The sequence below is a fragment of the Macrotis lagotis genome, chromosome 1 (assembly GCF_037893015.1).
Source record: "Macrotis lagotis isolate mMagLag1 chromosome 1, bilby.v1.9.chrom.fasta, whole genome shotgun sequence".
NCBI classification, from domain to species: domain Eukaryota; kingdom Metazoa; phylum Chordata; class Mammalia; order Peramelemorphia; family Peramelidae; genus Macrotis; species Macrotis lagotis.
Genome location: NC_133658.1, coordinates 63,133,859 through 63,194,948, shown reverse-complemented (window position 1 = coordinate 63,194,948; position 61,090 = coordinate 63,133,859). Strand labels below are relative to the sequence as shown.

Sequence of the window (61,090 nt, the reverse complement as noted above, 5' to 3'; positions counted from 1 at the left end):
TCCAAATTGCATTTTTAAAATGACATATCCAAAGGAATTATTATTATTATTATTGGTAGGATTTCCAACACTACCAGAGGAGAAGTTGGGGGAGGGGAAGTGCCAGTGTTTGGGGGGTGGGCCCACTAGCAACTCTCAAACTTGAAGCCAAGAGTGGGAGGCTAACACCTTAGAGTGGGGATGGAATGATGTTTGTCCTTTGTTTTTTCAGGAAGGACACAACATCAGGGAGGTGATGATGCCATGACAAGCATATAAATTGGATTTGAGTGAAGGGCTGTGCTAAGTCACCAGCCTCACTTTCTCCTCCAGAGCCATCTCTGTCCAGGGTCCAGAGATGAATCAGGATGACTGCAGATGACCCTGGATGCAAAGGAATCAGTTAAATGACTTACCCAAGATCACACAGCTAATAAGTTTCTGTCTGAAACCAATTTTGAATTCAGAACCTCCTGACTTCAGAATCAGTGCTCTGTCCACTGCAGCATCTAGCTACCCATGGGCTTGGAAAGGATGAGAAATGAGCTACTTCTGGAATGAGTTCTCCAAGAGGAGACTGACTGACCATCTGTCAGAGAGGCTTCAAAAGGGGTTCCTATTTCAGGGCCTTGGACTAGACAACCTGAGTTCCCTTTAGAGGAGCAGGATCTAAGATTCTACAGTTTTTAAAAATATTTCCTGTGGATGAAGAGAAGGCTGGATAGAGCGCTGGACCGGGAGTCAAAATCCGTGTTCAAATCTGACCTCAAACACTTACTAGTTGTGTGTCCTTGGAGAAATCATTTAACCTCTGCTGCCTCAGTTTCCTCAAGTTGTACAATGGAGGTGCGTTGTTGTTGTGAGGATAAAATGAAGTGTTTGTAAAATGTTTAGTACCACTAAGTAGCTTCCTTCCTTTCTTCCCTGACATTTAATTTATTCAAGCTGTGTGGATCATTTCTAATTTTTGAAAGGTGAGAATGTCCTGGACTGGGAGGCAGGAACCCCAGCTACCAGTCTTGGCTCTGCCTCTATCAGCTGGGGGGGGGGGGGCTCAGACAAATACTTCAACTTCCTAGGTCTCAGTTTCCTTACATGCAAAATGACAGTGAGGTATTTATAGATTTCTGAGAACAATGCCAGCCGGGAGTCAGGTTTCTGAGTTAGGACTACTGGAACAAGGAGGTCCCACCCCAGGCTGGAAGGTTCTGGAACCCACTTCTTCCCACTTTCAGCCCAGGGCTTCCTCCTGCCCAGGCTGAGGTTGTCACCCTCTTGGCTCCTTTCTCGTTTGCTTGTAGGCTTGAAGAGGGAATAACGTCCCTAGTCGAGGAAGGAGCTAGATTAAGATCGGGAAAGGGAGGAATGTGATCAGATTTGGCCTTGGACACTTACTGGCTGTGTAAATTAACTCTGGGCCCCGATTAACCTGTTTCCTTATCTGTAAAATGGTGGGGGAAAGGAGCACTTACTTCCCAGGTTTGGTAGGAGAAAATGAGATACCATTTATAAAGTGCTTCCCAACCCTTGAAATGTTTTCTACATTCTAGTTATGAGGCCTGGCTTGAGGACAGGATGAAGCTTTCCACCAGAATTTTTAGTTTCTTCTCATTCCTCTCCATCTTTATTCAGCACCTGCCATGGGCAAGGCCCTGTTCACAGGACTGGACCTGAAGGGCCTTTGAGGTCACAAGTCCAGGGCCAGGACTAGCTCTTTGATAACTCCAGGCTATAGACTTGACTTCACTTTGGGGGGTACTGGGGGATAGGTCCTTGACAAGGAGGTCCCCAAGGTATCTTTTATTGTTATTCCTCCCTAGGATTCCTTCCACAGCTCCTGGTCTCCTTGGCCATAGAGGTTAGAAGTCCTGGTCAATCAGAGCAGGAAAACAGTCACCAAGTACCGCCTCAGTGACCCTGATGGCTGAAGGCTATAGAGTGGCCAATGGTTCTCCCCATTTCTCAGACTGATAGGCTTAGCTAGAATTGTGAGCTGTTTAAAAGGGAATCTTGGTGAAGAGTCTGATTTGGGGGTTCCTGAAAAGACTCCTCCCCATCAGACCAAAGGAGGAGAGAACTGTTAACCCATTCCATCCTAGTTCCCGAAGTCAGCAGGCCTACCAATGGGGTAGGTAGGTAAAGTCATTGGGGAGGAAGGTTGGAAGACAGAGGAGTCAAAATGGACCCCGAGCAGGAGAAGAATTGGCCACGACTCCCACTCAGCTCCCCCCCCCCCCAGCCGGCCAGCCAGCCCCCTCAGCCCACAGAAAGCGCTGAGCCAGGCCAGTCACTGTGAGTACAAAAGGATTTCTTTATTGAGTTCTGAGTACAGAGCAGGTACTGATCCAGGGTCAGCGGTTTAAATATGGGGTAAGCCGATGAGGAGATGAACAGGCCAGGCGTTTCCCTTTGGGCTGGGAATCCTTGCTACAGGGCCTGGGCCCCATGCTTTGCCCAGAAGGTTAGTGAGGAGGGAGCAACGGGACCAGCCTGGATTAGAGCCTTGATAGGCCTAGGGGGCATCCCACACCTGGGCAGGAAATGGAAAGCCCCAGGCAGGCAGCATGGGTGCTGGGGGTGGGACTTGTCCACCAAGGCAAGAGGGAGGTGGTCAGTGCCCTTTCCCCCCATTCCTGTACCCTTTGGGCCTGGGCCTGGCCCCTCAGGGAGGGGGGGAGGCAGCTGCCCGGCCTCACTTTTTCACCTTGGAGTCGTAGGTTCCTGCATGTTTGTAGGCACTGACGTAGCCGCTGTCATCTAGGATGTCTTGTCGCCCTGCGATGCCCTTTCCTTTGCCACTTTCATCAAAGCGCTCTTTGTGGGAGCCTGTGTACTTGCTGGTATCAGTCAACCGTTCCACAGCTCCTCCTGTTTTGGCTTTCTAGCAAGGTCAAATGTGAAGCATTCAGTGAGGGAGAAGGGGAGCACCCAGAAGGCCTGGTCAAGTTCTCCCCATCTCCTCCCTTCCCTCCCATAAGGGGACCCCTGATGCTTGGAGGCTGGGAGAAGGCACGACCAGTCCCTGACTCTGCCAGCCCAGAGGCCATCAGAGATGCCTCTTGGGACCAACAAGGAAGGTAACCTTCAAGACAAACAGGACACTCACAGTGACGCCCACATTGGCCGGTTCTTTGCCTGCCACCAGCTTGCAGATGGCATCAAATGCCTCTTCCTTGCTCTTGCCCTTAAACCTCTTTGCAGCCAGCTCTTCCAGGGCCTTCTTAAACTCCTCATAGTTGATGACTCGGGCAGTCTTCCCCCTAATTGGGACACAGGAGCACTGTGGTTCCCTACCTTCCTCCTCCTCTTCCATCCATTACTTTCTCTTAATGGCTTCTCATGCTAATGGACATTCTAAATCTATGCAATTAAAATCTAACTTGCCTCAGCTTCACCTTTCCAAGGCCAAGCATAAGGAATGTAATAGCTCTTTGGAAGGAGACCTTTCCTGGTCTCCCCAGCTGCTAGAAGGGAAGTCTCAGGTTACCACCCCACCCTACCCCAGATATTAAAATATCACCATATGTACCTAAGTGTTTGCAGGTTCTCTCTCCCATTTAACTGGGAATTTCTTGAGGGTAGGATTGCTTTTTTGTGGTAACCAAAGGGCTGGCAGCCCCTGGCCCAGCATGAGCACTTAATGACAAAATCCAGATGACAGCCCTTCAAATACTTGAATCTCCATAAATAGTCTCCTCTTTGAGGCATCCCCATTTCTCACCAGCAATGACCTTTTTGGTCCCTTTATCACTTGTCTTGGATGGTCTTGTCTGGACCTCCTCTAACTCATCAATTTTTGTTGTTCAGCCATTTTTTTTTCAGTCAAACCAACAATATTGCAATGGTTTTCCACTTCCTTCTCCAGCCCATTTTACAGATGAGGAAACTGAAGCAAACAGAGTGAAGTGACTTTTCTAGAGTGAGAATGGACTGGAACTCAGGACCATGAGTCTTTCTGACTCTAGGCCTGGCACTCTCTCCAGTGTGCCACCTAGGTGCACCCTCATTTGTCAATATTCTTCCTAAATTGTAGTAATTCGAATTTCTCCTTCTTCCAGTGTGCTCTAACTGGAGCGGTTCTCAGTAGGACTAACTACCATCTCCTCATTTGGAGCACTTTACCTCTCAGTGGTGTTTCACATCAAATTAGCTTTGTGGGCCATCCAACATATTAAGTTTGACTCATTGCAGTCCACAACCCCTCCCCCCCCCGATCTTTTTTTTTCATAGGAACTATTGTGAAGCACTCTGCATCCTGTCCCTATGAATTTTATTTCATGAATTCTGATTTGGGCTACATAAGAGAGAAAAAGGAATCCCACCTCTACCTCCTCAAACTTTCCCTCCCTCTCCCACCTCTCCCCTCCCTTCACCTTCCCCCTCCCAGAACCAGATGCCTCCCGGCTCACTTGACTTTAGAGAAGACGATGTCCACATCAGTGCCTGTGACAGTCTTGCCATCAGCCACCTTGCAGTCCTTACAGAGTTTAGCCCAGTTCTTGCCATTCATCTCCTGTCCCGTGGCCTTGGTATCTCCATGGATGGCAAACTTTCGGAAGCTCTCCTCCAAGCCTTCCACGTCTGGGTGCTCTGCCATGCTGACCTGCTATGCATCACACACACACATTTACTCTGGGGTCCCTTTCAAGTGTGGTCAGCTAAGGCACCATCCTGGGAACAACATGACCACTCCCTGTGCAACCATAACTGGCCCCAGCTGGCAAGAGGATCTGGGAGAGAGAGGACCATTGAAGCTTGGGACATAGGTAGCATAAAGCCGTGGAAAGACCTTGGTTCCTGAACTCACTGGATGGGAATCTGAATCACAGCCACACTTACTCCCTGGGTGTTCCTGGGCAATCTCTCTGAATCTCTCTGTCCATACTGTAAAATGACTAGACTAGATGCCACTGAAGTCCCTTCCAGCTCTGGATTTATAATCCTATAAATACCAGGGCTGGGAGGGACCTTAGAACACAATGTCCGGACTGGGAGGGACCTTAGGATACAAAATGCCACAGATGATAGGGACCTTAGAACAAAGAATGCCAGGGCTGGGAGGGACCTTAGAACACAGAATGCCAGGGTTGGGAGGGATCTTAGATCTTAGGACACAGAATGCCAGGACTGGGAGGGACCATAGAGCATACAATGCCGGAGATGGGAGGGACCATAGAACACAGAATGCCAGGACCAGGAGGGACCTTAGAACATGGAGTGCCAAGGCTTGGAAGAACCTTAGAACACAGAATGCCAGGTCAAGGATCATTAGAGATCACTTGGTACAATTCCCCTCCACCATTTACAGATGACACTAAAGACACTGAAACCTAGAGAGATGAGTTACCCAATGTGGTTAGTAGTTGGCACCTAAATCACAGAATCAACCAGTTGCAGCTGCTCAGCCCCAGGGCCTACTGAGACTTTATTCCAAGGATCTGTCCACTCTGGAAGCTAGCTTTGATGAATCTTGCCCCTGGCAATCATTTATCATCCATGCCAGTTTCTGACAGCATCTCTTTCCCCTATCTCCCTGGGGAACATGGACCATATTCTTATGGGCACCCAAGGTCTGTGGGCATGTTTGACTGGGGGTGACACCATGTGTGCCAGGCTCCCTAATGCTTCCAAATCATAGCCTTCACAATCTGACTCTATCCTATTTTCCAGTTTTGTTTCTCCTTTAAACAGTCACATTATTGCCAAACTGAACTCCAGGCTATTCCTTGATCTTGAGGTTTCGCTTCCTACCTTCATGCTTTGACTCAAGTTGTGCCTCCTGCCTGAACTTTGATTCTCTAAATCAGGGCCTTAACCTATGATCTATGGTCTAGGAACTTAAAAAAATATTTTAACAATTTTTTTAAAAAGATAGTTTTTGTATGCTGTATTGTATGCCTTTAAAATAGATTCTAAGAAGGGGCTGGACCATCGCCAGTTGTCTTGACCTATGTCCTGGCACCCAACTCCAATGACTGGAGGAGAGAGTGAAGCTGATGACTGCACAGCCCTGATTCACTTCAGTCCAATTCACAGGAAGTCAAGTCATCAACCCTGATGTCATTGGTCCTCTTTGAGAACGAAGGACCAAGTGCAACAATGGGAGAAGGGAGTATAGGCTTCAGCAGGCTGACAGCTAAAGGAGTCTCTGGCCAAAAAAAAAAGCAAAGAACCCTAGATCTCTCATGCTGATTTTTTTCTCCCTCAAACCCCCTCTTTATGGAAGGAGAAGGGAAAGGGGGGGGGAAATCCAAATGCTTGATAATTTTATTCGATTATTTTTCAACTAAAAAATTTAAAAATTTTAAGTTAAAAAGAACACTTGCTCTAAAATTTTATCTTCTTTTGAGGATTAGTTTAGGGCCTTCTTATTGTTCAGGCCCTCATTCTATTTAAATTCCCGTTGAATTATTAATGGATATGACGTCTTTCCCAGAGAACATACTCCTTATAAATAGGAACTAATTAACATCTGACTTTAGGTCCCCAGAATAAGGCTTTGTTCAGAGCATGTCTTTCATCCGTTTGTTGAAGTGGACCGAATGAAATTGGATTTAAAGAACTTCAGATTTAGAATCAGGTGGCCTGAGTTCAAATGCTGGGTCTGCTCAGTTATGGCCCGACTGATGGAGTAAATCGGCGAGTGTCTCAGTGTACTCGGTAAAATGAAAGGGTTTGACTGTGTGATCTCTGAGGTCCCTTTCCAGCTGTGAGGTCCTATGAATTTCTACTCACAGAGTCTCAACTAGATTACATCAAAGGAAAGAGGGGTCTGAAAGCAGGAGAGCTTGGCTCTCTCCTCTCCAATGAATGCCAGTGGCTCCTGGGGTCTTGATTCTCCAAAGGCTGAGCCCGATCGAGACTAGACACTGTCTCTGGGGGCGGAAGTTGGCACCCCCTGGCCTGGGTTCCCTGCTGCCAGAACAGGGAGGGACCCCAAGGTTGAAGGCCAGGCCGCCAGGCTGAAGTCCTCCAACCATTCTTGCCAGCCTGCTATAATGCCCCAGTTAGGATCTAGGCACCTTCACCCAAGTGTTGGGGAAGGATGGAAGCATTGGACATTGAGCTGATGGGAGAAGCTCTGGACCCCTTCCCTCTGGACCTGCCCAGTGCTGCCCCCTACTGGGCCTCCAGCAGGGTGGACACCCCGAGTTTGGGTGGAACACCCTTGTTACTATTAAACAAAAACACAAGGGGTGGGGGGGGGCGGGGATTGGCCCTAGGCTGGCCACAGTTTGTACTACTAGGAAACGGTTGCCAAGGGAGGGCGGCGCTACTTGGAGACAGTTGCTAAGGGAGGGATGGTGTCTGGGCAGCCTTGGGAGAAGTTCTCGATGCTGCTGGGCTGGGCTGGGCTGGGGCAGAGCTGGGTTGGGCTGGGGGGCTGAGATCGGCTGAGCTGAGTGAATTGGGGGCTAATCCAAGAGGTAAGGCTGCTCCTGGAGTCCTAGGCGCAAGTCAGTGGTCCTCAAGGAAAAATCAAGTCCGCGATTAGGATGTCAGGGTCTCCTGGATTGTGGGCTGGGAGATGGGGGAAGCGGTCCGGAGTAAGATAGGGCCGGTGGAGGGAGGAGGGAGGGGGGAGGAGGGAGAGAGACGGGAGCAGCAGCCTTGAGGGAAAGCCCATGTCCAGGCCCCAGCCGTCAGGGACTGCATCGGGCCACACCCTTTCAGGCCTCGGAGGAAGGAGCCTGCCCGGTGGGACGGCTCTGAGACCCTGGGAACCCCGCGATCTGCCCCTGCCTAAGTGGAGGCTGACCAAAGGGGCAGGCCTGGGATTCTTGCTCCCCACTTGGCTCGTCCTTCAGTCCGGCGAGGTGTCCAGCCATCCCTCGCTGGCTTCTCTCATTCTCTTGGGCGCGGACTGCACCATCACCCTCTGACCAGTGAACAGCCCCAGCAGGGGCGAGGGCCATCGAGAAGGCAGGGCTGGGGAGACCCTCCCCTCCATGTGGGGCTGCCCAGGGGCGCTCGGTCACTAGACTCAAGGGCCTCGCTTCTCTGGGGACACAGAGAAAGGGACAGGGTGGGGCTGGTCACTCCCAGTTGGCCATCTCTACTGGCCCCGCAGCAGCGCAGACAGCTGGGGTCATTAATCAGCCGCAGGACAGGCCTTTCCCTACCCCCTTCCCAACCCCGGGGACATTGGGGAACGGGGAGGGGGAGAACATGGGAACAGCGGCCTGAGCTAGACCGGGTCCCCTGCAAGGGGGGCAGCCCCCGCGCCAGCCCCGTCCGTCCCAGAAGCGGGCAAGGATGACCTGTGCCAGAGGCGGCGGCAGCCTGTCCCTCTTTGGGCATCGCCCCCCTCCTGCCCCGTGCTGCCTCCTGCACGCTCTGCTCTGGGGGGTGCCCCTGCAGAGGAGGGGGCATGGGCAGCTGACCAGAGCCCCGCGCCCCCCCAGTCTGATCAGAGCCCGGCGGTGCCCACGTGCCCGGGGCTTCTCCCCTGCCACCCCCTGGCTGCCAGGGACCCCGGCCCGACGGGGCTCCCCCTCACCTCTGGGGCTGTCCCTGCGGCGTGCAGACGGGGCCGGGCGGAGCTGCGGACCCCGGGCGGGCGCGGCTCTCTGCTCCGCTCCCTGCCGGTAGCTCGGCGGGAATGCGCCCGGGCGCCGCCGGCTTATTATCCCTTGTTTCTCCGGGTCTCCATAGAGACATCCTGTCCCACCCCCCGGGGGGAGGGGGTGTGCTTTGGCGGAGTGACCAAGGTCACGGGGAGCCCCGCCCCCAGCCAGCTCCGCCCCCGGGACAAGTGCTCCTCGCGGGGACCCCGGCTTTCCCTCGGCCCCCGCAGCCCCGCTCCTGCCCGCCTCGGGACCCCCGGACCTCATCACTGCGCCCCCCTCCCTTCACGACCCGAGCCGAGCCTGGAAGGAGCAGGGTGGGGCAAGGCGAGGATGCTGGGGGGGGCGGGGGTTGCCTCCCCCCCCCGCAGGCCCCACCCCTCCCCCCGAAGCCCCCTCCTCAGTCTCCGCCCCCTCCCGGCCCCACCCACCGCCCCCTCCTCGGTCTCCGGCCCCATCCTGGAGGCTACAGAACAAAGGAACCGGCTCGGACCGCGGCCAGGTTGGGACCCAGGAGCGGGTGAGGACCCTCGGAGCCTCCGGGGCGGCGCCAACCCCCCTCGCCGTCCCCACCCTCTCCGCTGCGGTCAGAACCCGCTGGGCCCCCTCTAAGCCGGTGCATTTGGGGGTGCACGGGGGCACGGGGCTGGGGAAGCTCCCCTCCCACCCCCTGGGGACCCGAGCGCCCCCCAAGCACCCCCGGCAGTCCCGGGAGGGGCTCCGAGGGGACCCGGGCCTCCCCTTGTCCCGACGGCTCCTTGGCTCTAGGGGCAGTCAGCGCCCGAAGGCAGACCTGGGCTCCCGCCCCTCTGAGCGCCCCCCGACCCTCAGGCTCCCCCAAATCAGTCTCCCCCGAGGCCGAGAAGAAAGCCACCCCAAGCATTAGCAAAGGCGTACAAAATTTATATCGTGACATCGAAACGGATCCGCGGGGGGGAGGGGTGCAGTCCCAAGGGCTCCCCAGCCCCCAGGGCACTCCCCTAAAGTGAATTGTGCTGTTGTAAGGTGCGGGCAAGCCTGGCTTTCCCGGCAGCAGCGCCTCGGCCCCCTCCCTTCCCGCAGGCCCGCTGGCCAGCTCCCAGCCGGCCTCTGCAGCCTCTTCTGGGAGGTGTCCCAGGGGCTCAGCTCTCCGCCTTGGGGGAGGGGGTTGCATAGACTGGGGGTGGGGGGGATAGGGAGCCGGGGGCCCCGGGACCCTCCAGAGGGGCCCCGCTTTGTAGAAAGGGAAGTTCCCCACTCAGTGGGGTTGGGGAATCACTTTGGTCTTGTCTTGACCTAGGATTCAGCTGACCCCCCAAGATCGTTTGGGGCAGCCGGCTTTGGCTCTTTAAATCCCACTGTCTGTTTAGAGGGGAGAGGCCGGAGGCTGGGACTTTGTCTCTGGACCCCATGGTGGGGCCAGGTCACTCTTCTTCCTAAGGGAGTGGCACATTTCTTCAACTTGCCTCGGGTCCTTCTGGGTGGAGATTGCCAATCCACGCTGCTGCTGCTGGCTGGGGCTGCTGCGGCGGCTGCTGCTGCTGCTGCTGCTGGGTACCCGCTCCCGAGGCCTGCCTGCCCTCGTCCACCTCATTTCTTGGAGAGTCATCCCATCGGGGCAGCTGTGCCCTGTTGAGACTGTCCTTTGGTCTAGGCCGCCCCCAGCCTCTCCCTGCCCTGACCTCCATCCCAACCTCAGGCTTCATTTCAGCCAGTTAGGCCAGGTCGGACTCCAAGGGGAGTCACAATCTAAGGAAGAAGGCAAAGACATAGGGTGAAGGGGTAGGGGGGTGCCAGTGGGGGCTGGCCTAGCACCCACCTCTGCCAGGCAGATCAGCAACAAATGCTGGTAGACAGGGAAGGAGCTAGGTTCTGCTTGCCTCTGGTCGGTGCTCCAGCCTGGCACCAGTACATTGTTGCCCTCCGGGGGGACCAGAGGGCTCCCCGCTGCTTTGGCTCACAAACACAGTGGGCACTTTGGCCATAAGTTCCAACCCCTGTTCATAATCCTTGCCCCGGGGGCATCTTTTGCCTTGGTTAGGAGCTTGGGGAAGGTGATATTGGGAAAGGCCCAGACCACTGTAAGGGGGTTGGTGTCCACCTTCGGCTGGGGTGCTACTGCCTAGGCGAGTCTGGGCCACAGGAATCTCCTCCATGGACTCAGCGGACTCTGAGTGGTAGTCAGCTGGAGGACCAGCTGCCTGGACAGAACTGTCTGGAACCAGGAAGACTGGCACAGGGAGGTGAAGGCTGGAGTTGGAGGAGTGGGCTGAAGAAGTCATGGCACCAACCTCAGGGAGCTCTGAGGGCAGAAAGAGAGGAGGGTCAGGGAGCTGGGCAGGGGCCAGGGTTTGCTTAGGGGGCTCCCTTCACCCCCCAGCTCAGGATGGTGGAGCCTCAGGAAGGCAAGCAGTCCTGATAGCAAATGTACCCTATAATGACCAGGGATGTTTGGAGGGGGAAAAAGGAGTGGTAGAATGGGTGGGGGGAGAGGGGCAGAGATGAACTGGAAGGGGAGGCAGCAGGAGTGGGGGGTACCTTTCCCACAAGAAAATGGGGCTGAACCAAGATGAATCAGCCCGTCTCCACTGAGAAACAGAAAAGGCTAAGGGAAAAGGCTCAGGCTGGAGCAGGAGTTAAGGAAAATTGAAGTCTGGTGGGCTAGTGGGCCGGCTACTGCTGCCCTTCCCCTCCAGTCCGGTGACTGTGGGGTATGTGCTCTAGGTGGGCTGTCAGGACAGGGGGTCTTACCAGGGCAGGGCGCTGGCAGCCTGGGCTGGGGTAGGGGGTGGCCTTGAGTTTTATCACCAGCTACCAAGGCTGGCACTTTGTACACTTTCCTCTTCTTCTTCTTCTGTAAAGGCAAGAAAAAATCCCCATCATGCCTTCTCCCCACCTCCCGCCCGATCCCCTCTGCTCCTCTCTGGGCCTCCCCCAGGCTCCTGAAGAGCATGTTCAGTGAGGCAGGTGGGGAGTTGGAATAGCCTCACTGGTCTAAGTGGGGGGGCAGAAGGGGAGTTGGGGGATAGCCTCACTGGTCTAGGTGGGGGCTAGGGACACAGCCCCGGGGTTGGGGATCATATTCAAGCAGTAAAGACTAAGTTGTGCACTCATAGTAGAAGGGATGGCAGTGAGCTCCAGAGAAACTAGGACCCCAAGGGGAGTTAGAGAAAGGACATGGAGCCAGTCAAATGATCACTGGGGCAATGGGGGGGGGGGGAGGGAGCAAAACAGACAAGAAGCACAGGCCCCTTCATCCCCAACCCCTGGCCCTGGGGGTCAGTGCCCAACTTCTTGGGATGTGAGGGCAAGGCCCATGCCTACCTGTGGCTGGATCTTGGGTGGCAGCCCAGGGGTAGCATCAGGGGAGGTGGGCAGCGTAGGCTCTGCACTGGTGGCAAAGAGCATGGAATGGCTGAGAGCACAGGGGAGGAAGCTGCTGTCAGGCCTGGCCCCTAAGTCTCCTTCCTTGAGCTGCCTCCAGGAGCTGAGGAGGGGCTCAGCATAGAGTGCCAGCCTGGTCCTCCCCATTCTCTAAACCCCAGGTAAAATGGAACTCCCTAGCTCCCAGAGTGCTTTAGGGAAAACACTTTGTAAGCTTTAAAGTGCCACAGAAATGGACCTTACTATTACTGTTGCTATTAATGATCCTTCTGGCCCAAGGTTTCCTTCTAAGAGGGTCTGGGGTGCTGGGGGCTAGGATTTCTTCAGATTCTGGGGGAGGTACCTCAGACCAAGCTGCAGAGAAGACAAATCCCCCCAGAGCAGAGCAGTGGCCCTCAGAGGTGGCCGAGCATGGCTGGGCCCTCTCCATTCCTCTCAGCCTTAACCAGTGTTCGTTCAAGGAGGCACCTTTGACCTGCTCTATCCAGGACTCCCTCTGCTGCCAAGCTCCTTACACCAGGATTCCTCTTTCCTGCCTAATACCAGGCCCCAGCCTCTCCCAGGGACCAGAGTAGAGGATTTATCTCAAGGAATGGAGGTGGACCAGGTGGGGTTGCCTTGGGAGATTCCAAGCTCCTAGAGACTGCCACCAGGCCCTGGGCCTGTCTGGAGCCAAGGATCCTCCTTCTCTCTTCTCCCCTCCCTCCCCTTGGCATCCTGGCTGCTCCCTTGGGAATTTGGCTAATCTCTGGAGCCACCCCAGGCTAGCTCTGGTTGCCACAAGTAGAGGCTGGCCCCTCCCAGGCCTCAGGGTCCTGTAGCCCCACCTGTCCCCTCCCCCCTTCCTTTGCCCTGTCTCCCTAAGGGCTTCCAGGGCAGGTCAGGGCCCAGACCCCCCCAGTACTTACTCTTTCTTGGAAGCTGCCCCTGCCAAACCCTCTGCCTGGAGCTCTGAATTGGTGTAACTGAAGCTTCGAACATAGAACTCCACCTCCTAGGGAGGAAGACCAGAGGGTTAGTGCACAAAACCAGAAAAGGGGCTCACCTGGGGGTTCTGAGTTGAAAGAAACCTAATTTTTTTGTTTTGTTTTTTAGTTTTTGCAAGGCAATGGGGTTAAGTGACTTGCCCAAGGCCACACAGCTAGGTAATTATTAAGTGTCTAAGGCCGGATTTGAACTCAGGTACTCCTGACTCCAGGGCCGGTGCTCTATCCACTGCGCCACCTAGCCACCCCAAAACTTAATTTTTTGAAGGAAAAAAACCCCAACAGTTCATTTAAAGAAATATTGTACCTCCTCCCCAAGTACTTTTGGGGATACAAAGGCAAAATAAAAAAAAAAACAAACGATATCTGTCCTCAAGGAATTTACATTCTTTTACCCTGAGGGGAAACAAGGAAGTACAATTTTGACTGAGGTATGTGAGGAAGGGGCTGCCTGGGAAGGAGGCTTCTAAGTGGAACCAGTGGAGGGAGGGATGGATGAGGGAGCAGGCCAGAGGTGGGACATGGCCAGCAGGTAGGCCAGTCTGGCTGGAATATGACCCTCACCAAGTGGGTTGCTAGAACCAGATGGCTGAAGGACTTCATTGCCAAACTTCGGAGTGTGATCAAAATGTGGGGCCCAGTCACCAATGCTTTGGGTGGGTGGGGGGTGAGTGGCTGGACTGGCTGGAAGGGTCTTGAGCCAGATCCTGAGGAAAGGGTGGGAATCCAACAGAAAAGGGATCAGGGAAGAAGATGGCATTGCAGAAGGAGGAATAACATGAATGAAACCCTGGAGTCTTTCTGATAACTGGTAGGAATAGTGGGATGGCACCATTTTTGTGGCTTACAATCCCAGAGCTTCCCAAGGGTCACACAGCTAGAACTTTAATCAGCCTCTCCCTGGCTTTGAGATAGGCTTTCTATTTACTTTCACATCCACTGCAAACTTCATAAAAGATGATATTCAGTAATATTTTCCATCAGGATGATGCAAGCTCCTGGAGGACAGGACAGCCTAACTGAACCCAACCAGATGAACCAGCCCCAAAATCAATTGGGGAAATCTTCGGCAATAAGAGGTGACCTGGGAAAGGGGCCCATGAGCAAAAATGACATACTATCCCTCCATGAGATGTCACACCCGCCTTTTAGAGGCTCACCTCAGACTTCCTCCCTAAACGCCTCCCACAAGACTGCAGCCAAACTGAACACTCCTCAGGGTCCTCAGGTTTGCAGTATCCTCCCCTTGCCCCTTTTTCTCTTTCTTTAGTTCTTTAGGCCTGTATCTTTTTTTTTTTTTTTTTAGGTTTTTGCAAGGAAAATGGGGTTAAGTAGCTTGCCCAAGGCCACACAGCTAGGTAATTATTAAGTGTCTGAGACCGGATTTGAACCCAGGTACTCCTGACTCCAGGGACGGTGCTTTATCCACTGTGCCACCTAGCCACCCCGGCCTGTATCTTTCAATGCCACCTCCACAGATTCCTTGACCTCACAGCACGTTGTTTCATCTCTCTATCGAGATTTTAAAGATCTTTTCAAAGCCTCTGGGGGCTTGTGAAATGCTATGTATTCCAAATATAGGTTTGATCCCCCTCCATGCTACACAAGGACAGGGAAAGTAACTTGTTTACCAACATTTGTGGCTGCTAATTTCTGGGCCTCAAGACAGTCAGCCTAGGTCCTTGCATGGGGACCAGACCTGGATGGTCACTAGCACAGGCCCAGAGACCTTGGGTTGAGGGTCCATGGTTTATTGGGCTCAGTATGGACCTGAACAGATTCATGCTACACATCAGTAGTCTTATGCTATGTTTCTTTTCTACATTCTTGTAAATAAAAGTGTAGAAAATTTACTTGTGTGGTCTGGACACTGGAGACAAAGAGTAGAATAGAAAGAGTTCTAAATTCTAGGTTGGTATCAGACTTTGGGGCTCCCATGGCTTCCTTTCTCCTTGGGCTTTTTTTCATAATCTGCCATGGATTGGATGGGTCCTGAAAATCAGACTCCTGACTATCCCAAAGGAATGCCTCCAGCCCCTCCCTGGCTGTCCCATAATGGGGCCACTGTCTGACCACTCGGCAGACTTTTCTCCAAGGGGTCAGGGCAGATGACCCAGCTCCTCATCAAGGAGACAGGGCCTGGGAGGTGCCAAGGCAGCCCGATTTTGGTTGACTTGCTGTGCTGACAGCATTTACCCCAGGATTTCCATGGAGACAAAGGGCATCCTGACTAATGCTGACACAACAAATTGAATTCCGTCTCTAAAACAAGCCAATGTTTAGGGGCAACATGGACACAAGAACTCCAAAAATATGCTCCTGTCTTCCCAGAGGGCCCCTCCTGTGTTCCTGCCTTGCCCAGAGGGGCTCAGCCAGGTGGAAAAGGAGGGGCCTTCTGTCAAGGAGGCAAAGAGAGCTGGAGGCAAAAGGGACCTTAGAATACTAAAGGAAGAAGCAGGAGAGCACCAGAAATGTTCCGACATGTTTTTTCATCTACTCTCAGGAGCAGGATAGCCACTTCCTCCTGAGCCCTCTGGAATTACAGCCTTTTGTTGAACTGATCACTTCCTTCTAATACTGTTGTTATTCTACAAATTCTAGGACATACAATATTGAGCTGGAAGAAACCTTAGAACAGTGAGCCCCAGGTCAGGACTGGAAGGAACCTTGTTTCTGTTGCTTGGTCGTTTTTTCACTTATATCTGACTCTGTAAGCTCATTAGGGATTTTCTTGGCAAAGATACTGGAGCAGTTTGCCACTTCCTTCTCCAGCTTATTTTACACTTGAAGAAACTGAGGCAGACTGGGTTAAGGGACTTGCTCGGGGTCACCCTGCTAGTACGTTTCTGAGGCCGGATTTGAACTTTGGTCTTTAGTCTAGACCTCTGTCCACCCTGCTACCTAGCTCTGCTGGGAAGGGACCTTAGGAGCAGAGGAAGAATAGGATAGAGGAGAATAAATAAAGAACAGAGTATCTGACTTGAAAGGAACTGGATACAATTTGAGAACTGGAAGAGCCATTAAAACTTACAGCTGTAAGGGATATTCAGCCCCGACTCCAGGGCTTTCAAAAGCCCCTTCCAAGGGGACACCTGTGAGTGAATGGCAGTGGCAGAACCAGAACCCAGGTCTTCTGAAACCACCGTTCATCATACTTTATGCTACAGCATGTTCTGGGTCCAAACCTGTTGGGAATGGGAGGTGGGGGGAGAGGGGGGCTCACAAGTAAGGTTTTCCTTTTGTAAACTAATAGCCAAAGCTTCATCCATACTCCCAGCTACTATGGAGATGGTCCAACTAGCATCTTAGAGCAGATTTAGAACTATCCCAAGTTGATTCTTTATATTCACTTTTTCCAGGTTTTTTAATCTCCTTGAATTCCCAGGAAATTTTAGAGTAGCCTTCACTATAACCTGATATGCTAGCAGGAAAAACCAGAAACCTGATAATCAGAATGAAGGCCTCCTTTGCCTACCCTGTTTCTTCCTGTCTGTGGTGACCCAAAGGGAAGTTACTGACATCTATCTCCAGGCCTCATGGTGTTGTGGGAAGAACCCTGGAGTTGGAGAACCTAGAACCTTGGTTTGAATCTCAGTTCTGTATGTTGGTACCTCTGTGCCTTTGAGCCAGTCATCTGATCTCTCAGACCTCAGGAATACTAGGCCTAGACTCCAAAATGTATAAAAGGCAAGGAAAAATATACAAATATTTAGAGTAGCATTTTTGTTATGGTAAAAAATTGGAAAAAGTGGTGGCCCATCAATTGGGAATGGCTGAACAACCTGTGGCATAATGAATATAGTGATACTGCAACATAAAAATGATAAATATGGAGAATTTAGACAAACTTGGGGGATTTGTGTGGGCTGATTTGGAGCCAAGTTAGATGATGACCACCATATGTAAAGGAAAACAACTATGAAAGACATCCAAGCCAAACAGCAGTAACTTTTATTGACTTTAGAAGACTAAGGATCCTCTTGGACTCCTCTTGGCAGAGTGGTACCAGAATGCCAGTACAGAATAGAGCCTGGCCAAGGTTTGGATTTATCTAGTTTAACTTTGTTACAAACCAGGGTTCTATTGTGTGTTTGAGTGGTGAGAGAGGAACAAGAGAGCTTTCAATGAGAAGAGTGTTATAAACCTTTTTAAAAATGAGAGGTTACCCAGATAATCTCTCAGGTCTCTTCCTCCCCAGGCCACTCTGTCCAGCTTTAGACCCAGACTAAGCTCTGCCAGAATTCCCAGCTCTTTAGGTCCTATGGGCTCCAATTCAGGCCACACAAACAAGCTTCTGGAGGGCTGGGAAGGAGTCCTGCTTCTCAGAATCTGAACAGTGAGGAGCAAACACCAGCTTTGGGGCCTCAGCTTCCTCCCCTGTAGAATTAGAATGCTGGATTGGGTGACCTCTAAGGCCCTTCTAGCTCTAAACTTAAGCCTATGAGTGTATAGAGCAAATCTAACCAATGTCAGTCAATAAACATTTAATATGCGCAGTCTGTGGGCAAAGTGCTAGGGACTCAGAGAAGGAGACAGTCTTTCCTCTCAAGGAGCTCACAATTGAATGAGTGCAGATAATGATGTACATTCCATGTGCAAGATAAATCTGAAAAAAGTCAACAGGAAGAAGACTAGAATTGAAAAGGTCTGGGAAAGGCTTCCTGAAGAAGGGGGGGGTTGCTGGGACTTGATGGAAATCAATTATGTAGACTTGAGGAGACCTGAGGGACAGTCAGAGGAAATGCCTGGAGATGGAAGATGGAGGGTCTTGTTCAAGAAATGGTCAGGTGGGGCAGCTAGATGGTGGTACAGTCGCTAAACAGGCCCTGGAGTCAGGAGAACCTAAGTTCAAATCCAGCCTCAGACACTTAATAATTGCCTAGCTGTGTGGCCTTGGGCAAGCCACTTAACCCAATTTGCCTTGCAAAAACCTAAAAAAAAAATGGTCAGGAGTCCAGGGTCATTGAATTTCACAATATGTTGGGGCCTGAAGATTGTACGGTTTAAGAAAACTGGAGGGGTGGAGGAGGGCAGGTTCTAAAGATCTCTGTATGACAGCATTTTATATTTATCCTGGAGATAACAAGGAGCCACTGGATTTTACTGAATTGGGGGGTGGGGGGAGATGGACTGTTGAACCTATGCTTTAGCAAAATTCCTTTAAATGTCAAATGGCTAATGAACTGCATTGGGGGATATTCAAAGTAGACTACTACAATAGTCTAAGAGTGAAACGATGAGGGTCTGCGCCAGGGTGGTTTAGTGTCCAAGGAAAGGTATGATATGAGAGATGTACTGAAAATAAAATCACAAGGCTTGGCAGCAGCTTAGACATCAGTGGCGAGAGTGAAGGTTCAAGGATGATACCTGGATTGGGAAGATGGTGAGAAGGGGCTTTCGCCAGTGTCCCCATCCTCTTCTTTCAGTAGGACTAAGATGCTTCCTTAGTACCTCTTCCTTAAGTTGAAAGGGACTCCAAATTGTCCATAAATAACCAGGACAAAAACCCAAACCAGAAATCTTTGCTGAGCCTTAAAGTGGCCAGGTCAAATCTGCTCATCCACAAAACATGCCCCAAGACATGGCCTACTTTAAGGTCTTACTTTCCTCATCTGTGAAATAAAGAGTTTTGGTTGGGTGATCTGACTGCCTGGGATTTTGCTGTTCCATATGAAGTTGAGAAACATCATGGCAGCAGCTCCCTTGTACTCTTAGATCTCTGCAGGGAAGAGAGGCCAGAGGTGGTGAGACTAGAAAACAGACTTAAGTCTGAGAGCCCTGATAATGGTTCAACTGGATCTGCAGTCAGGAAGACCTGAGTTCAAATTTGACCTCAGACACTTTCAAGCTGGGTGGCCCTGAAGTCCTTTAACTTCTCAGGGCCACAGTTTACTTCTCTGTATGAATGGGATTATAATAGCCGCTCCCTCCCGGGTGCCTGTGAAGATCCAGTGAGATACTATTTGTAGAAGGCTTTCACATCTTAAAGTCCACTGGAAATGTTATTAGTAGAGCTGTCAGAGGCCTTGTTCAAGGTCCCAGAATGGGTTGGGGTAGGTCTTTGGCATCCCAGGGCTCTCCCTGTGGTGTTTGGAACTCCTTTCTCTTCTCACGGGAGTTAAGGCCTCCTAGGGTGGTCTGCCCCTATATCTAGCCCAAGCTCACCTTGAATAAAGCCATGGCTCCTGGATCTGCTCTTTGGGATCAAGCACAAATTTACTCTGTCTTCCACCTGTCAGCCCTTCAAACCAAACCAGTCTCCAGGCAATGCATTCCCACACCCTTCAGTTGATGCTCCCAGGAGGATCTTCCTTGCCCCTGTCCCCACTCAGCATCCTTGTCCCTCTCTCCCACCAGAACCTGGACCCTACTGTGGGAGTCTGCCTGGGCTCTGAAAGATGAGCTTTTACCAAGGGTTATCCACATCCCTTCCTAATTTAATCTTCTCCCTACTTTCTGCTCCCCTTTATATAAGTTAGCTTCCTCCATTAAAATATAAACTCCACAGGTGATGTGAGCAACAAACATGAAGGATTAGACATTTGCTTTGATCCCTATAACCTCTCAAATTTCCCTAGAACAGAAATTACGCCCCAACAATAAACCAATCTCAGTGACTCTGTCGTTTAGGACAATTAGAATCCAAAAGGTTAAAAAAATTCCCAAATACATGAACCCAAGCTCACTGACCCACAGGGAACTTTAGCAAATCTTGGGACATGAGCCAGGCTCACAGAACCCAATTCTCCCTCCAGAGCTGCGGAGACCCTGGCTACAAGTGCAGAAGCGGCCAACAACGCTGCAACTCTTCAGGAGAAAAATCCTGTAGCAACAGTTCTACAAAGCTCAGAACTGCCAGTGCTAGGGCTGACAACCCCATAGAACTTGTGCTGCAAAACTCTGAATGGGCCAAAGAAGAAAAGAAGGAGCGGAACAGAACACAATGTGAATGGGGTGAGGCAGGGGACTGTACAGCAATCCACTAAACCTGAAAGAGCATAACATCCAGTTGGGCCAGTTTGGACCACCCAAAAGTCACTTGAGGCAGAAATCTAGACAACTTAACCATCCTCAGAAAAGGTTGTGATTATCTGAGATCCAGTCCCCAAGAAAACCACAACCAGAGGGAAAGGAGTTACAAAGTGAGAAGTAGGGGAAAGTAAGGGAGGAGGAAGTAGACTGAATTTTCCAAAGATTTAAGGAAGAAGAAAATCAAAAAACCTTGAACATAAGCATATAAATCAACAGGGAAAATAGCAACAACAGAAAAAATATGGCTTCTAGATCTAATAAGCAAGTCCAGGCATCTATGAATAAATAAGGCAAAACAAAGAAAAGTGAGCCAATATTGGATGAGACAGAAGACCCTGTGGAATTTGAGAATATGAAACCACAGCCAACTGTTCCTGAGTGACTCAAAAGAGAAATGAGAATGATGAAAGCAGCATATGTCCTGAACAGCAAAAAATATAAGCAGAAAAGAAAAAAAATTGAATCTGCAATGGTAAGCCTCACCAAAGAAACAAAAGAGCAAATGATTGGAAATGCAAATACACAGGAGTGAAAAGGTAATCCAGAAGAATAGGAGTAAAAAACAACTTTAGGAGAAAAATATTTACTGTACAAACAAGGATGTATGCTGCATAGCTAAGGATTATAGGTTTCCCAGAAGAACACAACAGGACCAAAAACCTTAACACCACAATGAAGGATATAATAAAAGTGAATTGTACTGAACTTCTGAACATAGAAAATGTAGTGCCAATCAAAAGAATTCATAGATTGCCTCCAGGAAAAAAAAATCAAGGATGTAGATTCCAAGATACATAGTAGCTAGATTTAACAATGAAATTCAGAAATAAGTTTGCAAGTGATGAGAAGTAACACCTTCAAATACAAAGAAAAAGGGATTCGAATACCATAAAGGCTACTCTGTAGCCACTAGAAAAAGGAAGAGGGAAAAGTGATGTGTCCTGAAGAGCAGCGGAGCTCATGGTTACTTAACCATACATGAAAGGCATTCAATAATAAAGAGACATTTCAAACATCTTTAAAAAGAAAACCAGAACTGGAGAGATGATTTGCTTCTTGAATACTCCAAACAACAGAAATGAAGAGGAAGTGAGTAAATAGAAGAGACGGGCACAGCTAGAGTGATAGAGCAACCAAAGAAAGACCAGTATGAGACATCCTTCTAAATGTACACAAGATGGGCAAAGCAGAAAACTGGCAGAGCTAAGAGTGAAGAGGTGGACAGAAAGCTTTGTAGACAGACCTGAGCAATTCCTCACCTATGGCTGAATCAATATTTTTCTGTGGTATTACAACATGGGAAAGTACATGTAAGCATGGATGGGACCATGCATGTGAGGTACAGGAGTCAAATCAAGGGGAAGTTGACCCCTGGGGTCTCAAAAAGAAAAGAGCAGGGGAGGAAGGGGTAGGATCGAACAGAAAAAAAGGAGGCCTACTTTAGTGGTAGGAAGAGTCCCACTAATAAATGATCTTAAGGGTAAAGAGAGACTGTGAATGATTAATATGGATCTATGTTTGGCATAGTTATACATGTATAACTTACCTTAGATTGTTTTCTGTCAGGGAGAGGAGGGAGAAGAGGGAGGGAGAAAAATGTAAAACTCAAAACCTTGCAAAAAAAAATGATTCTTGAAAACTATCATTGCAATTGGTTGGGAAAATAAATAGGAAAGAGAAAGAGAGAGAGAGAGAGAGAGAGAGAGAGAGAGAGACTGATTGTGACCTGGTGACCTGGGTGATTTTATGTTTGAAAATCTGTTCATCTAACCTCAGGAGAGGGGGAGTTGGAAACCCCTGGGGGCAACTGGTACCTGGGGGAGTGGGAAAATAGGGATCCAAGGTTACTCTGAAGCAAATGTGAGGAAAAAATAAGCAAGGGAGGGTATAAGATCAGTGGAAGGCTACCAATCAGTGACATGATAAAGGAAAGGTCCTACTATGGGGCAGTATCTTCTTTAATATCTGTAATAGTTGGCATTGTTCTGGGAGTGAGGCACACTCTACAAGACAAGGGTAGAAACTGCCTAGAGAGGCTATCCCCAGACTTAGAAGCTTTGAATGTATGATGAAAACGGAGAAGAGAGACCAGATAATATAGGGGCCATGAATCAGAGAATGAGGGTCAAGAGTAAGAAAGAAAAAATGGGTAATGAAGAGAGAAAAAAAATCACTTTTTGGAAGGAAGTGTAAAGAAATGAAATTTTTTAAAAAAACTAATGAACAGTACTAGCTAAAGAGGAGGAGAGAAAAGGGCATTATACTTGACTGAGGTGGGGAAGGGGGAAGAATTATATAACCAGATAAAAGTAGGAGAAAAAAAGGAACTAATAATAATAATCAAAACCCCAAAGGGAAAGGAATAACAAGGAGAAAAGAGGGGATCAGGGATAAGGGTAAAAGAACCAATGGAAATAATGTCACCTTAAGAAAGGACTGAGGTAAAATCATTCAAGCACCAGCACTATATTTCTAGAAGAAGGGAGGAAATCATAACTTGAAAAAAATTAGAGATATGTGGAAGAAAATAAAAACTCAATTATTATAACTTTAAATATGAATGCATTAAACAATAAAAAAGTGACAGTTTGGAAAAGAAAACAAAATCCTATAATCACTGCTTACAAGAAACACATTTAAAATAAAAGGCATGCAAAAAATAAAAGGGGATAAAAAAATTTACTATGCATCAAAGTGAATTCTAAGCAAAAACAAATATACAAAAAATAAATAGCAATAAATTGAAAACCATATTATGCTAAAAGGAACCATACATACCATTATTAGTAATAAATTTATATGCTCCAAATGCATTAGCATTCAAATTAATAAAACATTATCTGAATTACAAAGCATAGATAATAAAACAATAGTCATAGGAGACTTCAAATGTTTTGGATGAGTGTAACAGAGAGATAAACAAATGGGAAAATTTGGAACTAAAAAAAATTCCTGGAGAAACTAGAATTCAATGGTATTTTATGGTATTTTCTAAATGGGACAGCAAAAGAATTTACATATTCCTCAGCACCAATGGAACCTTTACAAAAATAAATCATGCCAGGATATGAAGAAATTATAAACAAATGTTAAAAAAGCAGAAATAATTCATATATCCTTTACAAGCTATAATGGAATAAAAATAATAATTGATTCAAGGAACATAAACAAAAGATACAGATTGAAATGGAGATTTAATAATAAAATCCTAAATAACGAGTGGGTCAAAGAACAAATAAAGGGAACAATTTATGACTTTGTTAAAAAAAAAAAGATAAAAATGAAAATTTTGGGGATGCAACCAAAGTAGTTCTCAGGGGAAAAATCATATACTTCCAAACATATATTAACAAACTAGAAAAAGAAAGGATTAATAAATTGAATATTTTTTAAAATTAGAAAGTCAACAAACCTAAAATAATCACAAAATGCTAAAATAAAGGAGAAATATATAAATTAGAAATGAAAAATAAAACTATAAGCTGATTCTTTGAAAAGACTAATAAATTGGATAAACTCTTAGCTAATCTGATTAACAATAAGAAAGCAGAAAAGCAAATCTACAAAATAGTAAACAAGCAAGGTAAAAATCACAGCAAAATCAGAATAAAGAGAATAATCAGAACATGTTATGCACAGTTACATGCTAACAAAACTGAGAATACAACAATAGATACCAAAAAACACAGAATAATCAAACTATCAGAAGACTAGAGATCTTAAATAACCAAATTTAAAAAAAAACAAAGGGGGGGAGGGGAAAGCTCCTGAATCTGATGAATTTTCAGAATTCTATAAAACTATTAAAAACAGTACCTAAACTTCTCAAATAGTTCTCAGAAATTATATAAAAAAGAATCCTACCAGAATCCTTTTATGAGACAAATATAGTTCTAATATATAAAACAAATATAGAAAGAAAACTTTAGGCCAGTATTATTACTGAGCATTGACTCAAAAACTTTAAATAAAATCTTATCAAAAAGACTACAGAGATTTATCTAAGAAATCATTCATTATGATCAAGGGGAATGCAAGGAATGCAATGTCTGACATTAGATCAATATAATTAATCAAATTAAAAACCAAACTATCCAAAACAACATGATCATCTCAAGAGATGCAGAAAAAGCCTTTGATAAAATACAACACTTTTATGCTAAAAGCTCTACCCAAGTATAGGTATAATGAAGTCTTTTTAAAAATATCATTAAAAACAAAAGCAAGCATTATATGCAATGGAAATACACTAGAACCTTTTCCAATAAATCTGAGAGTAAAGCAAGGATGCCCACTTTTCCTATTATTATTTGCTATAGTTCTGGGAGTGCTAAAAACAATAAAATAAGAGAAAGAAATCAAAGTAATGAAGATAGCTAAAGAGGAAATAAAATTATCTTTGTTTGCTACCGATATGATGGTTTATTTAGAAAATCCAGAATCAACAAAGATACTAATTGAGATATTAACTATAGTAAAGCTACAGACTACAAAATAAATCCTTAAAATCATTTCTATATAATAACAAAATACAAGAAATCATAAAAAGAGAAATCTCATTCAAAATAACCATAAAATTCATTTAAAAAATCTGATGCTTAACTTAATCAAGCATACAAAGCCTTGATTAGATTTAATTACAAAATATTCCTTAAAAAAAAGCCTTATATAGGGGCTGCTAGGTGGTGAACCCTGGAGTCAGGAGTACCTGAGTTCAAATCTGACCTCAGACACTTAATAATCACCTAGCTGTGTGGCCTTGGGCAAGCCACTTAACCCCATTTGCCTTGCAAAAACCTAAAAAAAAAAAACCCAACCTTATATAGACTCAAGTATAAAGTGCTCCCTAAAGAAATAAAGAACAATATACACAGCTGGTGGAATAATTATTGCTCATGATTAGGCCATGTCAATATAATAAAAATGACTCAATTACCAAAATTAATTTACACTTTTAATGTTAAGTCAATCAAATTACCAAGGGGACACGTTACAGAACTTGATAATAAAATTAATTTGGAAAAACAACATATCTAAACCATCAAGAGAAATGATGAAAAGAAGTAAGGACAAAGAGTGAACAACACTTTCACACCTCAAAACTGTATTATAAAACAGCAGTCATCCAAACCATCTGGTATTAGGGGAAAAAAATAGAGATAGATCAATGAAACAGATTACACAAAGGAGATTCAGAATCAACAGAATTCAATAACTCAATGCTAAGAAAACTGGAAAGCAATCTGGCAAAAACTAAGCTCAGACCAACCCCTTCCACCATATTTCCTTATACAAAATAATTGCACACACAGCTTTAATATTAAAGATCAAGCTACAAAACAATTAGAAGAGGAAACACATCCTATTGCCTCTCACAGCTGTGAGCAACAAAAAAGTCACAAGTAAATAAAATGATAAAGACCAAGCAGGACTTGAGGATAGGTGAAGGTTAGAAGTCCACAGACAATATTCACTGCTCATGGCTTTGGATTTTGTCAATCAATCAATCACTTATGCTGGGTTAAAAATTAAAATGCAAGCTCCTTGAGGGCAGAGAGTGTATTGAGATCTTGTATTTGTAGCCCCAGGGTCAGGTACACCATAAGTGCTTGATAAATGACTCTTCATTCATTTATGTGAAATCGAATCTTTTCCTATAAATCTGAGAGTAAAGTAAGGATACCCACTTTTCCTGTTATTATTTAACAAAGTTCTGGAAATGTTTACATCAATAAAATAAGAGAATGAAATTAAAGTATTAAAGATAAAGAGGAAATAAGGTGCTTCATTATCCTGGAACATTCTGATGATCTCTGGCTTATCGATGTCCTCAAGCTGTGATGGTCAGAACTAAACCCCATATGCTAGACAAGGGCAAAATCTAGAGGGAACTATCAACTTCTTATTCCAAGGCATCTGTGTGGATGCAGTAATAGGCATGGAAGTCAGGAAGACCTGAGTTCAAATCCTGATTCCATCCTTATCTGTGAGACCCTAAGCAAGTCCCTTAGCCTCTGTTTGCCTCATTTGTAAATTGGGGGATCATAATGTCTCAGAACACAAACCCAACATTCTACCTCCCACCTCTGGCCATCTCTCATGCTTGGAAGACCCTATTACCTCAGTTTTGCCTCAATTTCCCAGGCTTCCTTCAAGTCTCAGCTTAAATCTCACTTTCTACAGGAGGGTTTTCTTAGAAATTCTATTTTATGTATTTAAAAATCTATTATACCAAGGAGGAAGTTCATAGGCTTCACCATACCATCAACAGAGTCCATAAAACATAAAAGGTAAAGAACCTTTCCTGTATATATATATGTATATATATATATACACACACACATATATCTTACCTGATTATTTATACAGCATTTCTCCATTAAGATTCAAGATCCCTAAGGAAAAGAGCTGTTTTTACCTTTCTTTGTATCTCCAGTGCTTAGTCTGATACATAGGACTTTAGAGATTTACTTATTCCAAAGACTATAAAATCATGTATACCCTTTGACCCAGCAATACCACAACTAGGTTTGTATCCAGGAAAGATTTAGAAAAAAGACAAAATACAATATGAACAAAAACATTTATAGCAGTTCTTCCCATAGTGGTAAAGAATCAGAAATTGAGGGGATATCCATCAACTGGTAATGGTTGAACATAAGGTGTGGTAGATGGTTGTGAAAGAATTCTATTGTACTATAAGAAGTAATATAGAGGATGATTTCAGCTAAACCTGGACTTATAGGAATTGATGCAAAGTGAAATGAGCAGAACCAGGAGAACATTGTACATAGCAATATTGTACAATGATCAATTGTGAAAGACTTAACTATTTTGACCTGTACAGTGATCCAAAACCATTCCAAATAACTCATGAAAAATATTATCCACCTCCAAAAAGAGAAGTGATGAAGACTGAATGCAAAATAAAGCATAGTATTTTTCACCTTTTTTGGGTGGGTTTTTTGGGGAGTCTGTGTTTTCTTTCATAACATGATTAATAGAGAAATGTTTTGCATGACTGCATATAATATAATCTATATTAAATTGCTTAATGTCTCATGGAGGTAGGAGAGGAGGAAGAGAATTTGGAACTGAAAAATTTTTTAAAAACATGCTAAAGTGTAATTGAAAAAATAATAAAGAGAAAAAAGTTTACTGATGGACTGCATTCAAGGGATTATTTAGAGGATCAAAGGTATGTGCAAAGAAATTAGAATACCTTGACATGCCACATAAGTGTTAATTCTTATTTTTTTACTACACTGTCCTGGAAACTGGGCATCTTTCAATCTTGGGCTACCAAGATCCCAATAGCCTTTTTTGAGATGTTGCCTCTCACTGCTGACTCAATAAATTGGTGGTTCACTAAGATCTCCAGATCTTAGCTTCCTGTCTTAATACAGATTTAAATCTTTGAGGACTCCAGTTGTTCAGTTGTTTTTCTGTCCTGCCTGACTCTTCATGACCCCATTTGGGGTGTTCTCAACAAAGATATTGATTTGCCATTTCATTCCCTAGTTCATTTTACAGATGAAAAATCCGAAGATATACAAGGTTAAATGATTTGCCCAGAGTCACACAACTGGTACTTGTCTGAGATTGGTTTTGGTTGGAAGACAGGTCCTCCTGACCCCAGGCCCAACATTTTGTAACATGGCACAATCTAGTTACCAGGGCCTCTCCAACCTTCAATCTAATCATTTGCAAAATCAGAATAAAACAGGATCTACTTTACAGGGTTGTGATGAAGATTAAATGAAATATTGATGCCTTTAAAGTGTTTCTCAAGCCTGAAGCAGATTTCAGTCTCATTTGTGTTGAAGGAAGCAGCTGGTTCAAGCTTCTGAGAGAATGATTGTTACCTGAATCCAGAAGGACCAGGGATCCACCAGCATTGGGCAAACCCAGCATCTCCCATCATCCCTGGCTTGCCCAGATCCTGGTCTTCCAGCCTGGTTGCCCTCCATGCTGAGGGCAAGCCCAGACAACTCTCTGGAGAGGAGTGTGGCACACCCTGCCCTTAGAAAGATCATGCCTGAAAGGATCCAACTCAGCCCATTCAAGTTTAGACAAGAAAAAGGGCAAGATGGCAGACCTGGGACAAGATCCAGCAGAGGGGACAAAGGGCTGTGTCCTGAAGTCAATCATCTTAGCCATCTACTGTCCTCAAACTAGGAGAAAGGAAGGGGCATACATGAACAGGATTCAGCTGCCAGAGCCATGGAGGTGGTCTCTTGGAATCCTCTTTGGGAGAGTGAGGGAAAAAATTGGCAAATTCCTCTCCATTACTATCCCAAGGCAATAGAAAAAGTGGTAATGACCTTTGCTCCCTAATATACTCCCCCGTCTTGCCTCTGATACAAATCTCATTTTGGTCCCAGACAAAACACTAGGGAGAATTAAGAAACTTTTTCACACCATCATTGTGTGATTTCATGAGAGACTTCAAGGGATTCACATTTGACTCCAAAGGTCTACTCTTCTAACTTGATGGTTCAGATTAAGCTGGGTATCCCTCTCCATTCCCACTGCCTTTCCTCCAGTACTAGTCATCATCACTTTTTCCATTGGATTTTTGTAATAAAGGGCTGATTTCCCCGCCTCCAGTCTAGTTATGTTCTCTCCCTGCACAGACTGCTGCACATGCTTCTAAAAACCCCTTTCAAGTTATTCCTACAGGAAAACTAATGTAATTGGCTCCCTGTTGCCTGTGAGTCTCCATCAGCTACTTAGTATTTGGAAGACAAAGTCCCACTTTCTTAAAACCTTCCATGATCTGTCCCCAACATTTCTAGTCTGTCACCACCCTGCTCATCCTTCCAAACAGGTCTGCTCATGATGGTCTATTTTCCCACTCCCAGATTTTTGAACCCTCTTATTCCTGCTCCTGAAATGTTCTACAAAAATTTTTGTTGCTTTTTCAGCTATAGATCCTCCAGGAAAGCCCAGCTCCCTGGACCTGTAATGATTTCTTCCTTCTCAAGTCTCTTACACCCCTTGTCAATACTTCTCACTCGTCTTATTAGTTATCTGTTCCTGTATGTAAGTTGTCTCTTCAACCAGACTATATACTTCTTTCTCCAGAGATCTAGAAATGTAGTTGGTGCTCAATGTTTTTGCTCATTGAGGCAGGGTGTGGTAGTGAAAAAATAATGTATTTGTGTCAAGGGACTTGGGTTCAAAACCAAGCTCTGACCCTATTATATGAGATGCATGATGAGGGGTGGACACATTTCCTTAATGGCCACTTCTCTCCACTTTTTGGATCAGATTGACTTCTATGTGGTAAAGAGAATATGATAGGGAGGGGCTAGAGACAAGGCAGTGGAGGCTGAAGAGGGTCTGTTGCTGAGGCCTTAATCTTCTTCTATCAGTTTTTGGTGAATTGGAGGGAGCATTCACAGTATGAATATCAGCTCCTGGGGGGTGGGAAGGGTAGACTGGGGGAAGTCTGAGGGGTACCTTTGTTTTTGCCTTTTAGCCCACAATAACCACTCAATTAAATGTTGGTTGTGTTGACTTAGCTGTCAGTTCAGGGTCACAGTGTATTCTTCAGAACATGAACAGAACTCATGAGAATTAGCAGACTGAAGCTGAGGAAGCTTTGTTCCAGATGCAGCCTAGATTTGTTCACCTGAATCATATGAACCAAACTTACTCAGAGAAGGGGCAGACATCAGGATCTATAGCCATACTCCTCCTCCCTGCTTCAAGTGGACACATTTCTGAGGCAGATCCATAAGGATGTGTTTGAAAGCATTGACTCCAAAAGTCCATCTTTTTTTTTTTTAAAGCATATATGGGTTTGGGAAAATTCCAAACACAGAGAGCTAGAGAGTAGACTAACTCATACTAGGGGATGCTGCTTGTCCTGAGCCCAAATAAAGAAGTAACACAGTGCTTTTGAAGGGGGGGGGGTTCCCAGAGTAGGAGGTGGATGCCTGTTGGACACTTCAGGCTGTGACTGTGAATCCAGCTTCCCCACACTCTCCTCTGAACTGTCCTTATCTTTTGTTGCCCAATGGCCTCCACCAACTCTGCTAGCAGCAAGAAATTGGGGTGTCAGAGACGAGGGGGACCTCAGGGAACAGGGTATTGGAGCCGAGAGGGACCTCAGGGTGCAGGGTGCCAGAGTTGAGGGGGGACCTCAGGGAGCAGGGTATTAGAGCCAAGAGGGACCTCAGGGTGCAGGGTGCCAGAGTTGAGGGGGACCTCAGGGAGCAGGGTATTGGAGCCAAGAGGGACCTCAGGGTGCAGGGTGCCAGAGTTGAGGGGGGACTTCAGGGAGCAGGGTACCAGAGCCAAGGGGGAAATTGGGGTACAGGGATCTGGAACCAAGGGGGACTTCAGAGCAGGGTGCCAGAGTTGAGGGGAACCTTAGGGACATTAGGAGATGAAACCATCGGAGCTAGAAGAGACCTGGGAGCTCATCCAGTGCAAAGCCCTTTCAAAGATAGGAAGCTGGGGTCTAGAGAGGGAAAGGGCCCATGAGTAATCAGTGGTAAGTCTGGAACTCTGACTCCACTCCACTACCCTGAAGAAAAGGATCCCCACCAGAACAACACAGAACAACATAGGTAGAGAGCGTGGAGGGGGCAGGTTTGCTAATCTGGACCTGGAGCCTCTCAAGGAAGACGGGTAGGCAATCACTTCCAGGAGCCACTCGGTTGGTAGTGAGCCCACATTCTCCAGGGCTTCTTGTGCCTGTCCCCTTAACACCACTATCACTAAGTTAGTGTCAGTGACTCTTAGGGCCTACTATTTGTAATATGGGCCTAGAGGCTGCATGTTCTTGGTGGGTGGGAAGTGGTCTTATTTCTTCCACCCTGAGAACAGAAGACCTGTTGTAAGTTAGGGGTGGGGAAGTTGGGGAGACAAGGCCTTCCTTGGACCAGTTAATAGTATTCTTTAGTAGTGGGTCAACCTGGGCTCGTGTGTGGGGGAGGAGGCTGCAGAGGCTGCTCAGAGAGCCTGGGCCTCCTAGCCTGTTTGTGTTTGTATCTGGTTGCTATGAGGGGGAGCTTGAAGAATCTGGTGGGTTAGTGTTTCTCATGACAACTTCACTGGCATCTTCTCAGCTTGATTACTCCCTGAGGGGATCCGTGGAACATAGGCCCTCAGGACCCCCCCCCCCCCACAATCCCTGGACTTCTGGCCCCAAATGTGCTCTGACTTCCAGAAAGCACCCAGGCACAGGAATGGGAACCAGGCTGGTCTCCAACACCCTACACACATTCTATCTGGCTCGAGGGATGGGGGGGGCAGGAGGGAGGAGAGAGGGGAGAAGGGAACAGCTGTGTGTGGATTCTCCAGCTGGAAACTCCACCTCCGGCTCTGGCTCCCTGGGGACTAGTCCCTGGTTCAGTTCGATGTTTTAACTCTTCCTGCCCCAACGGGCTGGTTTGGAGGAAAGGTAAATGGCCCCGGAGAAATTTAGTCAGAGGCCAACAAGAGCCAACTTTTTGAGTAGCAGGCAGAACTACTGGGGTATCCAGTCCCTTTAAAACCCCATGGCCTAGAGTTACCATTCTTGGCTTTGGCCTGGAGAAAAGTCTGAGGAGGGAGGCCCATTGTTCCTACTGGCAAACTGAGGGTATGGCTGGCTTTAGAATCAAGAGGATCTGGACTCAAATCATGGCTTTATTGCAGCCTACCTGGTTAAGTCATTTCTAGTCCTCAGTTTCCTCGTTCACAAAAAAAAGAGGAATGGACTAGATGACTTCTTAGGCTTAATATTTAATATTATTTAATATTACCTTTGACATTGTATAAATGTATGAAACCACACACCACAGAATGTTAGAACTAATCAGGACATGTAGAGAACATGGAATTCAAATTCTCCACTTTACAGAGGAAGAAACTGAGACCAAGCTGGGTGATACCCAGGCTCCCAAGTCCAGCGAGTCTGTTGACTCTGGAGCCCCAGGAGCTCCATCACATCCCAGTGGATTCTGAGTACGTCATCACTGATGACAACGACGGTGAGGTAGCAGGAAGTAGTGGAAAGACCCTCAGATATGGAACTCTGAAGGGAGTCTTCTGATTTCCTCATCTGTAAAGTGGGGATGATCCTACTCATGATGTGACTTCACAGGGCTGTGGCAAGGATGTCACTAAAGACACTAAAGAATTATATTATCCATACCTACTTTGAACCCCCTCTCACTTTCTCCAATTGAAGATCATTTCTTACATTTCTATTTCCAGTATAATGGAATGTCAAATAAAGACTCCACATAGCAACACTCTCCAAACTCTAGAGGCTCAAGGACTCTCTGCCTTTCCCTAAACCTCAAGAGTGCCCTCAAGGTTGTGGCAGACTTTAGAAATGAGTCCTACATAGCTGGAGCTGGGGGTTTGGGCATTCGGGGCCCCAGGCCACAGCATCTAGTGCTGCTGCCATCATTTTCCTGGTTGGTGATACTGCACTTTCTTGGGCTTCTCCATTCCTTTCTCAAAGCCCCAGCCTGTCCCACTTCCTAGTTCTTTACAACTCATACCTTCCAGCAAGAAAGCTCCGGCTGTGTCTGATGAACAAAAACTGTCTTCAGTCCAGGGCAAATCCCAACAAGACTCCAAGATTACAGAATCATGGAATCTCCAAACTAGAAGGCCCTCAGGTCTCCTCGTTCAGGTCCTATATGAAGCAGGAATCTTCTCTATAACTTCAGCAAGGAGGTTTTCCCAACCTCTGCTTGAATAAATACATCCAATCACAATGAATTCATTTTTTCCTAAGTCATGATATCCATTTATTTAACAGTTCTAATTGTTAGAAAGTCCCTTCTTCTCTGAGATTTCATTCACTGGTCCTAGTTCTTCCCTCTGGAGCTCAGCAAAAAAATTCAGATAACTTAAAAGTGGTGTACCACAAGCTCTCCTATACCTTTCCCCTCCCCACCACAAATTTTCTCTTCTTTGGGTCCAACATCACTTGAATTCCTTCAAGTAATACTTAAGATTCTATTTCAAGTCATCTCATTACACTGGATACCCTTTTCTGGTTACATTGATATTAATATCCTCTTACAATGAGATGCCTAGAAATGACAAAATTCTTTTAGATGTGGCCTGCCCAGAACAAAGTAACAGGACTATCAAATTTAATCCTGGGCACAAGACCTCTGTTATTAAATTCCCTTAAGATACATTAGCGCTATTGCCTGCCGTGCTTCTCTGCTGACTAACACTGGGCTTTTAGTCAGTTAATAAACTCTAGTATTCTTCATTTCCCGTGGACACTTGCTGAACTATATCTTCCTCTTCTTTAGTTAGTAGAGTGGATTTTTCCCCCTAAGATTAGGACTTTACTTTTATTTATCCCTATCAAATTCTATCAGCACCCAGTCAAATCCAGTTTTCAAAGAAACCAGGCCCTCTTTAATAGTTCATAGGATCAAACCACCAAAGAGATACTTTACAGAACTAGACAAAATAATGACAAATTCACTCAGAGGAATAAGAGACTTAGAGAAAAATGAAAAATGGAAAAACAAAAGATAATAAATACTACTAGACCCCTATATATATTATAAAATAATAATCTTCAAAACTTTGTTACTGTCTAAAAAAGACAAGAAGATTAATGGAACAGACTATAGAAGAATGAATCAGAAATAACAATATACCTAGGAAATAATTCTCTGATAAGAATTGTTGGGAAAGCTGGAAAGTAATCTCATAAATTAGGCTTATACCAATAATCTTATACTATAAAGCAAATTCAAAATGGATATGTAATATGAATATTAAAGATCATACCATAAAAAATTTGAAGAAAAGCAGCTCATATATAGTATCTCTCCCAGGTATGAATTCTTATCCAAACAAGGGACAGAGGTGATTAAAATTATTAAATAGGTAATTTTTATTATATATAAAATTGAAAAGCTTTTGCATAAACAAAAATTAATGCAAATGTGGCTGCTAAGAAGATAAGGAGTTGACAAAGAAAACAACCTTGTATCAAATATCTTTGACACAGGTCTAATATCTAAGATATTTGTTGTTATTTGTGGCTGACTCTTCATGATCATATTTTTTTTTTTTGGAATTCTCTTGCCAGAGATACTAGAGGGTTTGATTATTTCCTTCTCCCTGTGACTTCACAGGGATATGGCAAGGATGTCACTGAAGGCACTAAAGAATTATAATTATTATCCATACCTACTTTGAACTCCCCTCATTTTACAGATGAAGAAACTGAGGCAAATAGGTTTAAATGACTTGCCCACAGGCTTAGTCAGAAAAATGAGTCTTTCTGACTCTAGGTCTATCCAAAGTGCCACCTAGCTGTCCTTCCAAGAAAAACAGATAAATAATAGAACTATATATGCCCAAAGATAATTCCCCAAAAGATAAGCTCTCAAAGGAAAAGCACAGTGCTCAAAAAACCCCACGATTTATTAATAAGTATATGAAAGAATGCTCCAAATCACAAATATTCAGAGAAATGCAAAGTAAGAAGAACTCTGAGATGTTACTTTAAACCCAACAAATTGGCCAAAATTGTAAAAGGTGGGCATTGTCCATTGTGAAGGGACCAAGCTATGAATTGGACCAACCTGTCTAGAAAGCAGCTCAAGGAGAATGACTAAAAGATTCACATCCTTTGACCTAAAGATCCTACCACTAAGGATACACCCAAAGGAGATCAATGGCAAAAAGAAAGTCCCATACACACCAAACTGTTTACAGCAGAACTTTTTGTGGCAGCAAAGAACTGGAAACAAAGGAGATACCCATTGAGCTTGGGAAATGGCTAAACAAATGATGATCCATGAGTGTAGTTGAATATTTCTGTGCTCTAAAAAATATTGAATGTGATAAAGACAGAGACAGGAAGACCTATGAATTGATGCAAAATAAATAAGCAGAACTTTGTAAACAAAATATTCAATGACTACAACAATGAAACAGTTAAAACTGAATGCTAGAAAAACCTAAAAAGACTTACATGAACGAATGCATGTAAGAACTAGGAGAACTTTGTACACAGTAACTGCAATATTGTTCAATGAAGGACTATGAATAATTTAGCAAACAATGATCCAAGATAATCCCAGAGGACTAATGATGGATGAAGAATACTATCTGCCTCTAGAGAAAGAACTGATATTGACTGAATACAGACTGAAGCATTCTATTGTTGACTTTCATTTTTTTCTTTTATTCGAGTCTTCTTGTACACAATGACTAATATGGAAATGTTTTACCTAACTGTACACCTCTATCTGGATGCTTGCTGTCTCAGTGAGTGGAATGGGGAAGGAAGGATGAAGGGAGAGAATTTGGAACTCAAAACTTTAAATAAAAATGTTAAAAAAAAAAAAAAAACCCTTGAATCCTATGAAATTATAAAAGACCAAGCTTGGTCCCAGAGAAATGGGGACCATAGATGTGAAAAACTGCAATTACTGCCCTTTTCTGACATCTTAATCAGTTTTACTGAACCTCCCCCTCCTCTTCCTATTTCTTATTTAAGAGGATGATTCTCTAGGAGGGGTGGAGGAAAGGGATATATTAGGAAATGTGATAAAAAATAAAAGATATCAGTAAAATGTATTTTAAAATTTTTAAAGTTCATAGAACTATAAACCTTGAGCTAGAAAAGACTTTTGAGACTATCAAGTCCAACCCCTTACTTTTATAAACAAGGAAACCAAGGCCTATGGTGAGTATATCACTTGGCATAATTTGGCCACAGGAGTGAGGAGGTCTTCTTGGCCCCTTCCCCACCCAACAAACCCCTAACCCAGACCTTCCCTGCATTCACACTTTCTCACTGAGCCACGTGTACCTGAATGGGCTGCATCTTCGGTTCCTTTGGGGGTTCCTTCGTCTCCCGTGGGGGTCGCTGCTGTACGATGTACTCATAGGTGGTTAGTTTGTGCCATACTGGAGAAGGGGGACAGGAGAAACACTTTACTGAGGACCCAGGTCCAGCCCAGTGGTCCCCCCAATCCCATAGGAGAGGCAGTCATCCATTGGCCTGTAGGGAGGTGGGCTGCACAGAGAATCACTCTTGGTGGGATGAAGGAGGCCCAGAATGTCAGCAGGAGCCCTGGTTGTTACATCCTAAGGAAGGGGCAGTGGGGGAACATGCCAAGGAAAAGGGGACAGGAAAATGATAGCCTTGGGTCTTTTTTCTTTTTTTCCTCAGAATGCTGCTCAGCATCCAGGAAGATGGGTGCCTACGAGCCACCCATCCTGTGTCTTGGAGATAACTTTGACTGTAAGAACAGGCCTAACTGATGGTTCCTGGCTTTCACTTAAGGTCGCTCTTAGTGGTCCAGCTCTTGCAGACCTCGGGGAGCCCAGGAGCTCTGCTCCAGGACTACCGGACAGCTGACTGGCTCCTAGAGGCTCTAAATTCCACAGAAAGGAGTGCCACCATGTGGGGAACAGAGCAACTGCAACAGAAATTCGGCATGGGGAGGGTATGGCCTCTTACTATCAGGAAACTGGCCGTTCTGGAATGTCACACAACATCAGGGCAGAGAGAAACCTGGAAGGGACCGACCTTCGCCTTCATCTGTTTCAACCCTCTCATTTTACAATGAAGAAACTAAGGCTAAGAGGGGGTATTCCATGCCCAAGTTCCTATTGCTAGGGAGCAACAGCCCCAGGAGGAGCCACAGATCCAGGGACCTCTCCCTGAATTATCCTGATACTGGATGGGTGGAGGTTGTCAAGACCTCCCTTTTTCCCTGCTCCCCTCACCCAAGACAAAAAGAAGCTCTAATGCCACTAGACTACTCAGTCCAAGATGGGCAAGGGATGATGGAAATGCCAAGTCACATACTGAGATAAATGTGAAAGCAGAGGAGATGTCCCAGCAACACCACTGAGAGAAGGCCCAGCAGGATGAGCAGGGCAGCCAAGACAAGGATGGCAGGAGCCTGAGTCTCCACAGGGGCCGCTGGGAGAAACACAAACCATACATCTGTGTGGTTCTTCAGGACTGAAAAAGAAACATAGGACACTGCTGGCTCAGAGGATGGCAGGGAGAGACAGAAGGACCCCCCAGAGGTGGTTCCCAGGTAGAAGTCCCCTCAGCAAAGCAATGTCGAGGGGGAAGGGCCATGCCCCCTAGAGCTCCGGGTCTAAGAAGCTCCTTGCCCCAGTCTCCGGCAGGCCTGCACCTCAAGCTCTGTCTGCCCCCAGTCCCTGTCTCCAGTCCTGTCTCCTAGTTCTCCCCTTCCCACTGCCCACTCCAGTCTGGCCGCCACTCTCCCTCCTCTCCTGACCCAAAGGACCCTCCTCCACAACACCCTGATCTCTCCCTCAGACCTCTGATCTAGATGAGTCCTGCGCAGCTTGACTCTCCACACTTGCTTCTGCTCAGCCTCTTGAGAGAGGCTGTGAAGGTCTAAGAGGTCAGACAGACAAACCTGCCCCAGCCCAGGACCAGTCGGTCTTTAATGCTTGCAGAAGGAAAGGAGAGAGGGAAGAGAGGCATTCGACTTTCTTCCTCCAGTTCCAGGAAAAGGATCTCACCTTCAAAGTGTTTGTTGGTCCGAAGTCGCATGGGGTTGATAAAGAACTCCACGAAGATGTAGAAGGCGATGAGTACCACCAGCAAGACCCCGAGCAAGGCTGAGACTACACTGTTCAGGAAGAGCCTGAGAGAAAAATGGACCCCCACTCTGCAGCAGCTTGGGCAGCAGCAGAGAACCTCTGCTTGAGGGAGCTCCTTCAGAGACCTGGTGTCCAAGCCCTCTTTTCCCAGAGCCAGGAGCCAATCTGTGACTTGGGGATTTTTCATTTGTAAACTGGAGGTATTAATATTTATATTTCCCTCCTGGGGAATCCTGGGTGGATAAAGCACTGAGCTTGGAGGCAGGATGCCCCAAATTCAAATGTGGCCTCAGACATTCACTAGCGGTGGGACCCTGGGAAAGTCACTGAACTGGTGTTTGCCTCAGTTCCCTCAACTGTAAAATGACAGTAATAATAGCCTCCCCCCCAGGGTAATATTGTAAGGTCCTACATAATTTTAGCTATGAGGTTGGTTGCAGAATCAGAGGCTTCATTTCACACATAAGCAAACTGAGGCTCAGAAATATCATGACCTCCCCACCATGAGAGGCCAGGCCAGGGCTGATGCCAGCCATCTGGCTGATGCCAGATCCTCAAGACTCACAGCCACTTCACCAAGGCCTTTGGTGCACAGCACAAAAAGCAGAAGCAAAATGATCATGTCAACAGGCCCTTTTAAAAACAGCAAAAAATCTGGTTAAGTGCATAGGCAGAAAAGGCCGGCATGAGTCACAGAACACTAAGTACCTTTGTGGGGAAAAGATTTATTATGCCTTTTAGCAAGATGTAAATAGTTTATTATATGTGACTTTTTCTTTATTTGATTTTTTGCTGAAATGGTCGCAGAGTAGTGATGTGATTTCACTGGTCTAGAGAACCATCAGATGAGAAAATGCTCTCCTCCAAAGTAGGTTTCTCATCTTACCTAGAAACCCAAGAGGTCAAGTGTCAAAGACACTTAAATAAACTCTGGTCTTCCTGGAGCTGAGGCCAGCTCTCTGGTCGCTGATATTTGCTTATTATTAAGTTATTAAGAAACAGGTAAGAGCAGACCAAGATGAGCAGGCACAAAAGGGTCCATCTCTGCACTGGTGGCTGGAATACCAACACTGATGAGAGACACACTATTGTCAAGAGTACTAATTATTAGACTGAAATGAAAAATTATTCTATGAGATGGGAATGGGAGGAAGACAGGGAAATTAGGCAATGTAAAAACAAAAGACAGCAACATACAATTACAAAATTATTCTAAACTGCTTAGAGCTAATTAATTAATTGTTGAGTCAAACCTACACAATGACCAGTCAGTTTCCCTTTCTTGCTCCCTCTGGCTCCTTGCCCTCCATGCTGAGGAGGATGGAGGTATCGGATGGACACCATGCTTCACTGGTGTCCGCAAAGCACCTGGTCCCCAAGAAGATGCAAGCATAATTTATTCCCCAGCCCTCTCCCCACCATAAGCCTGAGCTCTCTGCCTCTAATTTCTGAGGTCTTGCCATGGTACCATAAGGCCCAAGCTAAAACCATAAAGGTCTTGAAACTTTTTTGTGAAGCTATTTTTTGCTTTTAATTATTTATTAAAATTAGGTTTTAATTTCACCAAATTCTTTACCTAGGGCATGTGAATTGGGGGGAATCTGAGTCCCTCACAGAATCAAAGTGGAACTATGAGGCAGCAAAAAATGAGGAGGAGTCACCTCAGTAAATGGGGGTTCAGTCTCTTAGCAAGGAGAGAAAACATAATTTTGGGAACCTCCCAGAGAGGAGCACCAAAAAAGCAGAGAAGCTTAGTGTTAGAAGATTCCTCCATCACCTAATGAAGAAATATTCTCTTCAACAAACCTGACAAACTGCCATTCAACCTTTGCTGGAAGAGCTCAGGGATCAAAATCATGAAGATCCTGTCAGATATACTACCTATGTGGCCCTGGATAAGTCACTTAACCTGCCCCACATGGGTCTGGACTTGATGGCCTTGTAAGGTCTCTTCCAGTTCTAGAGCTAGGATCCTATGAGCAGGACTCTCCCTCTGGTCACCTATGAAAGTATAAGACACTGTCAAAACTGGTGTTGGAACAGGAGAGGAAAACTATGCCTTCAGAATAATTTGTTGTTGTTCAGCTGTTTTGCAGTCATTTTCCACTCTCCATGACCCTTTTTGGGATTTTCTTGGCAAAGATACTGGGGTAGTTTGCCATGTTCATCTCCAGCTCATATTACAAATAAGGACCTGAAGCAATTTAGGTTAAGTGAGTTGGCCAAGGTCACATAGCTAGTGTCTTGAGGCCAGATTTGAATTCTTCCTAACTCTAGGTCCAACACTTTATCCACTTCAGAATACTACTAGTCTGGTAACCCTGTTCAAGAGCCCTCTGTTGCCTGGGGCACCTCTTCTTCTAGGAGTGAAACCTAGAAACTGAGGACACCAGAATTGTAAAGTTGGATACTGGGGCCATCTCAACAATAATCTCTCTTTCTTCCCTCTGCCTTTTTCCATGCAGAATACAAAATCAGATTCTTCAGCCCAACAGAAGTGTTTGAATTATCTGTTCTGAGTTCTTCCTCCTGCTTTTCAACCCTTCCAATTGTCCAAAGAGAAGGGATGAGTCTGAAATAATGGGTTGGTCAAGCTAAACCCAAGGGTTGGTCAAGCTCAATCAATGCCACTATTTTCAAGAGCAGGAGGTCACGTGATGCAGTGGAAAGAGCAAAGGCTCCAAGTTTTGAGCTCAAAATCATCTGACATTTCCTACCTTGAGCAGTCATTTCACTTCCTTGGAGGGAAAGTTTATAAAATGATAGGACTGGAACAGTGACTACCAACATCCCTTCCAGGCCTAACTCAGGATCCTATGATCTCAATCAAAGCTCCCCTTGTTCAAACCATAGATTTCTCTCTTCAAATGACCTTCAGAGTCTGCAATGTATCCTTTAACTATCCTGGAGTGAAAGTCTTTATCCTTTGGGGACTGGAGAGCTGAGGCTAACAGGGTTGGGGAATAGGGGTTGGAGGGAAGCCGAGTATTCAGAACATTCTCCATGGTCCTAAAGGACTAGAGCTCAGTAAATGAGGGGGTTGACCTGGACGATCTCTGGAGTCCCTCCTAATCCTCCCACTGCAAATCTCTAACATTTTGGGCATGTCTCTTAAGAGCTTCTCTATCCCCTTCATCCTACAAAAAGGTGGGAAGGCAGGCCAGCCCAAGTGTTGCCAACAATCTCAACTGGAAATCGTGTCCTGGCAGGCTGCTGGAGGGCATCCAGCAGCTGGACCAGGCCTGGGCTCCCAGAGCCCTCCCTGTCTTTCTCTGCTCTTACCAGTAGTTTCTCTCCCCCACACAGTTGTTGAGCCATTTGCAGTGATGGTCAAAACCACACACACACTTGTTGCAGGCACTGCAGTGCTTCGACCGGGAGCTCCTGCCAAAGAAAGCTCCAGGTTAGTTTGGGGAGCTGGGCCCGGCCCCCGGCCCCCAGCCCTGACTCATGCCCAGAGAGGGGAAGCAGTGGAGGAGCAGTTGGGCACCAGGGAAGATGCTGAGGATGAGGCAAAAGACTTGGATTCAGGGGCACTTCCTGGTGGGGAGACCCTGAGCACAAACTGCCTCCCCATTCCATGCCTCAGTTTCCTCCTCTGCAAAATGGGGATAATAGTAGCTCCAACCTCCCAGGAGACTGGAAGGATCAAGTATTAACCCACATCAAGCACCAAGCTTCAAGCTCTTATCTAAATGCTTGCCCTTGCTGCAGTTGGTGGCTTCATTTTCAAAGAGGACAAGTAACATCATGAGAAGTCCAGTGATAAGACTAAAGTCAGGAAGCCTGCCCACAGTCCAGGATGCCACTGGTGTCTTCCACATCTGACCACAGCCTGCTGCTGCAGTTCCTGAGGTGGTCCACTGCTCCAGGGGAAGTCTTCACATGTTCAGGGAGATACCCCCCAACTCATGACAGGTCTGAGGCCTGTCCACTGCCCTCAACCTACTTTAATGCGTCTGCTGAGACAGTTGTATGAGGACATGGCTGCTGTCCATGTTTTGGCTTCTTGAAGCCTCATGTGAGACACCAAAGGTGGAAAGTAGCCCTGAGAAGGGTTGGGCAGCCCTCACAGCAGAGGTGCTAGTATTCCCTGAAGACCCCATAAAACCCTTTTTGTTGTTGTAAGTAAGCAGAACCAGGAGAACATTGTACGATGATCAACTATGATAGACTAAGCTCTTCTCAGCAATGCTGTGATCAAAGACAATTCTCTAAGACTTGTGATGGAAAATACCATTCACATCCAGAGAAAGAACTAGAGAATCTGAATGCAGATCAAAGCAAACTACTTTCACTTTTTAAAATTTGCTTTTTGTTTTATACTTCACTTGGTTTTTCTCTTTTGATCTGATTCTTCTTTCACAGTGTGACTAATATGGAAAAATGTGTAATACAATTGAACATGTATAACCTATATCAGATTACTTGCTATCTTAGGGTGGGGGGAGGGAAGGGTGAGAGGGAGACTTTACAAAGATGAATGTTGAAAAGTATCTTTACATGTAATTAGATAACTAAATAAATAAATTTTGTTTGTTTTTTTACAAGGCAAATGGGGTTAAGTGGCTTGCCCAAGGTCACACAGCTAGGTAATTATAAAGCATCTGAGGCCAGATTTGAACTCAGGTACTCCTGACTCCAGGGCTGGTGTTCTATCCACTGCGCCACCTAGCCACCCCCCTTTTAAGATTTAATAAATAAATATTTTTTAAAAAAAGAAATAGAATCAGTATTTACAAAGTGCCTACTAAGGACCAAGCACAATTTTTTAATCTCACTGGATCCTCATAACAAACCTTCAAAGTAGGTGCTTATTATCTCCATTTTACAGTTGAAGAAACTAAAGAATTCAGAACTGCTGGGATCATCCAACTAGTGATTGTCTGAGGTCACATTTGAACTCATGCCCTCTCCTGAGGTGAGGCCAGGATAGTGCCTAGATCACAGTTAGGAAGAGTCTCAGGCAGAACTTTAAGTGGGGTATTCCAAGCTCACATCCACTAAGCCCCTCCCTGTCAGAATCTGCTCTGATTCTTCTGGCCTCCCTGCTGCTGAAAACTCGCTAACTCTGTTATTGTAGAAAATTTACTTCCTCTCTCCAGGTTTCATTCCCTATCTGTAACGTGAGGAGAGTACACCAGACCAAATCTTAAGAACCTTCCCAGCTCTAACATTCCATATTCTGACATCCCTTCCAGCTCTGCCATTCTAGGTCCTGAGGTTCCTTCCAGTGCTGACATCTCTACAATCTGAAGGTCTTTCCAATTCTGACATCATTGATTGGTTCTGGAAAACATTAGAGGGAGCAGACAGCTCCAAAGGAACAAAAGAACAGAGCAATTCGCTAAGTGATAGAATATGCTTGATTGGGACAATATCCTAGGGTCCATACAGCAAAGAGGAATTTTTCCAAGCATCACAGAATCTCAAAGGAGGAAAAATACCACAGAAGTCTTGCTGTCTAACCTTTACCTGCCAAAGAAACTCTTCTACAAGGTCACTGACAAGAGAAGGCTGCCGGTAGACTTGATGAGAGAGTTAAGACCTAATGTTTGCTGACTGACCTATTCTCCCACCTTCCAAAGCAGCATACACACTTCCACCTTTCAACCACTCTCTCTTGAAAGGGTGTTCATTCCCAGGATGGGATTCTTCCACTCTTCCTCTGATTTCTGGTTGTCAGCTGCTCTCCTTCAATAGCTTCAGCCATTCTGCAGGACCCAGACATGCAGAGAAGCAGCACCTCATCCCTCATGCTAAAGAGTTGATAGTTGGACCATCCACTTTGGAGAACGAAGACAAGCTTTATCCCCAGAGTTGATCTGGAAAGTCTATAAACTGCTCTTGGACCCAAAGCTGTCAGAACTTCACTCAATTCCCCAAGAAAAGTTGTCAGTTTAAACTTAGAAAAATCTATCTGCCTCATTCATGCTCCTCCTAAGGAGACTAACAGGTCAACTAACCTCTAGCCAGCCAACCAGGCAGCAAGGTCATTTAGGAGCAGCTTGAACTTAAGGATTGAAGCTGGTATTTCTTTGTTAAGTTATGAGAGAGAGAGAGAGAGAGAGAGAGAGAGAGAGAGAGAGAGAGAGAGAGAAACAGAGACAGACAGACAAAGAGAGAGTGTGTGAGGGTGTGTGTGAGTGTATGTGTATGGCGGGGAGAGGAGGGAGAGAGGGAGGAAGAAGAGGTTTAAGAGAGAAGGACAAGTATTTATTATGTGCATATTTATTTGCTAACTATTCATTAAGTATCAGGGCACTGTGTAAGTGCTTTGCATACTTTATCTCACGGTGATTGTCACAACCACCCTGAGAGATGATGCTAGGGTTTCAATTGCATCAAAATGATAGTTTAATTTGAGCCTAACAAAAATCCCATGAGATGGCTGGGTCAAGCATTCTTCCATACTTCAAGGACCTGTTTGTACTGTCCCTCATGGGATATTCCTGCCTCTCCTGGTAGCCTGTCCCCACTGAGGTTGGTCCACTGCCAATAGGCAAGGCTGACAGGTCCATGCTTGGGACTCTTCCAGCCTGGTCAGACCAGTTTGAGTTTGTATAACACTGGGGGCAGTTAGCCATGACTCAGGGATTGAAGACTCAATGAGGTAGAGTACAGGATCAGAGGCTATGCCTGTATCCATTAAAGCAGGATCACATTTTTAGGTTGTTTTTGTGTTGCTTTCCATACTTGTGTCCCCTGATTAAATTAGTCCAACTGTGGATTACAGTGAAGTCTAAGAGAGAACAGGGAAGGAGATGGGTCATGAGTCTCTGGAAAAGACTCTGAGAAGTCTGCAGTGGCTCTGCTGTTACTCTAGGGTTTGTTCCTACTGGTTTTAGTCTGGCCTAGCTGTGTGTGGCTGTGGAGATGGCACCTCCAGGGATGGGGCATGTTTCTATGGCCCATGTTTGGGTATCAGGAGATGAAGCTCATCAAGGACTCTGACAGGTAATCATACATTTTTTAAATTAGGCCAAAGTGTCAGGAACCTCACTTTTTCCTGTAGAGCTCAAGACTTTATGCTTGTTACTAACAGAGATTTCCTGCAGCCCTTATTGAAGAACAAAAGGGTTCCATAGGGGTATCTGCTAAAAAGCCATAAATTTCTACTATTTTTGTGAAATAACTCAATTTTTTGATAGTTCAAGTTATGTGAGGAGGTTATTTCTGAATTTAGTATTTTTTATTCTTCTAATTGCCATTAAATCTAATCTAATCTAACATAACATACTATCTTATATTACAATATATGTTATATTATATTACATGATGCTAGTTTATTACATTACATTATTTGGAAAGAGCACTGGATTTAGAATCAAAGGACCTGAATAATTACTATCTGTGAGGACCTGGGGAAAGCACTTAACCTCTCTGGGTCTCAGTTAACTCAGCTTACAATGAAAAAGTTAAATGAGATGATCTCAAGTCCTTTCCAACCCTAAATACTGTATCTCAGATTCTATTTTCTTCTTTATCCTGTAGCAGTGCAACTAGACCCAAGTACATTCAAGATCTATACCACAAAGTGAGTGTATCATTTTACTACTAAGACTTTGTGAATATTCTTTAACATAATTCTGTACCTTTCCAAGTTAAAAGAATGTTGGTCAGAAGTGAGTTCATAAGATCATAGAATCTCAGGTTGTGACCTCCAAGGTCAATTAGCTTGCTGTGAACCTCTACAAGAATCCTCTACAACAAATCCAATCAGGGGTCATCCACTCCAATGAATACTAGTACTTCCACTTCCTAGCTATGTGACACTGGAAAAGTCATTTCATCTCCCAGAGTCAGTTTCCTCCTCTGCAAAATGGGGATAATATAATTGGTAGGATCACAGGATCACTAAACTATTACTTATTTTATTCCATACTTGGGAAAAGACCAGACAGCTGAGAAAGTGAAGACATCCAGGAGTCAGGCCCATCAATGGAATGCTGATGATGGTGGCCATAATTCTGGGGGAGGAGTTGCATCCTTTTCATTATAGAAATCTGGCAACTTGAAAAGTCCCTTATTCACTCTGTGGTACATGCCCTGACTTGCTCTCTCTGCTGTCACCCTCCCCTGTCCCTCAGATTCTTCCAAGAACTAGGACAACTCACACATCCACATCACAGAGATTACAGTGCAGATCCTCAATGACGTGAGCATGTTGACTACGGTTGAAGATGGGCAGAGGCCCTGTGTAGCTCTTCTCTCTCACACTGGCATCTGCTGGATCGATGGAGACTGCAGTCAGGTGGACGACGAGATGACAGATAAAGACAATTCCCATACACTGAGCCCAGGTGGTTAAAGACTCACTCTGCATGTAAATTTGGTCAGTGGCCACAAGTTATGTGGCTATAGGGCTCTCCCCCAAGATAAGAGCCTGTTGCTTCCCAGACATCTTCCTCAGAACAGAGGGTTCCCTCCCCCCCACAGCCTCCTTGTCCCTGGTCTCCTCCCCAATGCAGGCATGGGGTCAAGGGACACCTGAGTTGCCAAATGAACATAGCAGCTGTGCAGGGAATGGTGTAAGTCCTTGCTTTGTCACCTTTACAACCACCTCCAGTACAAAGCCTCATTCTGCATTGCCAGAAATCTATTGCTGAGAACCCCAAGAGAATACAGATGAAAAACACACACTGCATGCACAAGATCTAAGCTCAAGACCCAGCTCTGCCACTTCCTAATTATGGGACTAGTTAACTTTTAACAAGACAGCTAATAAGGCTCCAGTTTACTTATCTCTAAAATGGAGATATGCTTGGCCTCCCTAACAAATGGAGTTGTTGTGAGGGATTCTAAACACTTTATCAATATTGCTGCACTGGAAAAACCCTAAGCTATAATTATTGATTAGAAGCAGCCTGAGGACTGGATGAGAGAGCAGCAGATGGGAGCTCTCTTTCCTGCTCAGCTCAAACTTGGCTCCCTGACTCTGGGAAGGTCATATAATAGCACGTCAAATGAAAGGGGTCAAACACATGAGATGGTCTTTCTAGCACTAATCGTCTGCTCAGCACCACAGTATCAGTGGAGCACAGGACATAAGGAAAGGTTGAAAAAGGACATTGTCTGGCTCTCCTAGCTCCCAGTTACTAATAATCATGAACTCCTAGAATGTTGGCAGAGTCACTGGCCGAAGTCAGGGACTGCCAAATGTAGCTAGGAATGTAAAGATGACTCGATTTGGCCTCAGGAGCTTGATTTAGCTTGTCTCCTTGGGTCAGTTCCTTTTCTCTGACCCTCAGCTCCTCATTTGTAAATTTGTCCAGTTGCAAATCCTGGGATCTGAGGTATCTCATCATCTGAAACACCAGAAGCAGTAACACCTGTCACCTTTGCTGACCTGATTAAAGCACTGAATGTCCTGGACAGGGATGAACTATGGGAATCAAACAAAACCTGAGATCCCCTGGACTCAATTTCTCCATGGTGGGAGGAGCATTATGATGGGTGGGGATATTTGGTATGAACTACTCACATAACAATGATCCTCTGGGCCCTCCGACAATCTACTCATGCCAGTGAGCTTTAGAAGGAGCCAGTCTAGAGGGAATCAATTGACCTTAGAGCAAAGGGAGAATAAGGGGTGCTGGTAAAGTTGTGGGAGCACTGGAGGCTGTCTTCTCTAGATTCAGTCTGGTAAAGGATGACCTCATACTGACAAACTACTTGGAGACAATCAAAGTTTTACTAACCTACACCCAAAAGATGTTGTGTCCAAAAAAGAGGTATCCTATAGCACCTGGAATCAATGTAAGAATCAGTGGATTGGAAGTCAGATGATTTCATGGGGGGGGGGGTAAACAAATGAGATAGTCTTTCTAGCACTAATCGTCTGCTCAGAACCACATCAGTGGAGCACAGGACACAAGGAAAGGTTGAAAAAGGAACAGAGCATGATCATTGTCTGGCAGAGAGAGAGAGAGAGAGAGAGAGAGAGAGAGAGAGAGACAGAGAGAGACAGAGAGAGACAGAGAGAGACAGAGAGACAGAGACAGAGAGAGACAGAGAGACAGACAGAGACAGAGAGACAGAGAGACACAGAAATAGGAAGTAGGGAGGAGTGAGAAAGTAAGGAGAGAGGAGAGGTGGAGTGAGAAAGAGGAGTGGGAGAGAGAGAGAAAGAGAGAGAGAGAGAGAAAGAGAGAGACAGAGAAAGACAGAGATGGGGGCTGGGGAAGAGAGGAGAAGGGGAGAGTTTCTTGTGTTTACTCAGTGCTAAGTGCTGTGTAAAGTGCTAAGAATACAAATATAAGTAAAAAAGAAAATATTCACCCTCAAGGAACATACCGCTTACAGTTTGCAAAGCATGATGAATATGAAACACTACTAATTTTTTAAAAAGATAATTGCTACATACTTCTGGTAATTCATATGAACATCAATGAAATTGCTAAAATCTAGAAAGTATTGCTAAAGACTATGATACCTTGAGCAAGAAATGGAAAAACAAAATGGGAAAATGTGTACAAAATATTCATAGCAGCTATTTTTGTGGTAGCAAAGAATTTGAAATTAAGGGGAATGCCCATCAATTGGGGACTGCTGAACACGTTGTGGTATATGGACATGATGAAACACTATTGTGCTGTAAGAAATGATCAGCAGAAGGATTTCAGAAAAACCAATGCTGAGTGAAGTTATCAGAATTAGGAGAACAATGTATGTATTCACTATACAATAATCAACTGTGAATGACCCAACTATTCTCAGTAATACAATGATCCAAGATAATTCCAAAGGCCCCATGATGAAAAATTCTAACCTGCTCAAGGGAAATAAATGATGAAGTTTGAATGTAGACTGAAGAATACTATTTTTGATTTTTAAATTTTTTTATGCTTTTTTCTGTCTTTTACAACATAACTAATATGGAAATATGTTTTGTATAATTGCATATGTATAATCTATACCAAATTGCTTACAATTTCAGGGAAGGAGAAGGGGAAGGAGAAAGGGAAAGAATTTGGAACTCAAAATTTAAAAAAATGAATGTTAAAAATTGTTTTTACATGCAATTGGGGAAAATAAAATATTATTTTAAAAAATTGAAAAGATCTTAAGACACAGTTAAGGCTTTAATTACTGCTGTCTACCAAAGTCAAAGGATTAAAAATTAAAATGTAAACTTGATAAGTAAACCATTGGGTTAAGATAATGTCTGAGAATAAGATATTTCTGAACCACAGTTTAAAATAGAAGAACTGGCAGACATGATTGCTGAACAACTTCCCAAAATTGCTGAAAGACCATGCAAAATGAGAGAATACTACAGGCCTAGAAAAAAGGAAATGTCCTGAATTTTTTTTTATATTTTTTAAAAGAAAAGAACAGAAACTAAACGTTTGTCAATGAGCTTTCATTTAAATTTCTTGCAAAATTAGAGATGCAATTAGCAAAGGTGCTGAACTTCTAGAAAAGGGAACAATGATCACTAAGAACCAACAAGGCTTCATTAAGAATAATTCATGTGAAAAATTAATTCATTTCCTTTTCTGACAGGGTTCCTAGACCGGCAGAACCATGTAAAATCTATATTTGAACTAGGTGAATGGCCAGAAGCACACATCAGGTTTTCAGTACCACTGCAGAAGGAATAAGTGGAATGCCTCTAGAAGTTCTGCTTCTCCTCTGTGCTATCCAATCTCTTTATCCATAAATTGTATAAAAGTAAAAGTAGTAGAAAGATCAGCACTGCTGAGACCAAAAAGTCAGAAGAAAAGATACCAGAGTCAGAATTCAGAAAGACTTTCACAGACTAGAAAATTAGGCTAAAACTAAAAGGAAATTTGAAAGCAGGATATAAAGAGAAATAAATGTAAAGTTTCATACTTAAATTGGAAATGACTTGGCTAGACAAGACACCAGTTGGCTTTAAAAAGAGTAGCATGCTTTTGTGGTCTGCAATATGAGTCAACAGCATGACATGGAGGTTGCAAAACCTAATATGAACTTAGGTTTTGAAAATTCTCAAGTCCAATGTCAATGAAAGGAGGAAAGATGATGATCTTCAGGTTTTCTATTTAAATGTGAAGCAGAAGAGGCACAGAGAGGGGAAGCCTCCTAGCACCATTAATTAGAGAGAATGGGCTCAGAATAACTGATGACACAACAGTCAATTACCTACAAGTACACATCAAGGTCAAGTTCATATAGAAGAGAAAAAGAATAACATCAGTAGGATTAACAATAACCTCTTCTTACTAGCACATAGCCTGGCTGATTAGAAAGTAGTTTTTGGTAACATTGGAGAGCCTGGCAGAGCTCAGCAAAGTCTCCCCTTTGGGTGCTGAAAGGATTTGGGGCAGTTGTAATCTTAGGAAAAATTAGGAACAATGGCTGAGGCTCTTATTCAGTTTTCAGTTATATCCTTACTGAAAAAAATTGTATAAGTTCATAGCTAATCTTTTAGGTAAATTAAAATTAATTCAATTGGCAGGCACATATATGCTTTTACTGTGTAGAATGAATACATGGAAAGAGTATTTAATTTGGAGTCAGAGAACCTGAATAGTAATTCCAACTTTTACTACTTATTACTATATAAATGACCTTGAAGAAAAAAAAGATACTTTACTTTCCTGGCCGTGACTTTTCACTTCTGTAGAATGAGACTGAACTAGAGGACAACTAAGATTTCTCCTAGCTTTGTCTGATTATGATGATAATAATGAAGATGATCATGATGTCAGGCCCTGAGGATACAAACATTAAAAAATGGCCCAGGTCCCTCAAGGAAGATGAGACATATACAAATAGCATCAAAACATTTCTTCAATATTTTAGGAAGTTATTATTTCATCAATATCTGTATTTTTCTCCGGAGATCACTATTCTTTTTGTCTTATTAAACTGTCTTTTTCCATTGCTATAGGATTAAAAAAAAAAAAGAAAGCCATCTCAGATTGAGCACCCTTCTGGTGATGGTTTCTCCACCCTTAGTTGGTTGGTCCCCAGATGCTCCAAATCCCTTTTTTTGAGGCTGTGCTTGAAGGTTTACAGTTTTAGGACCTGCCAGAGTTAGCATTCTATAGACATAACTAAGGTCACCTCTATGGAGGAATTCTGAAACACAACTGATTTTAAATCAAATCACATTTCAAATACCCTGAGGCATTTGCTATTTAAGAGAACTCTATGGTAAATTCTATTGTAAAGTAATTAATTCTTTATTATGCTCACCCTGTCATTTATATATTATGCAAACTTGGCTTTCCAGAGGCTCAGTTTACTTAAAGTGATTTGCACCTATAATAGTCTGGTAAATATTACTTCTCATTCAATTGCATTTAATGTTTAACAGTGACTAGCTCATCAGATAGTAGAATCTCACAAATACTTAGTGAGTTAACTCTAACATTTTTACATCTGGGAAACAGCATCAGAGTAAGAAGCTTCCTGAGAAGCTTCCTGGTCAATCTCTCCTTAACGTTTCCTCCTGCACCATCTCCTAGTAGTTCTCTCCCCACTTGTACACAGACACACCATATCATGCCAGCAAAATGCAAGCTTCTTGAGGGCAGGAACTGTTTCACTTTTGTCTTGGTATCACTGGCACCTAGGACAGTCAATACTTTGCAAATGGTAGAATCTTAACCAGTACTTGCCGAAAAGTCTTTCTCTTATTTTACAGATGAGGAAATGAAGGCCCTGAGAGGGGAAGTGACTTGCCCCTAGCCCCATGGATAGTTAGCTGGTGGCAGAGCCAGGCTTGCCTGACTCATTGACCCTCCTATAGTCCATCTTCCTCAGACCCATGTTAAGTCCCTCAAGAAGCCGACTGCCCTAAAACTGCTAGCACACCCCACCATCTCCCAAGGATACAACGTAGCCAGCAGGCACCCACTGGTGTGGCAGGAGGGGAATGAGGATCCCAAAGCCAATCAGAGCAAAGAAGAGGTACAGCAGCCAAGCAACAATCTGGAATGGGTGTGGGGGCCAACTCCAACCATTTCTCCGAGATCGCTGGCCACAGAGCTCAGGGGATGGTCCACTGCCCTGGTCTGAAGGGATCCATTCAGACTTCTCTGGAGCTGTCTTATTAGAGGGCTTGTTGCAGATGTTCATCTCCAGAGAAAAGAGAAAAAGGAAAATCCTATTAGCATTAATTCCTAGCCCCAAAGTCCAGAATCCCAGCTAAAGCCCAAGGGAATAGGATTTCTTTGCATTTGTTTTGCAAGTAGGTAAACTGAGATCTGTAAGCAATGGGAGTAGGGATAGGAGGGCAGATAACTCAGAGCTATCAGGCAAGTCACTAAGCAGAAATTAAACAAGAGTTTCTAAAGGTCTATACTGTATACAGCATAGTGGTTTGTTACTTTTAAGTATTTTCTCTTCACATTCATCAAAACAAACAAGGTAAGGCATGCAATCATTCAGTAATGGTATCAGCTGTTGTGCCAATAATAATGAGAACACATGCTGATTCTGTTAAGATTAGTTAGTCATCTCCTATTAATGGGTTATGATTAAACCTGAGGTCCTCAAACAAGGACTTCTCTGTCAAAAAGGGCTTTTCTGGCCTTGGTTAATCTAATAGCACCTCAGGGGCAAGGGATATTCCACCTTGTGATGCAGGAACTGTTTTGAGTGATACCTGGACCTCTGTCTCTAATCCCAGTCTAGAATAACAATTTAGAGTAGAAAAGTAATTTCATTGTCATCATCATCATTATTACTACCTAAACAACACTACATCATGTGTTTCCCTTGATCAAAGAGAATCAGGAAAAACAAGACAAAGGATTAAAAATCATTATTGTTATAATGATCAATATAGCTTGTTTCTGTAGAACTTTATAAACACCTTCTTCAAAACTCTTTGACATGCAGTGCAAGGGGCATTATTTCCTTTCTATAAAGGAAAATTAAAGCTCAAAGAATTCACAAAAATACAGAATTGGCAGGAACCTGTGTGACCAGCCTAATGCAATCCATTCTTGAAGAAGAATCCTTTTCTACAGCATTTCCAGCAAGTGATCACCCAATGCCCACCTGGAGCCCCCACTGAAGAGGATCCACTGACACCCGAGGCTGACCATTTTGGATCATTCTAAGTGTTAAAGGACTTTCCTACAGTGGCTACTGAGGAGTACAACTGGAACTCTGTTGGCTCCTAGTTCAGTGTTATCCAGCATCCCATGGTGAAGAGGAACTGACTGGTGAGCTGGCTATGTCAAGCTCAAGATCTCAATGGCTTGGAGCTAAAGGTTGAGATTTCTTTCCCTTCTATCAGACACTTCCACACTTTGAGGGATGAAAATGTTATTTTTTTTTGCAAGGCAAATGGGGTTAAGTGGTTTGCCCAAAGTCACACAGCTAGGTAATTATTAAGTGTCTGAGGCCGGATTTGAACTCAGGGACTCCTGACTCCAGGACTGGTGCTTTATCCACTGCACCACCCAGCTGCTCCCTGAAAATGTTATTTTTAAGAATTCAATGGATAAGTATAAAGTGATTAAATCATAAGCTATATGGCCTTTGACTAGGCTATCCAATATTTAGGGAAAGTCCAACTGGTTGGTTCTCAACACCATTAATAAGGCAGTCCTCAGATGGCGGTTACCCACATTATAGGTCTGCCACCCAGAAGAAAATAACTTCTAAAGAGCTTACCTAACAAACTCAATCCATAAAGAGATTACAACTGTGACACATACAATAGTAGCAGTAGATGGACCATCATTTTAAAAAAACAGAAAATTCTAGTCTATTGACCTGCATCAGGCAACCACAAAGGAATGGAGTATTGATAAGTTTTCACTAGTGAGAAGTAGAGACATTCACTCAGGAGCCACACCAGACCACTCCCATATGCACAGCAGAGGAGGAGTCTGACAAGATACTAAACATCTCCTTCTCTGGAGCTCACCAAAACCCCTAAAATGAGGGGGGGTTGGACTGTTGGGCTCTAAGGCCTATATATTTCCAAACACATGATCTTACTAGTCTTTTAACTTTGAGAATTTCCCACTTCTTTACAAGAAGAAATTCTTCCTTAGAAATAATCTCATTCTTTCCTGCTAAAATTAAAGCCAATTCCTCAATTCCTTACAGTGTTGATAAAGAATGACTGGTCACAATTTTCCTTAATAACAATACTTCACTGTGCAGTAGATAAGAGTATCAAACCCTGGAGTTAGGAGGACCTGAGTTCAAATCAAACCTCAGACACTTCATAATCACCTAGCTGTGTGATCACTAAACCCTATGGCCTTGCAAAAACCAAAAAAATAAATAAACAAATAACAACACTTCACATATCTGAACATCATCAAGACACTTAGGATCACAGAATGTCAGACTTAAAAGGATCTATCTAATCCAAGGTGCAAGAATCTCATTTACTCCTTAGAGTTCTCTTCTAAGGCTAAATTTAACTTTCTTAGCTTCTTCATAAAATCCCTGGTTTCAATTCTTCAATTATTTTTCTTCCCCTACTTAGAACTTTTTCCGGTTTCTTCAAATTTCCCTAGTTATGAGCTGCTAGCCTGGAAACAACATGAACTGTAACTATAAAGTTGAGATTCCAGTTTTCAAAAGTAACAGGAACAGAAAGTATTCCTACAAATTACTGTTACCCATTAAAGTAGTCATCTTGGGATACTATGGCCTCATCATAACTATGCTTCCATAGTTGAAAACATTTTTAAAATTCCTTTTTTTTAGGAATTTACATCAAAACCGGAATCACCAAATATGAATGCATGAAGAAATAAAAATGTATCTATTAAGTTCCTGCTGTGTTCCAAGTGCATTTCATTTTTGGAGACCAAGGTGAAGCACCTCTCCCCCTCAGGCTTTATAAACTGCCCATTCAAGACAGCACTAGATTATAGCAGCAGGCCCAAGCTGACTGTTCCCTGGGTCACCAATCCAGTATCACCAAAGCCAGTGTCAAGGCCAGGGCCAAAACTGTCCAAAATCCAGCAGCTGCCATGGCTGATCTTCCCCACAATGGAGGCAGATGAAGGGGAGTTAAGGTCAAACTGCCTTTGGAATATCCTTGGTGTTGGCAAATCTTCATTGTCAGAGAGGAAATTGTCTTTCTGAACTTAGCTAAGAGATATTTAGATTACAATAATTTTTCTAAAATGTCAATTTAAGATGAGATTGATTGTGTGAAGGTCCCCTTTCCAGGTATAAATTTTTAAGGAGCAGGGTTGGACCCAATAATGTTCCTTTCCTGCTCTGATAAATGCTGTGTAAACATGGACAAATTATTCCACTTTCTGAGGCTTCCTAATCAGTAAAATGGATGTGATATTAATTGCACTACTTATTTTGTACATTTGTTGTGTTGATCAAATGAGATAATGTAAGTAAAAAACTTTGTAACTATAAGGTAGCATTTACATGCTAGCCATTATTATGATGTACTTTTTTTCATATGACTTGTTGAGGATATCTTTAATGGCAGTACAAAAATTTCAAGTTTCACAAAATGCTTTTATCCTAGCATCCTCTTCTAGTTTTAGTCCTGCTCCTCCAGGGACAACTAACTTACTACTCATTCCGCTAATAGCAACTACAAGAGAGGAAGCATCATCAGAATAAGTAGTCTCTATTGAAGGGCAATATTTATTTGAAAGTCATAAATTTAGATCTATTTGTTTTTAAAGTTGCTGTGTTATATTTAGCCACACAAAAAAGAGGGAATCCATTTTTTTGAAGAGCCCACTCAGTGGGCAACATTAGGAGCCACAGACTCGGTCAGAGGCACAGAAATGTCCAAAGTCTAGGTGCCTTTGGCAGCAAGTCATTGAGTGGGAAACGTTTCCAGATCAGAGACCACTGTTTGGCCCAGAGTGATGTTGTTTGTCTAAGGCTTTCCTGCCAGTGGAGGAACAGAGGTGAGGGGGGGTCATGCCTGACAGTGACTAGCCAAGACTGACTCTAACAGGGCCCCTGAATAATTCACCAGAAACTGAAGCCAGCTGGCCAAGAAACAAAGCCTGCCCTCAGAATTCAGTGCCAGCTTTTAACAACTTGTGACAATCTCATTTAAGAAGTCTATGGCCATGAATTCCTTCGACATGGATGATTTTGATTTTGAAAAGGGGGAAGGGAGCAAATCAGACACAAAAGTCCCACATCTGGGGCACAAGATGTGTCGATGAAATCCAGATGATTCCCAGGCAGTTCCTCCCCTTTCAGCACTTCCCTGGGAGACCTGGCCTAAAACTTCTCTACTCTGGGAGATAATGCTGCCAGCTCCACGCCAGTTGTTCAGGACCAGAGCCAAGCACGGCCCAGAAAACAGCTCTGCCGCACAGGGTGCGCTCTACCCGAGGGAGCATCATTAGCAAACACCAACTGGCCTCCTCAAAAATGCAAAGGGAAGAGAGGCATGTTCCTGCTCCTTGGGGAAAGCAACACAGGGTCACCAACCTAGCCACAAAATCTTTTTCTTAAATTCTTTTTTTTTTTAGGCTTTTGCCAGGCAAATGGGGTTAAGTGGCTTGCCCAAGGCCACACAGCTAGGTAATTATTAAGTGTCTGAGTATGGATTTGAACTCAGATACTCCTGACTCCAGGGCCAGGGATCTATCCACTGAGCCACCTAGCCGCCCCTTTTTCTTAAATTCTTTTCTGAGATCAGGGCTTGCCACCTAATTGAATAAAGTAAGCGTCTAATAACGACTTGTTTCCTTTCTTTCTTACACTTAAAATGGGATGACCTTCTGAAGTAGACAGAGAAGGAAAGATAAAGGAGAAGGAGATAAAATGAACTACTGTTGAGCTAATGAGGAAGCTGGGAGAGATCAGACCCAGTAGGGCTTCTGGTTGGCCTCCTCCAGTGACCTCATTTAAAGTCCCCACTCCTATGTATGCCTTGATAGTCTTGGATGTCATTCTGGTAGAAAAGCCAAGCAGCTATCTGAGAGTTACTTTTTCTTTCTTCTCTAAGGGCTCAGATGTAAATACCTATATACTAGATATTCCATCTAATGAACTTGGGAATGGTGGGGAAGCAAAAGAAGGAAGTGTTGGGGGGGGGGAAGGGCCTGATCTGGAAACATAAACAAATGATAGATATAATTTACTGAAAGCCAAGGGCTGCAGAGTCTTTTTTTCTCTGTTATCTAGTGAGCCAGTTAGGGAGTGCAGTGGATAGACTGCTGATCCTGGAGTCAGAATGATCAGAGTTCAAATTCAGCCTCAGATAACTTCTAACATTTTTCTGATCTTAGGCAAGTCACTTAAAAAAAAATCTTGGGGCAGTTAGGTGGCACAGTGGATAGAGCACCGGCCCTGGAGTCTGGAGGACCTGAGTCCAAATTGGCCTCAGACCCTTAATAATTGCTCAGCTGTGTGACCTTGGGCAAGTCACTTAACCCCATTGCCTTAAATAAATAAAAAAAATTTAAAAAAATAAAAAGAAAGCCAAGGGCTGGGGAGAGAGAGAATTGGAACACGGATCCCTTCCTCAGCTTCAGCCCTTTTCTTAACTCCGTCAGTCTACCCAGCCCACCGCCCCTCACCAGGGAAGGAAATCAATAAAGCTCCTTCCTCCTCCTCAGCACCCCAGTCCCCGAGGGCAGCCCCTGCTGCTTGGGCCGCCCCCTCCTGCCGCCCCTGCCCTCACGGTCATGGCACGGCCACGAGTCTTCTAAGCCCCGTTAGCTCGGCCTGCTTCCCATTCGGCCGGGGCCGCCCTCGCCCCGAATTCTGAATCCATCCAAGGGGGCCGAGGGTCTTCCCAAAGAAGCGGGGCCGGGCCTGGGGGGCCTCCACCCGACTCCCGCGCTCTCTGGCCGTCCCCGGGCCCGGCCCCGCTCCCCGCTTCCAGGGCTCCCCGGGTCTCCCTCCTCCACAACGCGGCCGCGGCCCCGGCCCCGGCCCCGGCCCCGGCCCCGGCCCCGGCCCCGGCCCCGCGGGCCTGCCTCTCACCTTCTCCCGGGGCCCGGGGCCCTCTCCGCCCGGGTACGGCCGAGGAGCGTCAGGGCCTCCCGGCCTGGGGGGCCGCTGCGCCCGGTCGCCGTCTCCGCGCCCCCCGCGCCCCCTCGCCCAGGGACCCCATCGCATCCCCGGAGCCGGCGGCGGCGGTGGAGACGCGGGCGGGAGCGGCCCGGCCGCCGCGGCGAGGCCTCCCCTGGCTGGCAGGCGCCGGGCCCGTTCCCTTGGCGACCGCGGGGGCCTACGGCGCCGCGCAGCGGCCAAAACGTCGGGACGCGTCCGTGCGCCTGCGCGGCCCCGCGAGGCAGAAGGGCCGGGGTCTCACCTGGGGCCGCCCCGGGGCGCCCCTAGACGGGGAGAGCCCATCTGAGAAGAGAAGGGGAGGCGCGGGCGGCCCACCCTTCGGGGCTCCTTGGGAGAGATAGTCTCAGGAAAAAGGGGTGAAACGACTCCCCTGGGGTCACAGACCGCAGACCCAGCTGCCCCCCCAGGAGCCCCACTTTTAGACAATCTCTGTCTCTCCCTCTGAAACAGCCCCTCTGGGACCCTCTAGCCTCTTCTCCCTTAGCTCCCCCACAGACATTTCACTCCCTCCGACACTCCAAATCCTCCCCTTGGATACCCCAGCCCCGCCTCTTTAGACAACCATACTCTTTTTCTTGTTTTTAGGGGTTTTTTGCAAGGCAATGGGGTTAAGTGGCTTATTAAGTGTCTGGGTCGGATTTGAACTCTGGTCCTCGGGATTCCAGGGCTGGTGCTCTGTCCACTGCGCCACCTAGCCACCCCGACAGCCATACTCTTGAGACTTCTTATCCCCCCCCATGCACTTCAAATTCCACCCTCAGACACTCCCCCAGTCCTTCCCCATAGAGCCTGCCACCTCCTTACCCTGGGATAACCCAAGCTCAGCTCTCCTAGAAAGCCTTTCCTTAGGCACTCTCCCCAGAGACAATCCGCCCTTAGACATTCCCGCTCTTCTGGTCTATTCCTATGCCTAAACATTTTGGTCACTTTACAATCAGGGCATCTTGGAGTTGGCAATTTTCTGAGAGGGCAATTTAGATAGAAGTGCCCTCCACAAGGGGGTGGCTAGGCAGCAGTGGATAGAACACCGGCCCTGGAGTCAGGAGGACCTGAGTTCAAATCCAACCTCAGACACTTAATAATGACCTAGCTATGTGGCCTTGGGCAAGTCACTTAACCCCATTACCTTTCGAAAAAACCCCAAACAAAAAAAAGTGCCCTCTACAGCACACCAAAAAAGTGATCATTTGATCTTTGTTTGAAGAGCTCCCAGAAAGTGAAGGCGGTTAGCTATCATTGCAAACAAACTTGCCCTGATAGTGAGCTTAAAGTTGTCCCTTTTACATATATCCATTGATCCGATTTCTGCTTTCCCAGACCAAAGTGCTTTCAACCAATGATCAGTGGTGTGAATTCAAGGCTTTTGACCATACTGGTTGCTCTTCTCCTGCCATTCTGGAACTTAATATCTTCCTAGAGCTGATAATATTTCAGATGTGATATAACCTGGGCAGAGTACAGCAGAGCTACCAACGCCTTATTACCTTTCCTTTAGCCTCACCTTAGATTTCTAGTCCCTCCCCTTTAGAAAATGCTACCCTTCGGTCAATTCAGTCTTTCGTTAGTCCTTCTTCCTTTAGGTGGTCTCATTCTTGAATTCTTCTTTGGGAAGACCCCTTGGATGAACCAAGCTCCTAGGCAAGCTAGTTCTGCTTCACTTAAACTGTTTCAGCAAAGCTTGTGTTAGGGATACTGTTGTGGTCTGTATGGGAGAACCTAGTATATCAAGAGGAAATTATTGTTTTCTCTGGGCTTCAGTCTGGTGACTACAGATGTTTTACCAGCCTATATGAAGCTGATCAGGGAGAACACTTTGGAGGCATATCTAATCAGATTTATAAGAAAACTGAAAAGAAAAAGTAGATGGAAGAAGATAAATGTAAGTTATGATGGAAACCTTCCCTCTTTCCCATTCAAAGGTTCTTGGAACAAGGTAAATAGCTTCAAAATCTCCAGTGAGCTACTTTGAACAGATTTTTAGCTTCTGGTTGGTGGATCTCCTCTCAGAGTTCATGGATAGATTTTAGTGAATCTGTGAACTTTTTAAAAAATATTTTAATGGGGGCAGCTAGCTGGCTTAGTGGATAGAGCACCAACCCTGGAGTCAGGAGTACCTGAGTTCAAATCTGGCCTCAGACACTTAAAAATTACTTAGCTGTGTGACCTTGGGCAAGCCACTTAACCCCATTTGCCTTGCAAAAAAACCTAAATATATATGTGACTATTTCAATATATTTTATTTCCTTTATAATTCTATTTTAAAAATTTATTGATTAAAAAATTATTCCAAGAAAGGATACATAGGCTTCATTAGCCTGGCAACGTGTGCTTCGAGGCATACAAAAAAAGATTATGTTTTAGGAAATGGGGTTTTCCTGATCAGGAACTGCTAAAAAGAAAAGGTCTATTTGAACTATAAGCTGCAAAGATGATGATGTGCCCAATGAGAAAAGCAGAATTGCACTAGCTCAAGAGAAATATGAGATGCACAAATCTAGAGACATCTCCATCCCAAATGTTCTTACAGATTATTTGTGTCCAACTTGTGATAGAAACTTGTAATCTCTTATCAGTCACAATTGAAAACATTGTACATTGACCCTGACATAGTGATGTCATTTTGGCCCTCTTCCAGGACAAACGATAACAACCAACCAACCAAACCAAAAGTAACTATCTTTTTAGACATATAGCAACTATCTTTTTTAGAATGTTTTAAAATTCTGATTCACATAGAAACTTTAAAGTTTGCAGAATTCTTTGCATACATTATTTCATTTTAGCTTGACAACATCCTTATTAAATAAGCACTAGTCTAACATGGCCTTTGAAACTCATAGAGTTTAAGTGAACTGACTGTGGTCACACAGCTAGTAAACAACAGAGGCTGAATTTGAGCCCAAACCTTCCTGGATCTAAGTCCAGTTCTGAAACTGCTAAACTGGTCAGCACACCTCTCTTGGTTCTTAAAAATCAGTCTTAGAACTGGATTGATGTTTAGAAGTCATGATTCATGTATCAATCATTGGTATTTACAGAGCACTTTAAAATTGACACATTTACTCACAACAACCCTCTATGGTAGGAAATGCAAGCATTATTATCCTCATTTTATAAATCAGGATGATTGAGAATCAGCAAGTTTTAAGACCTTTTCCTCGGTCACACAATTAAGCAAGTATAGAAGTTAAGATTTGAACTCAAGTCTCTAGACCACCAGTTCAATCTTTTCTGTTCTATCTAAATCAAAGGTCATCTATTCTAATTTTGAACTGGTATAAATTCTCTTTTTAATATTTGAGATTACCCAGTTTATAGATTAGTGAAAGGAAGTTCTGAGAATGAAATTGATTTGCTTTTGAAAATTGCTTTTGCATTTTGTGCTTTTCTTTTCTTTTTTTAATTAAAAAAATTTTTTATTAAAGATATTATTTGAGTTTTACAATTTTCCCCCAATCTTGCTTCCCTCCCCCCACCCCCACCCCACAGATAGCACTCTGTCAGTCTTTACTTTGTTTCCATGTTGTACCTTGATCCAAATTGGGTGTGATGAGAGAGAAATCATATCCTTAAAGAGAACAGAATTCT

At 44.9% G+C, this 61,090-nt stretch overlaps 2 protein-coding genes across 6 annotated transcripts; both read right to left on the bottom strand.

The window, feature by feature from the left end:
- Nucleotides 1-2,273: 2,273 nt before the first annotated feature.
- On the bottom strand, nt 2,274-8,583 carry TPPP3 (tubulin polymerization promoting protein family member 3). 2 transcript variants are annotated; one of them, XM_074202444.1, is made up of 4 exons: nt 8,480-8,583; nt 4,389-4,582; nt 3,086-3,239; nt 2,274-2,860 (listed from the first exon to the last, which is right to left on the bottom strand). In XM_074202444.1, exons 2-4 carry the CDS (start codon nt 4,574-4,576, stop codon nt 2,672-2,674), a joined length of 531 nt encoding a protein of 176 aa, XP_074058545.1. In that variant the 5' UTR covers nt 4,577-4,582; nt 8,480-8,583; the 3' UTR covers nt 2,274-2,671. The 2 variants fall into 2 exon arrangements, with proteins under 2 accessions (XP_074058545.1, XP_074058555.1); XM_074202454.1 differs by having other exon boundaries at nt 4,389-4,585; nt 8,480-8,575.
- Nucleotides 8,584-9,428: 845 nt separating this feature from the next.
- Nucleotides 9,429-57,643, bottom strand: ZDHHC1 (zDHHC palmitoyltransferase 1). Of its 4 annotated transcripts, none has more exons than XM_074202428.1 (12): nt 57,413-57,643; nt 51,344-51,586; nt 45,631-45,806; nt 40,796-40,897; nt 37,433-37,557; nt 36,738-36,896; nt 35,733-35,830; nt 12,818-12,903; nt 11,850-11,940; nt 11,277-11,379; nt 10,627-10,827; nt 9,429-10,154 (listed from the first exon to the last, which is right to left on the bottom strand). In XM_074202428.1, exons 1-12 carry the CDS (start codon nt 57,545-57,547, stop codon nt 9,892-9,894), a joined length of 1,782 nt encoding a protein of 593 aa, XP_074058529.1. In that variant the 5' UTR covers nt 57,548-57,643; the 3' UTR covers nt 9,429-9,891. The 4 variants fall into 4 exon arrangements, with proteins under 4 accessions (XP_074058529.1, XP_074058533.1, XP_074058536.1 ...); XM_074202432.1 differs by having other exon boundaries at nt 11,850-11,916; XM_074202435.1 differs by having other exon boundaries at nt 10,064-10,274.
- Between the last annotated feature and the right edge of the window lie 3,447 nt (nt 57,644-61,090).

Bases quoted from the DNA above. Each gene is read 5' to 3' on its own strand.
- ZDHHC1 (XM_074202428.1), bottom strand. From the start codon at position 57,547: ATGCGATGGGGTCCCTGGGCGAGGGGGCGCGGGGGGCGCGGAGACGGC. The intron at 11,380-11,849 runs GTAGGCATGGGC...TTGCCTTTACAG, and splicing joins CACCCAAGATCCAGCCACAG to AAGAAGAAGAAGAGGAAAGT. The intron at 10,828-11,276 runs GTAAGACCCCCT...TTCTGCCCTCAG, and splicing joins GCTGCCAGCGCCCTGCCCTG to AGCTCCCTGAGGTTGGTGCC.
- TPPP3 (XM_074202444.1), bottom strand. From the start codon at position 4,576: ATGGCAGAGCACCCAGACGTGGAAGGCTTGGAGGAGAGCTTCCGAAAG. The intron at 3,240-4,388 runs GTGAGCCGGGAG...TGTCCCAATTAG, and splicing joins ATCGTCTTCTCTAAAGTCAA to GGGGAAGACTGCCCGAGTCA. The intron at 2,861-3,085 runs GTGAGTGTCCTG...TGACCTTGCTAG, and splicing joins CGGCCAATGTGGGCGTCACT to AAAGCCAAAACAGGAGGAGC.